The 63,050-nt window shown below is 42.2% G+C and overlaps 1 protein-coding gene across 1 annotated transcript; it reads right to left on the reverse strand.

Annotated features, from left to right (window-relative positions):
• Window positions 1-14,171: 14,171 nt before the first annotated feature.
• Window positions 14,172-54,644, reverse strand: TREH (trehalase). Its single transcript, XM_075838919.1, has 15 exons — window positions 54,550-54,644; window positions 41,787-41,887; window positions 38,990-39,137; window positions 38,803-38,890; window positions 38,185-38,285; window positions 37,426-37,518; window positions 36,760-36,876; window positions 36,550-36,672; window positions 33,709-33,758; window positions 32,533-32,721; window positions 23,965-24,182; window positions 18,018-18,129; window positions 16,392-16,504; window positions 14,766-14,819; window positions 14,172-14,502 (listed from the first exon to the last, which is right to left on the reverse strand). The coding sequence occupies exons 1-15, from the start codon at window positions 54,642-54,644 to the stop codon at window positions 14,362-14,364; spliced, it is 1,743 nt and encodes a 580-aa protein (XP_075695034.1). The 3' UTR covers window positions 14,172-14,361.
• Between the last annotated feature and the right edge of the window lie 8,406 nt (window positions 54,645-63,050).

Here is a 63,050-nt window from a genome sequence, read left to right on the forward strand (position 1 = left end):
GAGCTTTTGATTTCTGTAAATATGACCTCCTGATGCTGCAAATTCAACAAATTACCATTGTAGTTCTCTTTACAACCTTTAAAATGTTTTGATCTCTGTTGTGCATAATAATGTGAAACAGTGCATTTTGAGTTTTTTACTTCTAAAAAAAAATCTGTTATCATTAGGAGATTTGTTCAATAAAATTTGCATTGACTATTTAGGAAAATCAGCGAAAAATAACATTTGCATAATAATTTGGAATGCGACGTACATACAGTGGTAATCATACAGTAAAACACGAACATACACAAACATAACTTACCTGCTCCTGCTGCCGCCGCTCCCTCCGCTCCCTGTCCTTGCTTCTGAACACATGTCCGGAAGCCGCGACCGGAAGTAGTCATCTTACTGTCCGGCCTTGGCTTCCGGTCCACATGAAAATGGCGCCGGATGTCGCTCGGCTGAAGACCTTCCTTTTGGACTGTGTGGGAGCGGCGCATACGCCGTTCCCACACAGACGGCGTACACCATAGTGAATGGAATGGCTCCCGTTCGCGTTCTCTATGGGGATGTATGTGCCGTATTCCATCTCTGTATGTGTCGTTAATCGACACATACAGAGATGAAAAAAAAAATGGCAGCCCCCATAGAGAAGTAAAAGTTATAAAAAAGAAAAAAGTAAAACAGAAACACACAAATAAATACAATTTATTTTAATAAAAAACTAAAAGCAAATTTATATATAGAAAAAAAAAAATTTCCGCGACACCTGTCCTTTAACCCCTTAAGGACGCAGCCTAGTTTTGGCCTTAAGGCTCAGAGCCCATTTTTAAAATCTGACATATTTCACTTTATGTGGTAATAACGTCGGAATGCTTAAACCTACCCAAGCGATTCTGAGATTGTTTTCTCGTGACACATTGGGCTTCATGTTCGTGGAAAAATTTGGTCAATATATTCAGTGTTTATTGGTGAAAAATTGCAAAATGTAGAGAAAATTTTGAAAAAATAGAATTTTTCAGAATTTAAATGCATCTGCTTGTAAAACAGACGGTTATACCACCAGAAATAGTTACTAGTTCACATTTCCCATATGTCTACTTTAGATCGGCATCGTTTTTTGAACATTCTTTTATTTTTCTTGGACGTTTCAAGGCTTAGAACATAAACAGCAATTTCTCATATTTTTAAGAAAATTTCAAAAGCCTTTTTTTTAAGGTACCTCTTGAGTTCTGAGGTGGCTTTGAGGGGCCTATGTATTAGAAACCCTGATAAGACACCCCATTTTAAAAACTAGACCCCTCAAAGTATTCAAAACAGCATTTAGAAAGTTTTTTAACCCTTCAGGCATTTCACAGGAATTAAAGCAAAGTGGAGGTGAAATTTGCAAATTTCATTTTTCTTGCTGAATTTCAATTTTATTCAATTTTTTTGGTGTAACACGGAAGGTTTTACCAGAGAAACACTACTAAATATGTATTGTCCAGATTCTGCAGTTTTTAGAAATGTCCCACATGTGGCTCTACTGCGCTCGTGGAATAAAACACAAGCCCTAGAAGCAAGGAAGCACCTAGTGCATTTTGAGTCCTCTTTTTTTATTAGAATATATTTTAGGCAGCATGCCAGGTTTGAAAAGGTGTTGACGTGCCAAAACAGTAGGAATCCCCCAAAAGTGACCCCATTGTGGAAACTACACCCCTCAAGGAATTCATTTATGGTTGTTGTTACCATTTTGACATCACAGTTTTTTCACAGCACGTATTTGAATTGGGCTGTGAAATGAAAAAAATGTCATTTTTTCCAATAAAATGTCATTTGTGATCAAAATTTCTTATTTTCACAGGGAACAAAATACCCAATTCTGTTGCCCAATTTGTGGTGATAAACTGCCGTTTGGGCCCATGGGAGGGCTCAGAAGGGAAGGAGCGCTGTGTGTTCTTTGGAGTCCAGATTTTGCTGGATTGGTTTTTGGGTGCCATGTCACATTTGCAGAGCCCCAGAGGTATCAAAGCAATGGAAACCCACCAGAAGTGACCCCATTTTGGAAACTACACCCCTCAAGGAATTCATTTATGGGTAATGTGACCATTTAGACCCCATAGTTTCTTCACAGAACTTATTTGAATTGGGCTGGGAATGAAAACAATTATTTTTTTCAATAATATGTCATTTTAGCTCAAAAATTTTTATTTTCACAAGAAATAAAATACTACATTTTGTTGCCCAATTTGTCCTGAGTGCGGCAATGCCCCATTTGTGGTGATAAACTGCTGTTTGGGCCCATGGGAGGGCTCAGAGGCAAAGAAGCGCTATTTAATCTTTGGAGTCCAGATTTTGCTGGATTGGTTTTCGGGTGCCATGTCGCATTTGCAGAGCCCCAGAGGTATCAAAGCAATAGAAACCAACCACAAATGTTGTGACCATTTTGACCCCATAGTTTTTTCACATATCTTATTTGAATTGGGCTGGGAATGAAAACAATTATTTTTTTTAAATAATATGTCGTTTTGGCTGAAAATGTCTTATTTTCACAAGAAACAAAATACCCCATTCTGTTGCGCAATTTGTTCTGAGTGCCGCAATACCCCATTTGTGGTGATAAACTGCCGTTTGGGCCCATGGGAGGGCTCAGAAGGAAAGGACCACCATTTGGCCTACTGGGGATTTTCTAGTGCGAAGTCATGTATGCAGAAGCACCTGAGGTACCAGTACAGTTGAAACCCGCAAGAAGTGACCCCGTTTTAAAAACTACACCCTTAAGGCATTCATCTAGAGGTGTAGTGAGCATTTTGACCGGAGACCTACACCCCATAAACTGTAATGTGGGTTCTCCCGGGTATGGCAATACCCTACATGTGGCTGTTATCAGCTGCCTGGGCACACAGCAGGGCTCAGAGAGGAAAGACGAGGGGGGATAAGCTGTGCGGAGTGCATCAGGGTAAGTAAAATTGGGGTAAATTATAAACCAAGGGATGTATGATAAATTTTAAAACACTCTTTCATACAGAGCTCTGGTTATTCAGGACCCGTGTCACATTGATATATTGTGTCATCCCTTATCGCCCTCTTATAGCAGACATTGCACCTCTTTTTACTTTTTCCCTTCTTGCCAGTTTGGGGAACTTCTCCTGGAAAGTGTTGCCGCCCTGGTACGATGCGTGTGGCCCCGCTTCTAGAAGTACTGGGTGCCCCCCCCTTCCTGGTCCCTAAAGATTAGGTTCTTGATAATCACCTCTTGAAATTCCAGGAAAGTTCCCGTCTGGCCTGCACATTGATGTAGCACGTACGCATTGTACAATGCCATCTGTATGATGTGCACGGCCAGCTTCTTATACCACACCGCATGGCGCTGTAGGGCTTCAGGATTTGATCTGACAAGTCCATCCATCCCATGTACCTATTGTAGTCCAGGATGCAGTCTGGTTTGGGGGTGGCCTTTCCTTCATATATCCTAAACCTGTAGGTATACCCTGATGCACTCTCGCACAGCTTATACATCTTCACGCCATACCTTGCCCTCTTACCCGGCAGGTACTCGCGGAATTGAACCCTCCCTTTAAAATGTACCAGGGACTCATCAATAGAAATACACTTCTTGGGGGTGAATGCTTGGGAAAACCGGGCACTGAAACGGTCTAATAGGAGTCTCCGTTTATACAAACGGTCAAAACTGGGGTCATCTCGGGGTGGGCACGGCTCATTATCAGTATAATGTAAGAAGCGAAGTATTGCCTCATTTATTTATTTTTTTAGGTTACAGTTCAGTTCTGAAGTTGCTTTGAGGGGCCCATATATTAGAAACCCCTATCAAACACCCCATTTTAGAAACTAGACCCCTCAAAGTATTCACAACAGCATTTAGAAAGTTTATGAACCCTTTAGGTGTTTCACAGAAATTTAGAGCAAAGTAGAGGTGAAATTTACATTTTTTTTTTGTCAGAAAATCCTCTTTATACCATTTTTTTTATAACACAAAAGGATTTATCAGAGAAACGCAACTTAATACGTATTGCCGAGATTCTGCAGTTTAGAGAAATATCCCACATGTGGCCCTCGGGCGGGAATGGACTGAAGCACCGGCCTCCGAAGCAAAGGAGCACCTAGTGGATTTTGAGGCTTCTTTTTTATTAGGCACCATGTCCGGTTTGAAGAGGTCTTGTGGTGCCAAAACATTGGAAACCCTCCAAAAGTGACCCCAATTTGGAAACTAGACCCCTTGAGGAATCCATTGTAGTTTTCTTGGGGTGCATGCAGCTTTTTGATCAGTTTTTATTCTATTTTTAGGTAGTGTGGTGACTAAAAAACCAATTCTACTATTGTTTTTTTATTCTTTTTTTTTTTACTGCGTGCACCGTGCGCTATAAATGACATATTCACTTTATTCTGCAGGGTGATACGATTACGGCGATACCAGATGTTTATAGTTTTTTTTATGTCTTATGGCGTTTGCACAATAAAATACGTTTTGTAAAAAATTATTCACTTTTTGTGTTACCATGTTCTAAGAGCCAGAACTTTTTTATTTTTCAATCAATAAAGCCGTGCGAGGACTTATTTTTTGCGTAACGAACTGTAGTTTCAATCAGTACCATTTTTCGGTACATGCGACTTTTTGATCTCTTTTTATTCCAGTTTTTGGGAGGTGAAGTGACCAAACAATTGTGATTGTGGTACGGTTTATTATTATTTTCTTTTACGGCGTTCACTGTGCGGGATAAATAACGGAATAATTTTGTAGTTCAGGCCGTTACGGACGCGGTGATACCAATTATGTATAGTTTATTTGTTTGTTTAGATATTTTTATTAATAATAAATGACTGATAAGGTAAAAAGGGGGATTTTTATTTTTAATACTTTTAAAACTTTTATTTTCTTATTTTTACACATCTTTTTTGTACTTTTTTTTTTACTTTTTTTTTACTTTATTACTTTGTCCCACTAGGGGACCTGAGGGCAGGAGGCCCTGATCGCAATTCTAATACACTGCACTACATGCGTAGTGCAGTGTATTAGAATTGCGATGTGCAGTGTATTAGATGTGCGTAGTGCAGTGTATTAGAACTGTCAGCTACTCACTGACAGCAAGCATAGTGGGTCCTGACGTTGTCAGGACCCACTAGGCTTCCGTCTATGGCATAGCTGGACGCCATTGTTTGGTGTCCGGTTGCCATAGTCACCATCACCGGCCGCTATCGTGTAGCAGGCCGGCGATGGCAGCTTAACCCCTAAAAAGCCGCGATCTCTATAGAACGCGGCTTTTAAGGGGTTAATCAGCGGGGACACAGCGATCGGTCCCCGCTGTAGGAGCTGTGACAGCTGCTGTACGAGACAGCAGCTGTCACAGCTCCTGTATGTGTCGGGAGGACGGCCGAAATGGCCGTTACTCCCGAGACGTACTATTAGGTCATGGAGCGCGAACGATACAGCTGCCATGACCTAATAGTACGTCCAGGAGCGGGAAGGGGTTAAGGGAATGGGCAGATTGCAGTACCAAGAAAGGTTATCAAAACTGGAGCTATTCAGTGTAGAAAAAAGACGGCTTAGGGGCGATCTGTAACAATGACAAAGGGGCATCCTTTATGACTAGAGGGAAAAAAATGTCACCATCATCACAGACGTGGAGTCTTTACTGTAAGAGGAGTGAGAACGTATCGAAATCGGTTAGGTTCCTTAGCCAGCCTTGCTTGGTCACAGGCCCGCACAACATCTCCCATCAGAGTAGTCCCCAAATCCCTCTGCTCTAGCTGTAAAAAGCCTCAACCTCTGATTAGAACAAAGCTCCTCTATCCATACCCTAACCCCATTAAAACTTAACAAAACATTTTCCCTCACTTTCAGCTCCTTGATAACACTTGATAACCCATATCCTATAATGGGTTATAAAGGAATTGTACCATCGAAAGCAATGATTGTATCATCCTCGGCGTAATCTTATCCCCCTTCTAGTTGTTGCCACCTCTTCCTATTGGCCATCTGCAGACACCTTACACTAAATAATTCAGTACCCAGAAATGACAATCTGGTTGTTGGATCAACTTTCTTTTCCTCCACTATGAGCTCCCACACTCGCCCAACATATCCACCAACATAGTCAACATTTTGTAGCAAACAACGCAGTACACTGGCAATACCAACGAAAAAATACATGTAAGTAGTGTGCCACCGACAGATGCAATACACCCCGAAGGACGATTGTACGCCCATCTTTACCATCAATGCCCTTTTTTTCTACCTTCCTTACCAATTCCATCACCAACTCAAAGTATCGATAGTGCACTGTATTATCCCGTATTTACTGTCTTTTTTTTCTTAGGTACTACTCCAAATGGACATCACCAATCCGTCAATCGTTGGGGAATTAATTTTATTTCCTTCCCAAAGGTTCGGGTCTTTCTGTCCAAAGCTCTGCATATGTTGTTACCCACAATTTCCTTGCCAAAGCCCTATCATATTCACTACAACGCCACACCCCCACCCCATATATAGAGTGCATATCCTAAATGAATTCCATGTAACTTCACATGTTCACGCACTTCTCTGACTTCTATTCCACCCCCACACTAAAGTAAATTAAAACCTCTTCCAATCCACTGCTGGTTTTCAGAGTATTCTATAACCTTAACCTCTACTATCCTCCTTGGCGGCTGCTACTGCTTCTCTTGCCAGTTCGGATACCGCCACAGAATTTCTGTTCATTATTTTCTTTAATACCTACTGTAGAAGGCATGAGAATGTTGGCGAAAATGAACATGCATATATATCCTGCACCCCCCCCCCCCCACTTCCATAGCCCCCTTGACCAACAGATTACCTTGCAGAATTCTACTCACTAACCCTTTTTTCTTAGACTTAAAGGGAAGGTGTCATGATTTTTTATTATATTGCTTTTAATAAAGTATAAACAAAAAATTTATTTATTAGTGTTGTCACGTTCTAATTTTTACTGTGTTCAAACTTTTACTTCTCTATGGGGGCTGCCATTTTTTTTTCATCTCTGTATGTGTCGATTTTATTTTGAAAAACGATCATTTTTTAGCAAGTTATGAACATTTTTCGATTTATGCTAATTTGTTTCTTAACCCCTTCCCGCTCCTGGACGTACTATTAGGTCATGGCAGCTGTATCGTTCGCGCTCCATGACCTAATAGAACGTCTCGGGAGTAACGGCCGTTTCGGCCGTCCTCCCGACACATACAGGAGCTGTGACAGCTGCTGTCTTGTTCAGCAGCTGTCACAGCTCCTACAGCGGGGACCAATCGCTGTGTCCCCGCTGATTAACCCCTTAAAAGCCGCGTTCTATAGAGATCGCGGCTTTTTAGGGGTTAAGCTGCCATCGCCGGCCTGCTACGCGATAGCAGCCGGCGATGGTGACTATGGCAACCGGACACCAAACAATGGCGTCCGGCTATGCCATAGACGGAAGCCTAGTGGGTCCTGACAACGTCAGGACCCACTATGCTTGCTGTCAGTGAGTAGCTGACAGTTCTAATACACTGTACTACGCATGTAGTGCAGTGTATTAGAATTGCGATCAGGGCCTCCTGCCCTCATGTCCCCTAGTGGGACAAAGTAATAAAGTAAAAAAAAAAGTACAAAAAAGATGTGTAAAAATAAGAAAATAAAAGTTTTAAAAGTATTAAAAGTAAAGATCCCCCTTTTTACCTGATCAGTCATTTATTATTAATAAAAATATATAAACAAACAAATAAACTATACATAATTGGTATCGCCGCGTCTGTAACGGCCTGAACTACAAAATTATTTCGTTATTTATCGCGCACGGTGAACGCCGTAAAAGAAAATAATAATAAACCGTACCACAATCACAATTGTTTGGTCACTTCACCTCGCAAAAAATTGAATAAAAAGATCAAAAAGTCGCATGTACCAAAAAATGGTACTGATGGAAACTACAGTTCGTTACGCAAAAAATAAGTCCTCGCACGGCTTTATTGATTGAAAAATAAAAAAGTTCTGGCTCTTAGAATAAGGTAACACAAAAAGTGAATGATTGTTTACAAAACGTATTTTATTGTGCAAACGCCATAAGACATAAAAAAAAACTATAAACATCTGGTATCGCCGTAATCGTATCGCCCCGCAGAATAAAGTGAATATGTAATTTATAGCGCACGGTGAACGCTGTAAAAAAAAAGAATAAAAAAACAATAGTAGAATTGCTGTTTTTTAGTCACCACGCCACCTAAAAATAGAATAAAAACTGATCAAAAAGCCGCATGCACCCCAAGAAAACTACAATGAATTCCTCAAGGGGTCTAGTTTCCAAATTGGGGTCACTTTTGGGGGGTTCCCAATGTTTTGGCACCACAAGACTTCTTCAAACCGAACATGGTGCCTAATAAAAAAGAGGCCTCAAAATCCGCTAGGTGCTCCTTTGCTTCTGAGGCCGGTGCTTCAGTCCATTACCGCCCGAGGGCCACATGTGGGATATTTCTCAAAACTGCAGAATCTGTGCAATACGGATTAAGTTGCGTTTCTCTGATAAATCCTTTTGTGTTATAAAAAAATGGTATAAAGAGGATTTTCTGACAAAAACAAATATGTTAATTTCACCTCTACTTTGCTCTAAATTTCTGTGAAACACCTAAAGGGTTCATAAACTTTCTAAATTCTGTTGTGAATACTTTGAGGGGTCTAGTTTCTAAAATGGGGTATTTGATAGGGGTTTCTAATATATGGGCCCCTCAAAGCAACTTCAGAACTGAACTGTAACCTAAAAAAATAAATAAATGAGGCAATACTTCGCTTCTTACATTATACTGATAATGAGCCGTGCCCACCCCTAGATGACCCCAGTTTTGACCGTTTGTATAAACGGAGACCCCTATTAGACCGTTTCAGTGCCCGGTTTTCCCAAGCCTACACCCCCGAGAAGTGTATTTCTATTGATGAGTCCCTGGTACATTTTAAAGGGAGGGTTCAATTCCGCGAGTACCTGCCGGGTAAGAGGGCAAGGTATGGCGTGAAGATGTATAAGCTGTGAGAGTGCATCAGGGTATACCTACAGATTTATGATATATGACGGAAAGGCCACCCCCAAACCAGACTGCATCCTGGACTACAATAGGTACATGGGAGGGGTGGACTTGTAAGATCAAGTCCTGAAGCCCTACAGTGCCATGCGGTGTGGTATAAGAAGCTGGCCGGGCACATCATACAGATGGCTTTGTACAATGCGTACGTACTACGTCGATGTGCAGGCCAGACGGGAACTTTCCTGGAATTTCAAGAGGTGATTATCAAGAACCTAATCTTTAGGGACCAAGAAGGGGGGCCACACGCATCGTACCAGGGCGGCAACACTTTCCAGGAGAAGTTCCCCAAACTGGCAAGAAGGGAAAAAGTCAAAAGAGGTGCAAAGTCTGCTATAAGAGGGCGATAAGGAAGGACACAATATATCAATGTGACACGTGTCACGAATAACCAGAGCTCTGTATGAAAGAGTGTTTTAAAATTTATCATACAAATGGTAACAACAACCATAAATAAATTCCTTGAGGGGTGTAGTTTCCAAAATGGAGTCACTATTGGGGGATTCCTACTGTTTTGGCACCTCAACACCTCTTCAAACCTGGCATGCGGCCTAAAATATATTCTAATAAAAAAGAGGACTCAAAATGCACTAGGTGCTTCTTTGCTTCTAGGGCTTGTGTTTTATTCCACGAGCACACTAGAGCCACATGTGGGACATTTCTAAAAATTGCAGAATCTGGACAATACATATTTAGTAGTGTTTCTCTGGTAAAACGTTCTGTGTTACAGAAAAAAAAATTAATAAAATTGAAATTCAGCAAGAAAAATGAAATTTGCAAATTTCACCTCCACTTTGCTTTAATTCCTGTGAAATGCCTAAATGCTGTTTTGAATACTTTGAGGGGTCTAGTTTTTAAAATGGGGTGTTTTATCAGGGTTTCTAATACATAGGTCCCTCAAAGCCACTTCAGAACTCAAGAGGTACCTTAAAAAAAAGGCTTTTGAAATTTTCTTAAAAATATGAGAAATTGCTGTTTATGTTCTAAGCCTTGTAACGTCCAAGAAAAATAAAAGAATGTTCAAAAATGATGCCAATCTAAAGTAGACATATGGGAAATGTGAACTAGTAACTATTTCTGGTGGTATAACCGTCTGTTTTACAAGCAGATGCATTTAAATTCTGAAAAATGCAATTTTTTCTAAATTTTCTCTAAATTTTGCAATTTTTCACCAATAAACACTGAATATATCGACCAAATTTTACCACGAACATGAAGCCCAATGTGCCACGAGAAAACAATCTCAGAATCGCTTGGGTAGGTTTAAGCATTCCGACGTTATTACCACATAAAGTGAAATATGTCAGATTTGAAAAATGGGCTCTGAGCCTTAAGGCCAAAACTAGGCTGCGTCCTTAAGGGGTTAATGACCAATTGGGCGTGTTTTTACATAAAATCTAAAATCGGTCGTAACTTGCTCAAAAATGATCGTTTTTCAAAATATAAAACAGTTGTTATCTACATTACAGCGCCGATCAGATTATGAAGGAGATAGGGCCATTTATAATCTGGTGAGAGAGCCTCTTTAAGTGCCCTTCAGTGTTCGCATTATTTCTCCATTCTGCCAATCAGAAGCAACGGAGCTTGACTATATAGAGATTTTGAATTGTAATGGAAAGCAGCATTACGCATATCAGTCCAGGTAGTAGCTTTTTGATTAGCATATCCAACTGGTTGGCATGGAGACGGGCTTAGGTCTACTGGGGAGCCTCTGCTGATCGTCTGTCTCGCTGAGACTGCAGTCGTTCCTCAGTCAGCTGGGGAGTTTCAGTAGCTCATTGTTGGCTGTGGCGCATCTTGTCAGCCTGGAGACGGGCTTGGGTCTGCAGAGAGGTTTCAACATCTCGGGAAGCAGCCATGCACTTTGCCACAGTAGACTAGGTCCTAGAGAGCTGAAACCCTTTCGAAAACCTTTGGAAGCACTTGATTTACTTATGTGCCAAATTTGGTGCCGATTAGTCCAGTCGTTTGGTCGTGCATAAAGAACATGCAAAAGACAAGAGAAATTCATTTTTATATATATATATATATATCAGTGGCCACCAAAAGTTCCGGAACACCCTCATAACTTTTGAACGGCTCAAGGTAGAGGGTTTAAATTTGGTGGGATTTAATGGGGTCATAAAATCTACCAGTTAACGTTAAAAAAAAACACCCCAACCCCCTTGGGGGCGGTGGGGTGGGCAGGGGCAGCAACATCTTAAATTGCACAGGGAGTCGAGTGGGGGCTCATTTGAAAGCTCTTTTCAATACAAAAACGATGCGCCAAACGTTAGTTATCTTCATTATCGGCTACCGCCTGTGTTAGCATTACACCAAAATGTACCACGCGGGTAAAATCCTAAATCTGTGTGTGTGTGTGTGCGTGTGTGCGCGCGCTTGGGAATGTCACATCAAGGTGACTTTAAATTACGTATTCTTATAATCGGCCTCGGCGATACAAAATGGACCTTGTCTACGATTGTAACATGATTTCATGTGTACACATTTCGGTAGTCGCTTGTTGTGCTCCATTCGAGACAGATGTATGAGGATTTTCATGTACAGTGAGCAGAACATCTAAAGCTTTTTCATCATTACCAGCATGTTTGGGTCTTCCGGATCTTGGTGCGTCTTTAATTGAACCAGTTATTTTGAAACTATGAACTGTTCTTTTAACAGTTGACAATGAAATTGGATCACGGATGGGATAAGTGGCATTGAATAAAGCCGCTACTTCTCGATAGGATCTTATTTTTTCTTTGCCATACCCTCTCATCATCAATAAAGTGATCCTTTGTTTCGGTCAAATGCATTTTGTGATTTGACAATAGAAATGTCCTAAAATGAAAATTGCTCTCCGAATTCGCGCTCTCTGAAATTCACAAGTGACTACCGAAATGTGTACACATGAAATCATGTTACAATCGTAGACAAGGTCCATTTTGTATCGCCGAGGCCGATTGTAATAATACGTAATTTAAAGTCACCTTGATGTGACATTCCCAAGCTCACACACACACGCACATGCGCCCACACACATTTAGGATTTTACCTGCGCAGTGCATTTTGGGTAATGCTAACACCGGCGGTAGCCGATAATGATGATGATAACTTTAAAGTTAAATATCTCAGAGAACCAAAAAATCCTATCAAGATCGATTGCGGCATTGTTTTCGTATTGAAAAGAGCTTTCAGCCCCCACTCGACCGCCCCCCCGTGCCATTTAGGATTTTGCTGCCCCCGCCCACTCAACTGCCCCCAAGGGGGCGAGGGTGTTTTTTTTTGGCGTTAACTGGTAGATTTTATAGAACTTTTGGTGGGGTGTGTGTGTTAGATATAGGTGAGCAGAATTCTCCTCTTATATGTGTGCAGTGTATAGAAGACATGATAGCAGTTAGGCTCCACCCACTAGTTGAGAGAAAACTGAGAAATCGAGAGAGAGCCTGCAGAGGGGAAAACGGCTAAAGGATGCAGAATACAAGTCCTAATAATGGTCAGAAATAGTGTTATTCCTCGTGTACACATATATAACGGCTTATTCTGAAAAGTTATGTACACTTTAAATAATTGCCAGAAAACAATTTGTGTATAGGGGCAGCAAAACTTTCGTCCAATGTCTGCTGTTGGGGGAAACAAGGAACAGTATATTGTATTTTGTATATGAGGTGTTTGGCAGCCAATTTTCCTTCTCTTCCTATTGCAATAAACATGAATGTTCAACCACCTGCTTTCTTAGGGTTAGCAGTGTAGGCAGATGCTGCATCAGAACGCCAAAGAAAGAGAAAGGGGCCCTCTAATATCTTACTGGGGTGTCGGGAAAGTTTTTGATGAAAGAAGGTGGTTGAGACTCTGGGTAAGTGTTCCTTTTGCTCTCCCAGTCCTGAAGAACATACAATGTTTCATTAGGGTATGTGCACACGAGAACTGGCTTTTACGTGTGAAAAGACAGGCTGTTTTCAGGAGAAAACAGCTGCGTCGTTTCAGACGTAAAAGTTCCTCCTCGCATTTTGCGAGGCGTCTTTGACGCCCGTAATCTTGAGCTGTTCTTCATTGACTTCAATGAAAAACGGCTCAAATTACGTTTCAAAGAAGTGTCCTGCACTTCTTTGACGAGGCAGTCATTTTACGCTTCGTCGTTTGACAGCTGTCAAACGACGACACGTAAATGACAGGTCGTCTGCACAGTACGTCGGCAAACCGATTCAAATGAATGGGCAGATGTTTGCCGATGTATTGAAGACGTATTTTCAGGCTTAAATCGAGGCATAATACGCCTCGTTTACGCCTGAAAATAGGTCGTGTGAACCCAGCCTTATAGGGAATAGAACATAGAGATTGTTAATATGGATTAAATATTTGAATTGTATTATTCATCAAAAAAATTAAAAAGATTAAATGAATACCAGTTATAGTGGGAACTTCTAGTAGAAAAATAAAAGAACAGAAAGAATACATGATATCCCATTTAGATAAACTCTGCCAAGTTTGTAAGACCACCACAAGCCTTGTAATACTAAATGCGTTACTTGTGAATATATTTGTATAAGGAAATATGTATTTGTAAACATTTCCAGTGGCCTAAACCTAGTCTGTCATTGTACATAGAAAATCTCATTACGAGCCAATAGATAGAAATATAATATTAATTGTACAGAAAATTAGAAGATTTAGCCTGGCTTTGTCACTGAGGTTTGTAAAAATCTGTTTGCTATAGGCGGTTCACTATGGAAATATAATTTATTAGAAACTGCTCGATCTGTGTATACTCCAATTTTGTAAAAGAAAACCAGATCATACTGCATAAACAGACAATTGACGGGATCATAAAATCAGGTTAAAGGTGCTGTCCGGCCATGGGACCGTTTTTCATACTGATGACCTATCCACAGGATAGGTCATCGGTATATTATATATAGGGGTGCAACACCTGCGCCTTGCACCGATCAGCTCCCTCCGGGCACCGGATGTTATGCACGGTATGCAGTGTTCGGTGCCGGAAGCAGATGGCTCCGCGCACTGCATATCAGCCGTGCTGCAGAACTGCTCTTATTTACTTGAATAGGAGCAGAGCTGCAGTTCGGCCGCTATACCGTGACCGGAGCCATTTGCTTCCCGCTCAGACATCCGGTGCCTGGAGACAGCCGATAGGTGCGGGGTGTCTTGTGGATAGGCATTCAGTATGAGAAACGGAACCTTGGCTGCACAACCCCTTAAAGAAGAGGAATGTACAATAAGCTCCCTTATCACACAGAGTAATATGCAGAATTTAATGTCAGCCAGACAAAAAAGAGAGAAAATAAGACAGTCAAGTGAAATAGTCTATTAAAGTAGCAAACTTGGGGTTTATACCCAAAAAGTAATGATTAATAAAGGCAGTGTAAAAGGTATCCAAGAGAACGGGGTGCTGATGGCAGAGCTGGTCAGGCGAGATCCGTAGAGGTCCAACAGCTGCATGATTACTCCATTGGACCATCCAAAGCCCAGCTGTAGAGAAGGAAAAACCAGTATGGTGAGAGGATTTATACCAAAGCTGTTACCATAGGGTGAAGTAATAAAGTCCCTATAATGAGCCACTTTTGACCTAAGGATCTGTTTATGACATAATTTTTACCATGGAAATCAATGCCAGACACACAATCATGGGGATATACATTTTCACAGTATACTTAAAAAAAACCTGTATGCAGCTTTATAACAGGTTTACTGTTTTTTAGATAGAATATTTGCTAACCACTCAGTTCTATTACCTGTACTTCATATTCTCCACCTCCCCCTGGTTTGCCGTCACCTTCAACATTATACTGTGGGGAAACAAAGAACGCAACAGTTAGCAACACAATGCGGCTTCAGCACAATCCTCCTGTGGGTCCATCACCATTTACTGCAGTTTTTATCTTGTTTAAATCATTGCTCAAATTTGATATTAGGGAGATAGAGGGGGATACAACCCAAATAAAATGCCAAATTTAGGCCCAGAAACCTTGTGATAAAAACACTTTCTAGCGATTTTGCGCACTGGTTGGTTTTATGGTACTAAATCTTTTATTTTTTTAAGGTGCAAAAATTATTATTAAATATATGATTTTATTTAATTTTAATAGCGGTAAATTGAACAAAAAGTAAAGAAAATTGATGTTAATTTATAGGTCTCAATCTTCTCATTTGTAAATTCACACTAAAATAAAGCATTAAAATGGTTTCTCTATTTAGTTTTGGTCATTTTGATCTATAATATGTATATTCTGGATCTATTGAGGCGGCTAGATCCATAGTTTGGGTTTGCATGGGCGGTGTATCTTTTTTGTTTTGTTACTTTATATTATATTATACTTTATATTTATTTTTTTACCTATTCTTACAATATGTTCCCCTTAAAGATCTCTGGGGGACATTCATAATTTATATATATATTTTTTTTTATAAAGCAGGTTTTCACTGAAATTGGGACATCCATACACACACACACACACACACACACACACACACATCCTTTTTCGTTATGTGGGTCTGTCTGTGTGTGTGCATAAATCGAAGCGTGTGTGTATATATGTCTATAGCTGCATTATTCTGCGTACTATACAGTATATGACGGCATTATCAGTCTATGGCAGAATTATTTCTGTACTGTTTATGGTGGTTTTTATATCATATACTATATATAGTGGCATTATTTCTGTGTACTGTCTATTTGTTAATAGCCGTGTACTAGAGAAATACAATAATAGCTATGGTTAAAGGGGTATTCCCATCTAAGACATTTATGGCATATGGTATGCACCTATGTGGAGATCAGAAATCTCCTGACCCCTGTCCCGTCTGGTGAGGGGGACACCATCAGAACTACCTCTATTATGTCCATATGCCCTAATAAGGGATATGGACAGGGGTTGTCTTTGAGACAACCCCTTTAAGTATCCAAATATTAAGACCTGGAAATAGGATGGTAATAAATTATACGAAGAGAAAAGAAAATCGCAATGTTACGACTATACATTACTTCCAGCAATATATGGACTGTACAGTACATTCACATGGCATCCATGAATGAAAATGGATCGGCAACCGCAAAAATGGATCGGCTACGGCGCCATAATACAGAACCTCTTGTGTCGCCACACGGCAGAGCCCTGTGCATGGGACCTTATGCTGTGCAAGACAGTAGACAACCCATCAACTTTTACTAGAAGATCCAATGGGAAAGAGGGCTACCCACAGGGAGAGGGAAACTTCATTCGCAACGTGAGGTCATATGAGCCCTATACAACCAATGCCTGTGGCCTCCCTTCTGCACCCTGGATTAACCACTTTAACACTGTCCCCTCCTGAGAATGCCCCACCTATCCGGATCGGCCCCTATCAAACTGCCAACTTACTTTTTCATACATAGCGTTGTACTTCTTATAAGCATCAAAGTTTACTGTGACCCACTTTTGAGCTAAACTGAAGGCGATCTCCTTTGCTTTTTTATATTCAGTTTTCTCCAAACCTGTCAGAGATGGAACAATGTTTAAATTTCATACATAAAGGATGTGTTAATAACCCACTTCTAAGTATGTGCCAAATTTATACTTTACAGTACAGTTGCATAGTGATACAGAGTCATTAAATCATAGCCCCCCCCCCCACACAAACCACCATGCCTTACATCAGTGTTCCCCAACCAATGGCTCAGGGGCCACATGTTACTCTCAGACCTCCTATGGCTATCCTTTAATATAATTTTTTTAGTTATATGGAACCAAAAGCATTTAATTAGTAGGAAACGCTTTAGTAATAGGCCAACAACATGGACGCGCATACATTCTTTTTTGTTAAATTGTTCAATCAACTTCAAGTTGCAGGGGAAAATTAGTGAACTGCTATTTTCAAGCCAAACCACACATTTTTAATTTGAGTGAATCCTACATTTTTTTTGTTTTTATATAAAAAAAAAAAAGCTTAACCATTGTTGATTGAAAAGCTCTGCAGCTTTCTGATTTACTATTCCACATGAATTTCAAAATTTCTCTTTGCTGTCAGTGAATGGAAACATTCTGGTATGGATCTTCATCCTCTGAGTGTACAACATAATGTTTCTATGTACTAACAGCAAAGAGAAATAATTCTAATTATTTTTAAAGCTTAATTTTTAGGGTCTTGTCTAGGGTCTAATTTAATTTTGGGGCTTGGTCTCGGGTCTGAAGCCTTCCTTGCCCAAATCCTGTACTTTCTACTTATGTGGATGATAGTGTGTGAGGTACCATTTTTCCAGCATGCTCTGATCATCTGTCATGTTATGCTGGGAGTTGAAGCCTCACAAGAGTTGTGATAAAACTCCCATTGTAGTCTGATGATGATCAATCATCAAGCCATGCTGGGAGTTGTCCTTTCACATAAGCCGTGATTGTTTACCACAACTCAGACGGCAATTGTGCCCTCACCTTAAAAGGGTATTCCGGTTACAACAAGTTCAAACGAAGGGTTCGGGCAACTTCGGGGTTCCCATTCTCGTAAACAGTGGGGGGTCCGAGCTGTCGGACACCCACCGATCAGCAAGTTACCCCTTACCCTATGGATAGGTGGTAACTTGTAACCAGAAAACCCCTTTAAGGCTACATTCAGAACAGCATAGCTAACCTCGGATGTGAAAAACTGCAGTTTTTCACGTCCGAGGTGGACGCGTTGTCACGGATCCCCCATAGACTAGAGTCTATGGAGGGATGAGTGACACGAAGGAAAATAGGACATGTCCTATTTTTTCACGGACCCTTCACACACTCCGGTGAAACAACGGTCGTGTGAACGGCCCCATTGAAATATGAGTCCGTGTGACAGCCATTGTTTTAATGGCCGTCACACAGACGAGATACACGCTCGTTTGAATGAGCCCTAACTGGTAAATGCTCAAGGGGCCTATTCAAAAGTTTTGCTATGGGGCCCAGCACTTTCTAGTTACGCACCATGCTACAGCCACCACATTAATTACACATCATTTGTGTTAAATCTCAAGTGTTCCTCACCTTCAATCACCATGTGCTGTAAAGGTGGCCAGCCATTTGGAAAATCCCACTGCTGGCCAGTTTCTTTTAAAGATGTTGGGAGTCCATTCTGATAAGATAGTGCTTTACTTATCTGCAAAATTCACGGCTAGAATTTAGTTTAGATACTTAGATAATAAATTAATTATTTGATAAAAACAAAAGTTAAGTACCTCTACAGCACAATAATATGAAGGGATGAGCATGCGAGTGATTTTTCTCAAAACATTGAACTGTAATACATGACAGAATAAAGGGGTTGTCCATGTTGGAGGCTGTTTTTTATACTGATGAGCTATCCACAGGATAGATCATCAGTATATGATCAGTGGGGGTCCGGAAGCAGAAGGCTCCATACAATATATAGTGGCCATGTTACAGTACTGCAGCTCTGCTCCTATATAAGTAGTCGGAGCCTAGCACCAAGCACTGCATAGCGCCGGAGGCAGCCGTAAAAGCTGATCGGTGAGGGGTCCGGGTGTCGGACCACCACCGATCGTACACTGATGACCTATCCTGTGGATAGGTCATAAGTATAAAAAACAGCCTCGAACCTGGACAACCCCTTCAATTCTGGTAAAGTCAGTTCAATAAACATGTCCAAAAACTGTTAGGGTATGTTCACAGTGTTCACGCAGTGTTTTCAGGCGTATTTCGGGGCGTTTACGCCTCGAAAAATGCCTGAAAAAACGGAAGCTGAACGGCTACAAACATCTGCCCATTTAAATCAATGGGAAAAACCGCATTTAGTTCATACAGGGCGTATTTTTACGGCGCTGTTTTAAAAAATGGAGCATAAAAAGACACTCCATAAAAAGAAGTAGCATGTCACTTCTTGAGGCGTTTTTTGGAGCTGATTTTCCATTGAACACTATGAAAAACGCATCAAAAGAAGCTCCAAATCCAAAGAAGCTTAATTTTCAGCTTCAAAAACGCCTGAAAATCAGAGGCTGTTTTCTCTGAAAACAGCTCCGTAATTTTCAGCCGTTTTTGACTCCGCGTGTGCACATACCGTCACTTTAACACCTTCCCGCCTCAGTCTATTTTGTTTTTTTATTTTAGTACCTCCCCCATATCCCAAGAACCATAACATATTTATTTTGCATAACGGGCATGTAGTTTTTAATGGCACCATTCAATGCATCATATAATGTACTGAGAAACATAAAAAAAATTATTTTATGGGTCGAAATGAAAAATAAAATGCACTTAATCCATTGGTTTTTGGGTTTCATTTTTACAGCGTTCCCCGTGTGGTAACAATAACATGTTAACTTTGTGTGGGTCAATACGATTACAGCAGTACCAAAGTTATAAAGTTTTCTTGTGATGTTTTACCACTTTTACAAAATGAAAATATTTTGTTAAAAATAATTATTTGTGTGTACTTATGTATTGCAGTATATTGTGCTTTTAATGGTCTCCTATTAAAGGCTATGTACACCCTTAATAGGGATTTATTATATATTTTTTAATAAAAAGGTCAATCAGTGTGTTTGAAACTTTATTTAATTAAAAATTAAAAATTATTTTTAATCTTTGAGATACAGCTGTTCTGTATTCTGTATACAGAGCAGCTGTATCGGTCCCTAAGACCTGAATCCATCAGTCCTGCGGACCTGACGGGTTCAGTGTCAGCGAGTCCTGTATATTAGATCCACCTGTAATCTATTACATCTAAGTTATGAACTTATGAAAATAGAGAAGATGCTAGCAGCACTGAACAAAATAAAAGTAAGCTATCAAAAATATATGGTGCACGCCTGGAGGGTACCAGGTTCAAAGTACCTTAGTAATCAATGTAAAGTCCAACGTCAGGCAGCACTAAGTGAAACAAATGGTTTGTTTATTCCAAAATTACATGAACTTAGATGTGATGGATAACAGGTGGATCACACTCAGGACCCGCTGGCACTGAACCCGTCAGTCCCGCGAACCTGACGGTTACAGGATTCATTGTAAGATACAGCTGCTCTGTATGCAGAATAGAGAGCAGCTGTATCTAAAAAGTTTTTAAAAATACTAATTATAAAGTTGCACCAAACACACTGTTTGACCTCTTTATTTAAAAAAAAATCCCCTCCAAAGGTTTACATAGCCTTTAAAGACGCTCTGTCACCAGTTTATAAGTGCCCTATCACCTACCTAAGGTGATAGGCGCTGTAATGTGGATAACAACAGTTTTTTTTGGTTTTTTTTCTTCTTTTTTTTTTGGCGGAATTATTACTATATTTTGTTTTATGCTAATTTCTTGTGAATGCCCAACTGCGTGTTTTTTTTACTTTAGAGCAAGAGGGCGTTTTAAAGAGAAGTGTATGACACTGACCAATGAGCATCATAGACTTCTCTTCATTCATGTTCAGCTGAACTCACAGCTGTGCTGTCACTTACTCCCACAGTAACTTTACCGGAGTGTCGGGAGAATGAAAAGACACCGCCTCCTGGCTGGAGGCGGTGTCTTTTCATTCTCCCGACGCTCCGGTAAATTTAATGAGGGAATAAGGTCCCATTCACACGAACGTGAATGGAAATCACGCGCAGCACATGGACCCATTGATTTCAATGGGGCCGTTCACACGTGTGTTTTCACGTAGCGAGAGTCCGCTGCGTGAAACTCACTGCATGTCCTATATTGGTGTATTTTCATGTGCCTACGTGCCATTGAAGTCAATGGGAGCGTGAAAACAGTACAGCTGAACATGAATGAAGAGAAGTGTATGACGCTGATTGGTCAGCGTCATACACTTCTCTTTACAACGCCCACTTGCTCTAATGTAAAAAAAAAACGCCCATTTGGGCATTTAGAAGAAATTACCATAAAACGAAAAATAGTCATAACTCCGTCAAAAATAAACTGTTATCTACATTACAGTGCCTATCACCTTAGGTAGGGCACTTATAAACTGGTGACAGAGCCTCTTTAGGGCTTCGTTCACATCTTTGTCAGGGCTCTGTTCGGACGTTCCATCTGAGCTTTCTGTCGGATCGGAGCCCTGACTGACACAAACTGAAACCAAAGGTTTCCGTTTCCATCACCATTGATTTCAATGGTGACGAATACGGTGCCAATGGTTTCAGTTTGTCTCCGTTGGGCAAGGGTTCCGTCGTTTTGACAGGATGAATACCGAAGTCAACTACAGTACGTCGGAACGGAGCCCTGACACAGATATGAACATAGCCTAAGCCATTCCCCTAGAAGATCAAGATTCCAGACCTAGGGGCCCCTGGATGCCATGCAACTCATCGGCACCTGCGATTGCGTATAAGGGGGGCTGATTTTGGGGGTTGTTCCCCTCTGTCTAGTGGCTTAGATGCCACGGTGGTTATTGACCGCGGCATCAAAGCTGTTAAACGGCTGGAATTGGAGATAGCTTTAATATACAACTGACACCGCTCTATTCTCCCCCCCCCCCCCCCTCTCGTCCCATCCTGTCCCGACTGACATACGGGTTAAAAACGCTCAGTATTTTATATCCCTTGCAGATGTCTCTTAAAGGGAACCTGTCACCAGCATTTCACCTATTAAAACAGCAATACCTGGTGGAAGTGGGTGAAAAATAATTTATATTTAACCTAAATTATCTTCTAAGTAGTCTCTGTACCTTTAGTATTCAGCTTTTTAGTGTTCCTGCACTGTATGCTAATGAGGATAAGAGTCATATCCTCATTTGAAAAGAGTCATATCTTCATTTCCCAAGCCTTTCCGAGTTACTTTTGATTAACTGCTTACTTTTGATTGACAGCATTCAGGGTGGGCCAGTTTTCGGAGGTGGGTGGAAGAGGAAGAGGAAGGAATAAGACTCCCGTATTATTACCATAAATGGTGCAAAATGTTTGCAGACCGTTATTTAGGAGTTTAGGAGAGCTTTTGACAGCAGCGGCCAGCGAGGGGTGAGTAGAGTTCAATGGGTGAAATGCTGGTGACCGGTTCCCTTTAAACAGTACTCACAGTACAGAGGTGCTCCCCCTTAGCAATATCGACTTCTCAATTCCAGAAGTCACAGCAGCTCCCCATAAATGTAAACTATATAGTGTCCATATGTGCAGTATCCTTCTCTCTGCCCCTTATATTAACAGCAGTGCACCACCCTTTCACCTTGTAGTTACAGGTTTGAAGCAGTGTATATTCCCCAGTCAATCCAAGGTTTCCAATATCGCACAAGGAGAGTTTTACACATATTGGAAAATCTTTAAAAGGGGTATTCCCATCTTGGACATTTACGGCATATGCGATAGAGGCGGGTCCCAACGCTTGGACCTGCACCTATCTCTAGAACGGGGCCCCCATAAACCGCGTTCTACCTTGCTCGGCTGCCACTGCCTGCCGGACACTTCCTGATTAGGGGATTGGAAGTTATAGAAACAACCCAGCACGCTGAGCTACTCTGTTTCTGTAACTGCCATAGAAGTGAATGGGAGTTATGGAAACAGCGTAGCACGGCCAACTACGCTGTTCCCATAGCGCTCGGGTTCCAGAAACCACATAGCTCGCCGAGCTTGGCTGTTTTCTTAACTCCCGACCTCCTAATCAGGAAGTGGCCAGGAGGCAGCAGGAGCCGAGCAAGGTAGAACGGGGTTTAGGGGGTCCCGTTCTAGAGATAGGTCGGACCCCAGAGGTGGAACCCTCATCTATCGGACATTTATGGCATATCCTTTGGATTTGCCTTATATATCCAAACTGGGAAACCCCTTTAAGTGGTGACTTAAAGGGGTTGTCCACTATCCACCGGATAGGTCATCAGTATATCATCAGTGTGGGTCCGACACCCGGACACCGCACCGATCAGCCGCTCCCATGGTCTGCGGGCACTGGATGTTATTGCACATTGTACCATCCATGGCCGCGGACTGTCGGGATTACTCATCCCCCGGCGGCCGCAGCCATTGATCTGCGAGTGCTGGCTCGCATCTCCTTCCCAGAAGACGGTGGCGCTCACTTCTGCTCTGGACCGCTGTGTCCCGTAGGGTGCGCGTGTGTTTGAGCCCGGCCATAAAGGGCCTGCGCGCGCACATGGTAATCATCATCATCGATTAGCCCATGATTCCCCTGGACTATAAGAAGGGCCCTGCCCCTTTGCTCATTGTCTGAGCGTTGTTAATATTTCCATGTCAATCTTGCAAATGGTCCCTTAGTGTTATCTTGTTCCCGTTGTTTCCCGTGCCCTGTTACCTGTATCCCGTGCTGTGTCATTGTTCCTGAGCCTGTTAGTGTTGGAGTTGTGTCCTACTGCACCTGTTGTCATCTGCCACGTCCCGTGTCCTCTTCCTCGCCCAGTGTCATCTGCCACGTCCCGTGTCATTACCACATCCAGTGTCATCCGTCACGTCTGGCGCAACCTGCTGCACCCACCTCCATCTGTGCTAAAGCCTCGGCCACTGTCTGGACTATTCAGGTACCCTATAGCGGGACTTGATTGGGTGCTTTGTTGCTTGGCCAGCTGCCTCCCCGGTGCGGCCTAGTGGGTCCACATACCCACAGACCGTGACACACATTATGCGATGTACGGAGCTGGAAGCAGTTGGCTCCATACATAGCGGCTGTTCTGCAGAACTGCAGCTCTGCTCCTATTCACTTGAATAGGAGCAGAACTGCAGCTCGGCCGCTATTCCGTGGCCGGAGCCAATTGCTTCTGGCATGTACGTCTGGTGCCCGGAGACTACCAGAGCGGCTTAACGGTGTGGGGTTCAGGTATCGGACCCTCACAGATCATGTACTGATGACCTATACGGTGGATATGGTATTAGTAGTCCGGTAGTGGACAACCCCTTTAATCACATCTTTCTCAAACCAGGGAGTGGTCAGAGGAAAGAAGGACGTCTCACCAATCAAAAGACATCCACCAACATAGTTCTTGAGATTTCACACTGACTATGTAGGGTACATAATAAAGTTAGAGACATCAATATTAATGGAAGAAAATTAACAAACCTCCAAATATGACACTGCTTTCTCTACAATCGCTGGGTTTTTATAACATGAAGCCCAAAGTGGAGCTAAGTTGCTAGGGTAGAAGTTTTGATTTCTACTAGTATCATTTATATTATAGTCCAACCAAACCCCTAGACTTTCATCCCAGAGAACAGCCTGTACAGCTTCAAGTCGATGTTCCAGGGCAGTCGAAAATTTAGATGCCTCATTTGTCATATCTATGGTAAAGGACAGAAAATAAAGCAAACAATTATGCAATGTAAAGTAAGTAGAAATATATCAAAGATTTCACAGAACTCCGTAAGTTTCAAGTAAAAATAACCATTCAGAGGAATTTTTAAATTAGGATATTTGTTGGATACCCTGATATAGGGTATATAACTGCTCCCGGCGCTGTTTATTTATTCTGATGCAGTGCCGTAAAAAGGCTATTTCATTAGAATAAAGCCCGTTAGTGGCCACCGTATAAACACTAATGGGTGGTCACTAACGGGTTAAGGCTATGTTCACACTGAGTTTTTTGCAGGCGGAAATTCTGCCTCAAATTTCCGTTTTGAAGTTTGAGGCAGATTTTCCTCCCCCTGCACGCCGATTTTCACAGCGTTTTTTGCCCGTGGCCATTGAGCGCCATGGGCATAAATCGCCGCGAAATACGCTTTCTCTGACTCCCATTGATGTCAATGGGAGGTCAGAGGCGTAAACGTCCGAAGATAGGGCACGTCCCTTCTTTCTCCCGCTAGACGGTTTTACGATGTTCTGTGCCTGTCACTTCTTGGGACGTAATTGGAGCCGTTTTCCATTGACTCCATAGAAAAACAGCTCCAATTACGTCCGTAATGGACGCTGCGAAAAACGCCTGCAACATGCCGTTACGTCTGAAATTCAGGAGCTGTTTCTCCTGAAAACAGCTCCGTAATTTCAGCCGTAATGGACGCTGCCGTGTGAACATATCCTCACACTTTCAGTAAAGCCCCTGCACCTTAGATTCGCTATGGTCAAGAAATATAAAACCTGTCGAATATATCTTCTTTAATCTACTTGTTGGTTCCTTATATTTTAGCTTTCTTTAAAGCTGGCCATTCAGCATTCAACAGATAAATGTCGGCTAAAGGCACCGATTTCGTGTGTATGGGGAAGTTCTACAGTTTCATTAGGTCTGCAGTTGGGGAAAATGTGGATCAACATGTTGGATTTCATTCTCATTATTCTCTCTATTTAGTATATGAAGTGTAAAATGTTCTGTTTTGAATGGGCTATGGATCTGACTGGTTTCTTTACACCGAAATATACATTGCAACCTGGTATCTGTCATGTCCGTGGCTGCGGGCCATCAGCGCCACTCTCCCCATGACAGCCGCAGCCACGAGTCGGCGAGCGCTGGCCCCAGTCTCCTTCCCAGGAGACGCCAGCACTCGCTTCCACTCACCTCAGCCGGATCCCGTAGGGTGCCCACTCGTGCCCACTCTTAAAGGGGCAGCACGCGCACCGGGCTTTGACGAAGCATCTGGCTGTGAGTACCCTGGACTATAAGAGGGGTCCAGCCCCCTGCTTCGATGCCTGAGCGTTGTAGTTGTTTCCCTAGTTTGTCTATGCAATGGTCTCCTAGTGTGTTCCTGTTTCCTGCATTCCGTACTATCCTGGTCGAGTACTGTACCGTGCTGTATGCCACGCCTGACCTGCTTCACCTCGCCTGACGTCTACCTGCTGCCTAGTCTCAGCCGAGCCTTCCTTGCTACTGTCCGAGCTGCCACAGGTACCCTATACGAACTATAGACATTGACCTGCGCCCTGTTGGCCAGCTGCCATACCGCCAAGGAGGTACGTCCCATTGGGTCCACAAACCCTACGTGACAGTACGCTCAGGCCATGCTGGACGATTCAAGACCATGACGACATCTCAAGAAATGCAGGCGGATATGCTAGACCTCCGGTCTCGACAGAACCAACTCCTCCAGGCGTTGAACATACTTGCACGTAGGCAGGAGGCACAAGCTGCCGTTCCTCCTACTACACCTCCTGGCAGTGTTGATCCTCAGACTACACCTCTTGGCAGTGTTGCCCCGTGTGTTACTTTGCCACTTCCTGACCGCTATGATGGAGACGCAAGTACCTGTCGTGGATTTCTGAATCAGTGCCAGATCCACTTCAGTCTGTATAGTAGGACATTTTCGTCTGATGGCGCAAGGGTCGCTTTCATCATCTCTCCTCACTAGCAAGGCTCTTGCATGGGCGAAACCTATCTGGGAGAGACCAGGACCAGAGACCCGTGACTTCCAAGGCTTCCACTGTATGGTGTTTGAGGAGCCTGGACGGGTCTCAACTGCAGCGGCCGGTTTGATTAACCTACGCCAAGGAGAAATCTCTGTGAGTGAGTACGCCATCCACTTCCGCACCCTGGTGAGAGAGCTGTTAAGGAACAATGAGGCGCTGGTGGCTGCATTCTTGCATTGACTGGCTCCTAAAATGAAGGACGAACTTGCTGCTCGAGATCCGCCGCCTACCCTGGATGACCTCATCCTTCTGTCCGCCCGGATTGATATGCGGATCAGAAAACACCTCGAAGAGGTTCGTCGGGAGGGAGGCCTTCCTAGTCTGGCTCCTACTTTGCAGCAACCCCTGCTGTCCTCAGATGTCGATCCTCCTAAGGAGTCTGTGATAATGGACCAGTGTAAGCTATCCACCCAGGAGAGACAACGAAGACGCACTTCTGGACTCTGTCTTTATTGCGGCCACGGTGGCCATCTTGTGCGCCTGTGTCCCCAAATATCCCAAAGCTTAGGGTTGCTAGGAGTGACAACCTTGGGTAAAGATGGACTTCCGTCTAAATTGTCCATACCTGTGACCATAGTGTCCGGCGTGAGAACACATCAGGTCTCTGCGTATCTGGACTCTGGTGGACCTTCTTCAATTACCCACCACCCCTCTGGAGAGCCCGTTGACAGTTGCTTCAGTAAATGGACTACCTCTGCCAGACCCAGTCATAGCTGTGACCAAGCCTCTGAGGCTCCAAGTAGGGGCCCTTCACTCCGAACGTCTGTCGTTCTATGTCCTATCCAAAGCTGTTAACCCTGTGTTGCTGGGCCTGCCTTGGCTCCGACTGCATGCCCCAGTCCTGGACTGGAATTCTGGAGAGGTTCTCCAGTGGGGCCCTGAGTGTCAAAGCCGTTGCCTGGTGCAGATTATTTTGGTTAAGCCTTCTCTGCCTCGGTCATTGGCAGGATTGTCGGGTCATTATGCTCTATTTTCAGACGTCTTCAGCAAGAAGGAGGCAGAGACATTGCCTCCACACCGGGCGTATGACTGCCCTATCGAGCTGATTCCTGGTGCATCCCTTCCCTGTGGTAGGGTATATCCTCTCTCCTTGCCAGAGACTCTGTTCATGTCCGCCTATGTGAAAGAGAACGTGGAGAGGGGCTTCATACGAAAGTCTTCCTCCCCGGCACGAGCCAGGTTCTTTTTTGTCAAAAAGAAAGATGGCTCTCTTCATCCTTGTATCGACTACCGAGGTCTCAACCAGATCACGGTGAAGAATAAATATCCGTTGCCACTGATCTCTGAACTGTTTGATCGTATACGTGGTGCCAAGATTTTTTTCTAAACTAAACCTGCGTGGGGCTTAGAACCTAATCCAGATTCGCTAGGGTGATGAATTCAAGACTGCATTTAACACCCGTGATGAACACTATGAGTATTTAGTAATGCCCTTCGGCCTGTGTAATGATTCCAGGAGTTTGTTAATGACATTTTCCGTGACCTCCTCTATGTTTGTGTTGTGGTCTATCTTGATGATATCTTGATATTTTTTTTTTTGATCCTAGGACGCATCAGAGACATGTCCGTCAAGTTCTGCTACGGTTAAGGGAGAATCGTCTGTACGCAAAGTTGGAGAAGTGCGTGTTTGACAGAGATGCTCTACCCTTCCTGGGCTACATCGTCTCGAATCAATGTCTCGAGATTGATTCTGACAAGGTAAAGTCTGTCCTGGAATGACCACGCCCTCAAGGCTTGAGGGCAATACAGAGCTTTTTGGGATTGCTAATTTTTACAGAATGTTTATTCCAAACTTTTCCTCACTGACTTCTCTTATCTCTAACCTCACTAAGAAGGGCATGAACGCCAAGGTGTGGATTCCCAAGGCAGAATCTGCATTCAATAGCCTGAAGAGTGCCTTCACATCAGCCTCTATCCTCCATCATCCGGATGTCTCTTTGCAGTTCTCATTGGAGGTGGACGCATCCTCTGTCGGTGCTGGTGCACTCCTGTTCCAGAGAGGTCCCAAGGGCAAGTCAAAGGTATGTGTATATTTCTCTAAGCTCTTCTCCTCCGCAGAACGCAACTACTCGATTGGGGATCGGGAGTTACTGGTCATCAAATTGGCTCTGGAAGAGTGGAGAAATCTACTAGAGGGCGCAGCTCAACCGATCCTAATTTTTACAGACCACAAGAATCTGGCCTACCTCCAGACGGCGCAACGGCTGAACCCTTGTCAGGCCAGGTGGTCACTGTTCTTTAGCAGGTTCCAGTTTGAGCTCCATTATCGCCCGGCCGACAAGAATGTGAGGGCCGATGCCTTGTCCAGGTCTTTCGAGACGGAGGACACCATGGAGATTCCACAGAACATTATTGATCCGTCTTGCATTGTTTCTGTCAATCCCCTGCAAGTTGGGGACATTCCTCCAGGGAGTATTTTTTATGCGCCTAGCTGATCGTGGAAGAATCCTCCACTGGGGACACTCCTCTAGACTGGCAGGTCACGCGGGGGTCCGTAAGACCCGGGATCTGATTGCTCGTCATTTCTGGTGGCCCACGCTGCCCAAAGACATTATGGACTTTGTTTCTTCCTGTTTAGTATGTGAAGCCAACAAGGTCACTCACTCCAGACCTGCTGGTCTGCTCCAGCCATTGCCTGTGCCCAATGCTCCCTGGCAGCATATAGCTATGGACTTTATTACGGACCTGCCTCTCTGCCGGATACAGTACTGTCTGGGTGGTGGTGGATCAATTTTGGAAGATCGCCCACTTCGTTCCTCTGACCAGTCTTCCTTCTGCTCCTCAGCTGGCCAAGCTGTTCATCCAACACATCTTCCACCTGCACGGCTTGCCGCAGCATATTGTGTCTGATCGGGGGGTTCTGTTCACCTCGAAGTTCTGGAGAGCCCTGTGCGGACTACTAGGTGTGAAGTTGGACTTTTCCTTTTCCTACCATCCTCAGTCCAATGGTCAGGTCGAGAGGATCAATCAGATCTTGGAGAACTACCTACGCCGCTTCATCTCCAAGCAGCATGATGACTGGGTGCAGCTGCTTCCGTGGGCGGAGTTCTCATATAATAATCACACCAGCGAGTCCACAAGGAATACACCGTTCTTCATTGTCTACGGCCAACACCCACAAATTCCTCTCCCGGTGCCCAATACTTCCGAGGTACCAGCGGCTGACTCCGCTTTTAGAGACTTCCTGCAGATCTGGCAGCAGACTCGATCCTCCATCCTAATGGCAGTCGACTGCATGAAACGGAAGGCTGACACAAGGAGAAGAGAACCTCCTCAATTTCTCCCTGGCACGATGGTCTGGCTGTCTTCTAGGAATATCCGTCTAAGGGTGCCGTCATGCAAATTTGCTCCCAGGTTCCTCGGACCCTTCGAGATCCTACAGCAGATCAACCCTGTCGCCTACAAGCTTCGTTTGTCTTCTACCCTCAAGATCCCCAACTCCTTCCATGTCTCCCTCCTGAAGCCGATGTTTCTGAACCGCTATACCAGAACTCCTAGCCCTGCGGTTGCCTCCAGCGGTCCTTCAGACACCTTTGAGGTTAAGGAGATCTTGGACACCAAAAAAGTGACAGGAAAGACTTGATGGATTGGAGGGGGTTTGGTCCAGAAGAGAGGTCCTGGGAGCTAGAGGAGATCCTCAATCTTCCTACTCTTTTGAAGAAGTTTCTCTCACGCTCTGGTCCCAGGAAGAAGGGGCGTAAGAGGGGGGATACTGTGATGTCCGTGGCTGCAGGCCATCAGCGCCACTCTCCCCATGACAGCCGGAGCCATGATTCGGCGAGCGCTGGCCCCAGTCTCCTTCCCAGGAGACGCCAGCACTCGCTTCCACTCACCACAGGCGGATCCCATAGGTTGCGCACGCATACTCGTGCCCGCGCACCGGACTTTGATGAAGCATCTGGCCGTGAGTACCCAGGACTATAAGAGGGGTCCAGCCCCCTGCTTCGATGCCTTAGCGTTGTTGTTTCCATAGTTTGACTATGCAATGGTCTCCTAGTGTGTTCCTGTTTCCTGCATTCCGTACTATCCTGGTCGAGTACTGTGCTGAGCCAAAGTTGTGCCATGCTGTATACCACGCCTGACCTGCTTCACCTCGCCTGACGTCGACCTGCTGCCTAGTCACAGTCTAGCCTGCCTTTCTACTGTCTGAGCTGCCACAGGTACCTTATACGAACTATAGACATTGACCTGTTCCCTGTTGGCCAGCTGCCATACCGCCAAGATGGTACGGCCCAGTGGGTCCACAAACCCTACGTGACAGTATCCAAGGAGCATTGCAGAAACAAAGCAAAAAAAAAAAGCTACAATACCAACTTCTTTCCAAACATTATTAAAAATAAATAAATAAATATTATGTGATAATAGCAAAGAATGTTAAGCGCAACTAACTTTTCAGGTGACTTTTCAGAATAAGCTGTCATATGTGTGTACATGAGGAATAACACTATTTTTGGCCATTATATGACTTGTATACAGCATTATTTAGCCGTTTTCACCCCTGCAGGCCTCTTTCTAGTTCTCAGTTTTCGCTAAACTAGTGGGTGGAGCCTAACAGCTATCATGTCTTCTATGCACTACACACGTAGAAGAAGAGAATCCTGCTCTCCTGTCTCTATCACATTTTATATATATGAAGAGACTACACACCACTGTGAAAATTCGAGGTTTTTGTCATGTCAAAAAATCAGTACAAGATGAATAATTTCAGAACTTTTTCCACCTTTAACGTAAGCCATAATCTGTACAATTCCATTGAAAAACAAACTGAAATCATTTAGAGGGAAAAATAAAAATAAGAAAACTATAATATTGTGGTTGCATTAGTGTGAACACCCCCTTATAATTGGGGATGTGATTGTGTTCAGAATTAGCCAATCATATTTAAACTCATGTTAAATAGTAGTCAGTACACAGCTGCCATTATTTAAAGTTATTCTGAGTAACCCCATATAAAGTTCAGCTGTTCTATTAGGATTTTCCTGACATCTTCTTTGTTGCATGTGACAGCAAATGCCATGGTCCCTAAAAAGCTTACAACACATAAAAGGGATCTGATTGTTGAAAGGCATCAGTCCGGAGAAGAGTAGATATACCATGGAACACATTGAAGACAATCATCAAGAAGTGGATTACATTTGGCACAACAGTGACGTTACCAAAGACTGGACGTCCCTCAAAACTTGATGAAAAGACAAGACAAAAATTGGTCCAGGAGGCTAACAAGAGGCCTACAACAACATTAAAGGAGCTGCAGAACTTTCTGGCAGCTTCTGGTTGTGTATTGCATGTGACAACAATCTCTCCTGTATTCTTCATATGTCTGGGCTGTGGGTTAGGTTGGCAAGACAGAAGCCTTTTATAACAAAGAAAAACATCCAAACCCAAGTTTAAGGGTGTGCATATTTATGCAACCACATTATTTTTGTTCTTTATTTTTATTTTTCCACCCTAAAAGATTTTCAGTTTGTTTTTCAATACAATTGTACAGATTATAGGTGACATTAAAGGTGGAAAAAGTTCTGAAATTATGCATCTTGGACTGATTTTGTAACATGACAAAAACCTGGCATTTTAACACGGGTGTGTAGACTTTTTATATACACTGTACATAAGCTGCAGCAGCATGGAGATGATTATACAGTAGTAAGGAGCAGTGTAGCCTAGAATCCAGTTCTGGGGGTTACATATAACACTTACTAGTAGCTGCTGCAGTGTCTTTGTGTCTCTCTGTCTCTCTCACCCTCTGCTCCTGCTACCCCTCTCCTCTACATAGACTTTTACAGCAGCTGTAACCTGATACCTCAGTGAGCTGATACCTCCGTCTTGTCTTAAGGAGACGGAAAAAGCAGTACATTTAGAGAGTGAACAGTGAGGAATTGTGGGGGAGCCTGATAAGTGGAAAAAGGGATTTTTCTCTAATAAGATAGATTACAAAGTTTCTTATATTCACTTGTCCTATTAATATATGCAAAGTTTGTAGAAAAGTAAGTGTCCATTAAAGGAAGAGAAATTACAATGACAGTGCATTTTACTTTGATGTCAATATAGCCATGCAAGCTTGTCAAAGTTGAAGCTTCACTTATAGAGCGAGTATACTCCCTATTTTGCAACTTCTCTTACTAGGCATAACAATTCTGCTAGGCATGTGCAAGCTATGACACTTCTGCACTTGCCTTAATGGGGACATTAATATACATATTGATTCTAAAACAACATTTTGCTCTACCCCTTGTCATTTTTGCATACCCTATTGTCATTAATTCAGGTAATGGTTTATAAGGTTAGGAGGTATCTCACTCAAATCAGTGTAGAATTTAGCCATTGTTCTCTCAACCCGACACAATATGGCATTGAGGTCCACAGGAATCACTAAGCTTGTTTTTGTGTCCAGCAGAGTATTTGTAGAGCCATAGAACCAACGTGACGAGAAATCCCAACCAGACTCAGCAGCTGCTTTGAGCTCTGAATAAAAAGACTGTTTTGCACCTGAATAAATAGAAAAGGGTTAGTAACAGGACAAAAGAATAAACTTAAAGGGGTTATCAAATCGCTAAAAATTGATGACCTATGCTCAGGATTATACAGTGTGTCCCCCTAATTTTTTTTTGTTTTACTTGGCACCAGTACTTCACACATTTGGCCCAGGTGACTTTAATTTGGGAATTACCTCATAAGTGTTTCTGCTCTTGCTTGTGTTCTTAGTTGGCCACTAGGAGCGCATGGTAAGGTGAGCTTAATCCATCTGTTCACATGTTGTGCTGTGTGGTGGTGTCTGTTGCTGTGGTGCTGCACTTGTGGGGCGACGTGGCTCAGAGCCAAGGAGGCTTGGCGTGGCCTGGCAGCATGGGTGCTTTTGGGCCTCTGGGTTGCTCCTTCTGCGGGAGCGGTGTTGCAGTGGCAGTGGCCGCCATGCGGTGCTGCAACCGATAGAGTAGGGACCCACTTTAAAGAGGTCTCCATGAAGTGGCAAGTAGGCTTATACAATTTGATCAAAATATTATCAAAGAACCTCATGTTCGTGTTTATAAAATATTGGCCTAGCAGCTACAGTTCAAAGTATAACAAGTGGATGTGCTGTCCATGTCTAGTTCTACCGTACTGATACTATCCTCAGGATAGGCCATCAATAACTGATCGGTCACGGTCCGACTCCCGGGACCCCCACCGATCAGCTTTTTTGAAGTGGGTGCAGTGCTCGTACGAAGTGAATTGAAGTGAATGGGAGAAGGCTGCAATACCTGTGAATCGCCGTAACATCTGTGTCGACGATTCACAGTGAGCAAGAAGAAATAAAGGGGAAGCAGCGTACGTACGAGCGCTGCACCCCCTTCAAAACAGCTGATCAGCGGGGGTCCCAGGAGTCGGACCCCGACCCATCAGCTATTGACAGTCTACCCTAAGGATAGGCCATCAATTTTTAGCGGCTGGATAACCCCTTTAATATTACAGAAGAAAATCTGAAAAGGGTCATACCTGCTGTGAGGTTTACAGCCAGCTCATAGTCCTTAGAATAAGACTCTGGCCTGAAAGAAATTAAATTAAACTATGTGGGTTACCATAATTTGATATTGGTCTGGAAAAATGCATAGATCCGATGATTCAAGAATGTTCCCACATTTTTGTGTTTTGTTTTTTAAATATCCTTAGGTTAATAAAAATAGATATTATTATGTTCTATAAAATGTTCCAAATGACCCAAACAGTCGTGTATAATATGCCATAGACTGCAGTCACACATGGCAGAATTTTCGTAGCGAAAAAATCCAGTGCGGAAAGTTTAAAGCATACCTCCAATTTTACTGACATTATTTAGAAAAACTATTATAGCGTTTTTCTAAATCACTTGTATTAGCGATTTTGCTTCTGACTACAGCACGGACTGTGTATAGTCCATGCTGCCGTCAGAACTCTGCAGTAGGAGAGAGAGTGTCCTGCTTTTCTAAATGGCTCCAATATCCAGAGCTGCCGCCAGCGCTGTAGGATCGCATTAAATGCTACAGCGCTATTGGCCGTTCTGGATTCAGCAGCCATTAAAACGAGTACGACGCTCTGTTATGAGAGTTAGACTAGATTCACACGGGTGTTGCTCATTCCTGACGTGAAAAACTGCAGTTTTTCACGTCCAAGGTGCATCCGTGCTTTGCGCTGCGGGACGCGATATCATGTATCCCCCATAGACTAGAGTCTATAGAGGGATGCATGAAGCATGAAAAAATAGGGCATTTCCTATTTTCTCACGGACACCTCACACAGTCCGTTGAAACAGCCGTGTGAACGGCCACATTGAATTATATAGGGCCGCGCGACGGGCCATTGTTTCAACGGCGATCACACGGACGTTTAACACGTTCGTGTGAATAAGGCCTAATTAGCCGCCGGCAGCACCGACTATACACAGTATGTGCTGTAGTTAGAAACCAAAAAGGTAATACAAATAATTTAGAAAAATTATTACTGTGCACATTCCATTTAAAAAAAAAATAATGTCCATATAATTGAAAGTACGCTTTAAATACTTTCCGCAGCGTTTTATGTATGTGTTGTGAATATTGGATGCAGAATTTCATTATAGACTTCAATGATACGTAAAATTTCACACTGAAATCCGCAACATCAATACGCAGCAAATGCACCACAAAATTTTCTGTGGAATTTACAGCTGAATTAGGGCGTGTCCACACTCTGCAGAATTTTCATGTTTATTCTGACCGGAATTTCGGTTAGAAAAAACGCAGCAGAATACAGTAGCAGCATAGTGGATGAGATTTAACAAATCTCATCCACACCCTGCGTAAAAATTCAGAGCATAAATTGACCTGCGGTGGGTATATTTCGGACCGCAGCGTGTCAATACCTGCTGCAGAAAGTGGACAGAATTGCTGCGTATTTCAGAGAAGACGTCTCCATCTTCTAACATTGTGAAAAACGCAGCAAAATATGCACCGTTTTCTGCCGTAAAAAAACGCAGGAAATTGTGCATTTTTACCCTAGCGGAATGTCTGCTAGATTCAACGTAATTGCTGCAGAAATTTTCTGAAGCAATTTCGTTGTGTGTGGACAAGCCCTTACTGTTGCTGATTTTGTGGCTCATTTTAACACCACTTGTGAATCCCCCTTAGAGCTTGTGACAAATTTCAGTTACTGCTGTAGCCATTAATCATTTTTCCACCATAGTTCTTTGTTGGAGCTATCGGGTTACAAAAATTTTGTTTAATCAGTAAGGACATCATATTGGTGTTGATCATGTCTAAATGACATGTCAGAAAATTTTTTTAACCTGTTTTCAGCTAAATTTATAAGTAGATACAAAAAAAAGAGAAGTATTCTGTCATTTATATCTTTTCAGTTTCAATTTTTTCTGCAGTGACTCCGCAGGTAAAATGGAGCATTACACAGTAGCCTCTGAAATCAATGGGCTGTTCATGTAATGCCTGGTCCTCCACAGTGAGAGACTATCTATCTAGTTACTCTAGGATCTGGTTTATAGATGAGGGTCGTGAATGACAGATGTGAACGAAGCCTAATAGTGTGACATCCGTGTTGTGCCTTCTGTTCTAGCGGATCCGTCAGAGGACCACAAGAATGGAAGTAAAAGTTTCAGTAAAAAGAAAAACATTGATTTTAATGGGTTTTGTTTTTGCATCCGTTGTGGTCAGTCAGGCTCCGTTCCGTCAGTTTTCCATTTTTCTAATTGAAGCAACAGCTTAGCATGCTTGGCTATTGTTTCCATCAAAAATTATGGAAACCTGACGGTAAGGACCTTTCCGTTTTTTTTGTAACATTGAAATCAATGGATGATGGATACAAACTGATATGCCATCCATTTGTATCAGTTCTGCATTACGTTTAACGAACAGATCCATTTTTTTTTTCTGCACGTGCGCAGACTAAAATTAAAAGCAAGAAATATGCAAAAATAAAAATGGATCGGTTAAAAATGGAGTATAACTGATGACAAACTGATACAAACTGAAAGAAAATAGTTAATTTTTTGATGGACCCGGTAAACTGAAAAAAAAAACATATTTTGCCTTCCGTTGCATTCAGTTTGGCATCCGTCAGTCTGTCCGTTTTTTTATTTTATTTCAACGAATCCGCTAAAACGGATGCCACAACGCAGATGTGAACGAAGCCTTACCTTGGAATTTCGTAAAGGTGTATGTCAGATATGTTTTTCTAAACCAGGCCACCACTTTAATATAATGAATCGGGATTCTAACGGATGTATATGATTTTTACTTTTACAAAAGCATTCAATTATATATTTAGTTATATGATACTGTATGTACAGAAGGTATTCATAAATCTTCCTACCTTGGTCCCCCTACTGGTACATAATAGCGATTAAGTGTATAGTTCTTTCCATATTGTTGCACTGAAACACTCCGTTTAGTCATCCAAAAGTCATATTCTTTTGCCATAAGGTTGATGCTTTCCCTTAGGGAGGAGAAATATTTAATTCGCTATGTTATTACTGTTGGAATAGTCTTACATACTAGCCAAATGATCGGTCAAAGTCAATACCTGAGAAAAGTCACGTTATGGTGATGAGCCATGTAGCTCTCCATCATCAAGGTAAGGAATGGTGGTTGGCTCCTGTTCAGATAATACACCCTGCCTCCATTGGGTATAAATCCATAACTAGGGGTACAGTAAGAGAATATTTCTTAATTCGTTTCTAATTTTTTTACTTTATTATAAACTACCTGTGGGCCATTTTCAAAGACTGTTTCAACAACCTGCCTAATTTTTTTTTTTTTGTTAGGCCCAATTTTTAGGGCTAATGAACTATGGCCAAAGCTCTGTTTTTTTTTTTATACAGTGCTCCAGATCTCCAGCATTGACATAGAGTTAAATTAATTAAATGAAGGTTGCCTGCAGCCACCACTAGGGGGAGCTTAGAAGCTTACTGCAGACTGATTATACATTGGACTCCATTATAAAACAGCATGCTGTAAGCTCCTAAGCCCCTCTCTGTGCTGGCTGCTGACTGCCAGAATGGTATTATTTAATCATATGCCTATGCAGGGTATTTGGAGCTCTGTATCAAGAAATAGAGCTGTAACCCTCATAAAGATCCATTATAAAATGAATTAGTACAAAGTGGTGGACTCTTTCAGTATGAAAATTAAAGCCTTGATGTAGTCTTCTAATTTGGATATATATATATATTTGATTCGTGTCCCTCACCTGTCCACCATGTAGAGGAAGTTTTCTATCATCCCTCTGGCTGTGTCATACATTTCTGACAAAAGAAGTCCATTGATCACCCAGTATGAATCCCTAAGAACAATTATTATTTAAAAAAAAGCATGAGATTAAAAACAAAAAGAATTTCAAGACATGGCCATTTTATTCTATAATATTGCATATTTGACCATATTATAATAGTTTAAAGGGGATCCAATATTTACAGAACCGATACGTATGTGCCAAGCTACACTTGTATGCCTGTGGAAAGGTTGTGGAAGATAGACGCAACACCCAGCCCCCGCTAAGGGTTTCAAATAATTTCCTTGCAAACTGGGCCTACTATTGTCATCCTACAAAATCAATAATGCCAAATGGGAAATGGCACAGTCCGAGAACCCTTTTTCATTTGCTATTTCAGCCGACTACGCTGAAAGAAAGGCTCCTCCAATCAGAACTCACTTGAACCATGGCATAGATTTGTTTCATGCTCTGCCCTCTAGAGGACCTCCGACATACAAAAAAATATGTAATCCCTCTTGATTTCCTGTGGTACCTTCCTTTTTTTTCCACAGTGAAATCGAGCACTTACTCTGTGGTTCCTCAACCAATAATAGGCAATTGTGGAAGCTGCCAGCAGGAAAATAACTGACAATCTGCTTATCCTCATGGACCTTAAATCTAAAAATGGCATCTTTGAATCAGAAAACCCTAAATCTATCATTTAAAACTCCGAATTGCCGCAGATTTTCAACCCACCAGTAGTAAAATTCTCTGAAACGACCTCCTGGTACTACAACAGGATTTGGAACATAGATTTGTGAGTGACGATCTGGTAGATCCTTTACTTTTCCACTTATCTGTAAAATATATGTGGTAGACAATTTTATACTGTATAACAAACTTAAAGAAGACAAGTCACCTCTCCTGATTGGTCTGTTTTAGTAAATAATTGTATTCCCTATAAAATAACAATTCTGGGGCACGTTTTCTTTGAACTCCAAGTTGTGCCGCTCCTTTGTTATTCCTCCTAGAAATTTATGAATAAGATGACAATTGAGTGTTACCAGTTGGGGGTGTGTCCCTATACAGACTGACAATATCCAATCAGTGCAGACAGTGAGACTGTGTAGGGACATGCCCTTTTTGGCAAGGGGAATTGTAACACCCACTTGTCAATTCATTCATACATTCCTAGGAGGAATAACGGAGGAGCAGAACAATGCAGACTTGTAAGAAAAGATGATCCAGAATTGTTATTTTATGGGGAAAACAAGTAATTACCAAAATACACACAGGAGAGGTGACCGGACCTTTTTAAGGCCATTGCGATTTGGTGTTGTCCAATAAATAGTAATTCTGAATTTCTTTGGTTACCTTCCTCCCCAAAGACTTCCAGAGATCATTAAGGTCAGCAGCCCATGAACGCAGCTCTGGATCAGTAATATGAGACAAGAAATTAGGACTGTTAGGGGGAAAAAAATATGAAAATAATATTCAGAATTTGTTCAAATTGTCCAAGTCTCATTAAAGGTAATTACACAAATTTGTTTTTAGTATATACTTTTTATGCCAGTCCAGGGGGTCCCACTCTTCAAATTCTTTTCCAGGTTGTGTAAAAGATGTGTTGAGAAACTGAATAAGCTTCTTCTGATCAACTATTCCACTTGTAGAGCTATTCAACAGGTCCAGAAACGTTGTCCTTATTTTATCTGGAATGATATGTATGATAATTATCTGCATCACTGCCTGCGGTATGTTCTTTATACATCTTGTTTATTTGGACCACAGTTATGGCTCATGCACATGGTAATATTTCGGTTATGTACAAGCTGAGAGTTGTACAGAGTCATAATACAGCACCCATAGAGTCTATGTGGCCATACTGTACCTCTGTATGCCTCAGATTATGTTTTAAAAAAATTCAGTCTGATTCATGTGTTATCCAACAGAAAAAAATTGTGGCATGGTCCACTGGATTCTGTAATACGGAGGTATTCTCCTCTAAAAGCATTGCTTAACCAGTTCATGATTGGGCTATTTTAAACCTTTAGGACCAGTCATTGTTTAGTCATTTTTAGCACGTGTTCGTTAAAATGCTATAATTTTTTTATTTGTTGGGCACAACAAAGATCAACGTGATTTTTGCTACTTTTTTCATGGTTTTTTTATAATTTTTATACACATGCTTTTTTCCTTTTTTTAGAATTTTTAGGCCTATACTTTGAATTTATTTTTACAAATATATTGTTTTTATAGTGCTACTGCTGCATTAATTCTATACATAATGTCCTATTCGTTGAACGCTGTGTAAGTTAACCAGTTCAGGACCGGGCTATTTTGAGGCTTCAGGACCAGACACCGTTTAGCAATTTTTAGCACGCGTTCGTTAGACGTCTATAACTTTTGGGCTAGTGACGTGATTTTTGCGATGTTTTTTTTCCGTAGACAATGCAGGTTTCTTTTTTTTATCATTTTTATACACACCCTTTTTGCTATTTTAGAATTTTTAGGCTTACAGTTTGAAAATAATAGTAAAAAAAATAAGCTTTTTTACTTTTTAGCAATTTTTTTCTGGTAATAACATAATTTTAGCCTAAAATAGACCTTTTATTTGTGATCGTCCTTGTGTACTGTCAATTTGAATATATTACATGTCTATATTAGGGTAATTGGGTCAGCGCTAGTGTTACGACAATGATTGGTGGGGGGGTATTTTATGTGTAATTATTATTCATTTTTTGCAATTTATTTTACTTTTATTTTTTTATTCTTCTGGTTTGTCCCTCAGAGGTCAGAAAGGACCTTTGGAGGACTTTTTTTTTTTTTTTGCTTTCTTCTTTTACACCTTGTTTTTCGACTGTCTGTGGCTGGACAGCCGTAAATACACAGCCAGCGATCGGGAACCGGTTACACCAGATAAGAAAGACGCGGTGAAAAATGCTTCTTTCCTTCGTCCCTGGCAGTATATGACTGCTAGACACCCGACATTCATCTGCTCGGTCAGCCAGCTAAAGTTTGTGCCGTAGATATTCTATGGCGCGGGGATTTAGGACCTGGACTCGCTGACGTTTATATAATGTGAGCAGCCCTGAACTAGTTAATATGGTGCCGTAAGGAGGCCTATCCCTCAATGATATAGAACTGTAGGGACTCTGTGTGCCACCATGCAGGCTGCATGCGCACATTTCTATTGTGTGCATGGGCCTTTATACTGCAACGATGTGAACAAAAACATTTTAGACATGGAATTAACGTTTTTTATTAGTTTTTTTTTTTACTCAAGCAACCGTACAAGGTGCAAAGTTTGCTGAAGTGATACTGTCACTTGACTCTTGTCCCATAAAACCTGGCATGTTATTTCTCTATTGGCCATCAAACCAATAGCTTTCACATTGTAATACATTTCTTATAATATAAATGTAACACTAATCAGAGGAGAAGATAAACCTAACTATAATAAGATAAAGCAATTCATGACCATTAGAATAACATACTGGAGCAATAATCTAGAGATGGTGACATTAAATAGTTTTGGGATGATGGGAACCTATTCCTTTGCTCTAAAAATGTGTAGGACATAGTAAAGGCTGATAGTAAAGGGTGATGATGATCACACAAACTTTACCGAAGTGTCGGGAGTGTGAATAGACATCACGTCCTGGCTGGAGGCAATGTCTATTCACTCTCAAGACACTTCAGTAGAGTTAATGTGGGTGTTTGTGACAACACAGCGTGATCTCGTGAGATCACGCTGTGCTAAGTACAAATGGACATGAATGCAGAGAAGTGCATGACGCTGATTGGTCACTGATTGGTCAGCGTCATACACTCTTCTGTACAATGCCCACTTGGTCAAAAGTAAAAAAATGCCCAATTGGGCATTAAGAAACTAATTAGCATAAATCTAACTTGCTAAAAAATTATTGTTTTTCAAAACAAAAACCGCTGTTGTTATCTACATTACAGCGCCGATCAGATTATGTAGGAGATAGGGAACTTATAATCTGGGGACAGAGCCTCTTTAAGTGATTTGCACCAAAAGTATTACATTTTGCATGCCTGTTAATAAATTTGGCGTATTTGACCTATCAAAAAGGCAAAAAATATAAATCTGCGCCATCTATAAGGTATTTCTTCTTAATTTACTTAATAAATTCGGCCTAAATATTTCTCCTTGAAGACTATGTTCACTTTTCAAATTCGACAAGTGATAAAAGTCGCAACTTTTTTAAAAGTTGCATTTAATGCCAAAAACTGGTGTCGTTTTATAAGTATGGGCCAATGTGTAAGTAAAAATGGTATGTATGTTATATAAAACATGAAATAATTATAATCCTATAATCCCAAAGTGAACTGACCCGGATTATCCAGGAGACCCATGTCTACAAAATGTTTATCATCGCTGAAAATCTTGGCCAGCTGGACATGATGAAGGATTTCTCCGGTACAATAGATCGTACTGCGTAAAGAAGGGATCAAAGAGAAATGTTGAAGAATGCAAAAGAACAGAAAAAAAAAGGATGATGATGATGATTGAAGAAAATACGGGAAAGGGCAGTCTGTAATGAATTATATGTAATCCATCAATAATTATATGGGACAGACATTTAGTGAATTGAATAATGAGCCATAGGGGTGTTATGCAGAATAAGAAGGAAATTAATGGAGAGAAAACACAATTAAAATATTATTACAATTCATTTGGCATAAAAAAAAATTATATACTTCAGTATAGCATTAAGCAGCAGCAGATAGTTTAACCCATAGTAATGGTGTAAGGGTTCTGCAATGCTCTTTACATGGTAAAATAGCCCCTTCTTGTAAGATAAATACTGCGGAACTCCCAATATAGAAATTCATAGGCCAGGATCACACGCGCAGGTTTGATGAAGTTTTTGTTTCCGTCAAATACAGGAGTGGACACAAAAGAAAGGAGATGTACGTCTTTACTTTATATCTTTTCTTACTTTCCGATCCACTTATGGCTTTGGCCCAAAAAACAGACAAAAACGTAATCAAAACAGTGTGCGTGATCCTGGCCTTACAGAAATGCATTGATGGAAAGCAGCATTAAGGCCTGATCCACGCGGAACGGAAATACTGTGGATTTTCCATGCGAAAATCCACAGCTAATCACGGTCCCATCAATGTAGATGAGATGTGAACAAATCTTATCCAAATGCTACGGAACATTTTCGCAGCATGCATATTTTGTTACGGATGTTTACAGCTGATTTTACCAATTTTAATGTAGAAGGGATGAAATCTGCTGCGGACACACAGCAAAATTTGCTGCGGAGCAATCTGGAATAAATCCGCTACATGTGTGGGTACTCAAAGGTTGGGTTCCCAGAGTACAGATGTGCTGCACATTTTGCATGCGGTTTTTAAGCCAAAACCAGGAACGGAACATAAACAGAAGAAATACATAAAGAAAGGCCTTAGGCCCCATGCACACGACTGTGTTCGGTCCGTGATATACGGTCCGCGATATACGGTCCGCATGTCAGCCGCGTGTCCCTGACCAAAGACACTGCAGGGAGCCGGGCTCCTAGCATCATAGTGATCTATGACGCCAGGTGTCACTGCCGCGCTGCGGAACTACTGTCTCGTACTGAAAACATGATTGCAGTACGGGATAGTTTTCCCGCAACGAGGCAGGGACTCCTAGCGTCATAGATAACTATGATGCTAGGAGCCCGGTTCCCTGCACTGTGTTCGGTCCGGGACACGCGGCCGACATGCGGACAGTATATCATGGACCGAACACAGTCGTGTGCGTGCGGCCTTATAGATTTTCTTTCCTGGATCCAATTCTGGTGTTGGCTTACAAAATAAAGGCAAAATCTGCAGGAAATCTGTACTGTGGGAACCCAGCCTTAGGCCCCATGCACACGACCGTATTTTCATCTATCAGTAAATATTGTCCGTAAATACGGATCCATAGGCATCCGTATTTACGGAAGGGTGTCCGTAAATATGGTCCGTATTGCATCCGTATTTGATCCATATATATGGATCTGTAAAAAAATAGGGAGACTGCAAATGATGTCATCAACATGTTGCCTTGCAATGCTTCCGTAAATATGGATGGTTTACGGCTGCACATCCGTAGCCGTCCATATTTACTGAAACTCCCATAGACTATGGGAGAGTCCTTGCTGTAATTACTGACAAGAATAGGACAGGTTCTAACATTTTTTCAGCACGGACACCCATCAGTAAAAATACTGAAAGGTGTCCATGGCCAATAGAAATGAATGGGTCCGTAATTACTGTCCATAATTAATGATGAAAAATACGGTCGTGTGCATGGAGCCTCAGGCCCAATGCACACGAACGTATTTTTTTCCTCCCGTAAATACGGGTCCATTGTCACACCGTATTCCACCAGTATTTATGGACCCGTGCCCGTAAATACGGGTCCGGTGTCAACAGTATTCCATCCGTATTTACAGACACGTTTTCTCTGCACTAATCGGCAGCCCCTTCTCTCTATCAGGATAGAGAGAAAGGGCAGCCCTTTTCGGGCAGAGTTTCCTCAGCGTTTGAATGTAAAAAAAAGTTCATACGTACCCCGGCCGTTGTCTTGGTGACGCGTCCCTCTTTTGACATCCAGTCCGACCTCCCTGGATGACGCGGCAGTCCATGTGCCTGTGATTGGCTGCAGCGGTCACATGGGATGAAACGTCATCCCGGGAGGCCGGGCTGGAGGAAGAAGAAGAGTTCTGGGTAAGTTAACTTTTAATACTATTCACTCCAGCGGTAGTCACTGTCCCGGGTGCTGAAAGAGTTACTGCCGCTCAGTTAACTCTTTCAGCACCCTGGACAGTGACTATCCCCTGACGTCGCCTAGCAACGCTCCCGTAATTACGGGTGCACACACGTGGCCACCCGTAATTACGGGAGCCCCATAGACTTCTATGGGCCTGCTCGTGCCTTTAATACGGCCTGAAATAGGACATGTTCTATATTTTTCAATGGCATACGGGAAGGTACCCGTGGCCAATAGAAGTCTATGGGCCCGTAATTACTGGCGTTTTTACGTTCGTGTGCATGAGGCCTCAGGCTGGTTTCACACAAAGTGTTTTGATACAGTTTTGTTGGTGGAATACACTACAGTTTATTTGCTATTTTCTTTTTGGTTTTGACATTACGGTAGCATTTTTGGGGTCAGTGGTGTTTTTTTTATCAAACAGCAGCATTATTTAGGTATTTTGTTTTTTGCTAACCATTTTTGTTTATAGTTTTTATCTATAGAACTTCAAAACTGGCAGTAAAAACGCATGTACAAAATTACACTAAATATAAAACACCATAAGAAAACTTTTTAAATACATAGTGTTTTTTACAGAAGAAATAGTGTGTCTGAAGGAGGCCTTATTCATTTAGCGAATACTAGTTATTCATTTTGAATTAAAAATTACAGTGGACTTGTCCCGTCGCACCCAGGCTCATAATTTAGGGTGTGTATTTATAAATGCTAGATAAATTAGATTGTAGATCATGTTCATAATGATTGTTTATAAGGATTAAGTTTAGATTACTTAGTCAGACCAAACAAAGATCAAGGGCATGTAGATTTACCTCCTTATAGCGAGTTTGGAAATTTAGACTGCAATGACATGCAGAAGAAACACAAAAAAGACAAAAATAACCATGGATTTGGCCCATGTATAGTGAATTTATATGTTAGAGAGTATTGACGTGTGTCAGGATGTGCCGTAGGCACTCCCTGTGCCATCTTAAGGTGCCTTATAATACCTTCAAAATGCGGCATTCAAAAAGCTTTTATTTTATTATTTCTTTATTTCCAGTTGCTTATATAGCGCCAACATATTCATGCCATAATTTTTCTTCTGATAGATTCTGTAAAAATTTGTGAGAAAAAAAAAATCCTCAGTGTCCATACACAAGTGTTTTATGGAGTTTTTATTATGCGTTTTTAGTGTTGTTGTTTTATGTAGTGTAATTTTGTACAGTTATTTTTTCCTGCCATTTTTGAAGTTCTATAGTGAAGCCTATGGAAAAAAAATTCCAGAAAAACACCATAATTAGAGCATGCTGCATTATGATAAAAACTGACTCCAAAAAACGCTACAGAACACTAAAAAAGCCTACATGCATTGTGTTTCGTTTTGTCATATTTCACTCTAAACTTTAAACTAACAACAGTTTACATGCATATCGATGTCAGATCGGTGGTGGTCCGACTCCCGGCACCGCGACCAATCAGCTGACTGAAGGGGCTTACCAGGCACAGCGCTGTACACTTTCTTAGTGGCTGTGCCTGGGATTGCAGTTCCGGTCCCAGCTGCAATCCCATTCACGGACGTTATGGAAGTGTAGAGCGTTGTGCCTGGTAAACACTTAAGAGGATGTGGCCTCTTCAGTCAGCATTTCAGTTGGGGGGGGGGGTGGGAGTCAGACCCCCACCGATCTGATATTGATGACCTATACTAAGGCGACCATCAATATAAAATGCCCGGACAACCCCTTTAATGGGGACACAAAATATATTAGGAAATCACGTATCTAAAAGTTTGCTTAGCCTTAATTATTATAACCTATAAACCCATTCAAATTAAGAAATACATACCTAATATTATTGTTATACCCTGAAAACACATTATAGTTCCTTTGAAATAGTCTTACATATATTTTGATAACGGATCTCTAATACAGAAATGAAACTGTTAGGGCTCATTCAGACGAACGTGAATAACGTCCGTATGCTGCGCAGGGAAATCGCGCGCAGCACACAGACCCATTGATTTCAATGGGGCCGTTCACACAGGCAGGAGTTTTCACGCAGCGTGTCTGTTGCGTAAAACTCACTGCATGTCCTATATTGGTGCATTTTTTACGCACCTATTGCCGATTGAAGTCAATGGGTGCGTGAAAATCACGCACAGCACACGGATGATCACGCACTCGCAAAGCACAAATGATGTGCTTTGCGAGGGCATGAATAACGCAGGCCCCTCACAAAGCACACTGATGCATAACGGACCATATTCATGTGCGTTTTTCACATGCGTGAATCTGATAAGCTCGTGTGAATGTAGCCTTAGGCATGAAATCATTGTACAAGGAAAGCTTCATATAGTATTTGCCTGGCCAAATTTTTAATCTTTTTATCAATGACCTTTTGGACAAGATTGATAGCAAGTGTCCATTTTTGCTGATAATACAAAACTAGAATACTTAAAACTCATTGTAAAATATTACAGAAATACCTTGATAAGGATGGGCAAGAACACGGCAAATTAAATTTAAAGGAGTATTCTCATCTGCCCTGTCTTTTTATTTTTTCCAATAATCACTGTAGTTAGACCAAATTAATCATATTCCATGAATTTACTGTATGTTGTTACCTCCCTTTTCTCCTCATATACTGCCTCTTGTTATGCTCCTTTTTCCCTGGCTGATCAGCTTTAATGGGCAGGACTAAGTCCATCTATTCTGTGACCAGCAAGTGGCGCTGTGATGAACATCACAGTGCCGCTTTTGTCATGTCCCCATTCCCTGACGGTTACTCACCGCTGCCCGGTGTCCTCCTGTCCCATTCCACTCCTCTCTTGATGCCTCTGTGTCTTGCGGCAATTCCAGCCGCCAATGCGGCCTACTGGGTCTTAGCGGGCACTGACCATGGTATCCTTAAAGGGCCAGCTCGTGTCAATTTTGAAATTGTCACCTGAGTCTGCTAAAAAGCTCCTCCTGCTCTGGTGATCATTGCCAGAGCAATTTGGTTGCTAATGTTCCTCTATGTTCCTACTTCCTTGCAGCTTTGCCGCCTGCCCTGGCTTGTTGCTACATCTATCGTGTTGATTCTCTGCCGCCTGCCCAGAACTATTGCTACGTTTAAACGTGTTGAACCTCTGCCGCCTGCCCAGACATATAGCTACATTTGCCACCGTGTCTCTTCCAACGTCAACCGTGACAAAGGCAGACTTCTCTGTGGGTAGTGACCTGGAGTTCCACCGCAGCCCACGTGCCTGTGCAGAGGTTAAATGGTGAAGACCGGAGGTTCCCTTAGACTCGCCCCAAGTCAAATCCCTTGGAGACAGGGAGGGTTTAGTCCACCCACTGCCGGCACTACTACAGCCCAATCCTCAGGCTGTCATTACACCTTGCTTCTGCATGCGAGCTCCTGATGCTGCTTTAAATAGTATTGCTAGCAGCATCATGGGTTTCAGACAGTGGAAACTTTTCCACAAATGGTGTTGATAAGCGCTGTCCTCCTGAACAGTGGCGGATCATCATTAGGGCGAACCGCACAGGCCCCCTCATCGCTAGCACCGGAGGGGGCCTCGGTGCTTACGACAGCCGCATTCACTTGTATCTTCATCCTCAGGATGTAGATACAAATGAATACTGTAAAGGATCTGCCAGGCACTACGTCTGTGGATACTCCCAGGATTAATCAATCGACACCTGAGGCCGGACCTCTTAGACTGACTCCGGCTCCCACCAATCAGGGTGGCAGGCTCAGGAGTGGGAGAGCCTATCGCGGCCTGGTCAGTCAGAGTTAGCTCCACCCCCTGTCCATTTATACCTGCCGTTTTCTCTTCCTCATTGCTTGTGATTCTTCCTGGTTTCCTGGCCCTGCTACAGCCTTGCTCCAGCCTGCTACTGCCTTGCTTCAGCCTTGCTACAGCTTCCGCTTATCCTGCTTCGCTCTGACCCCGGCTTGCTTCCTGCTCCTTGCTCTGCGTTCGTATACTTCGTGACTTCCTGATTCTGACTGGCCCGTTCACCACTCTGGTTTCCTCATGGTGTTCCGTGGGCTACTGCCCCTTCCCTTGCTTGTTCCCTGTTTGTATTCCCTTGCACTTAGTCAGCGTAGGGACCGCCGCCCAGTTGTACCCCGTCGCCTAGGGTGGGTCGTTGCAAGTAGGCAGGGACAGGGCGGTGGGTAGATTAGGGCTCACTTATCCCCCTCCCCTTCTTCCTGCCATAACAAATACTATACCTAATGTGGCCTGCAGTCTATAAGGTGCTCGGAAGGACCCTGCACAGGCGAGCATGATGAGGTCACTGCATCATACTGGTCTGTGCATGCGTCCCGACCGGAGCCTGTGCAGCGCTCCTTCCGTCGCGGGAATGGGGCAAGGTAAGTGCAATATTTTTTTTTTTCGGGGGGCTATGTAGCACTATATACAAGGCGGGGAAAACTGTGTGACACTATATACAAGGGGGAGCGCTGTGTAGTACTACACAGGGCTCCCCCTTTGTATATAGTGCTATCTACAATGGGGGGAGGGAGGGCTGTGTGACACTATATACAAGGGGGGTGCTGTGTAGCACTATATACAATGGGGGAGCACCGTGTAGCACTATCCAAATGGGGGGAGCACTGTATAGCACTATATACAAGAGGGGGCTGTGTAGCACTTTATACAAGGGGGCTGTGTGGCACTATATACAAGGGGGGGCTGTGTGGCACTGTATACAAGGTGGGGCTGTGTGGCACTATATACAAAAGAGGGGGCTGTGTGGCACTATATATAAGGGAGGGGGCTGTGTGGCACTATGTACAAGGGAGAGGTGCTGTGTGGCACTATTTACAAGGGGTGGCTGTGTGGCACTATACACAAGGGGGGGCTGTGTGGCACTATCTACTAGTGGGTTGTATGGCACTATTTTGAAGGGGGGGCTGTGTGGCGCCATTTACAGGTGTCTGTGTGTGGCGCCATCTACAGGGGTCTGTGTGTTGCGCTGTCTACTAAGGGGGGGCTGTGTGGCACTATATACAAGGGGGGCTGTGTGGCACTATATACAAGAGTGGGGCTGTGTGGCACTATCTACTAAGGGGGGGGTGTGGCACTATCTACTAGGACGGGCTGTGTGGCACTATATACAAGGGGGAGGACTGTTGCGCTATCTACAGGGGGCTGTGTGTGGAGCTTTCTACGGAAGGCACAATGGGGCATTATTACTGTGGGGGCACAAAAGTGGCACTTTTATTTTGTCGAGCACTAAGGGATCATTATTACCATCTGGGGCACTGTGGATTACGAGTTTGTTTAGAGGGTGGGGTATAGATGGGACGCATGGTGAAAAAGCGAGAAACCAACATGTCTCTGTGTCAAATTCTTCAGAGACGAGTCGTGGCTGGAATAATTCGTCACATGGGTCTGGACCGGATGGAGAACAAAAGGGAAAGTGAACAACTCTAATCAGAGAAGACATCACCTGTGAGTCACTAGATATAAATGTACTGTAATCACTTATATCGTCTGCAGAGCTCCTGTGTATAACTGACATCTTCCACTCTATGGTCACTATATGGTGGTAATATTGGTCTTTGTATAGTGGTTTTTATTCAGTAACAGTATGGGGATATTATTCAGTCACTATGTGGTTATGGTGTGTCAGTATTATTTAGTAACAGTATGGGGTATTATTCAGTCACTATGTGATTATGCTGTGGTGGTATTATCAGTATCAGTATGGAGGTATTATTCAGTCACTATGTGGTTATGGTGTGGCGGTATTATTCAGTAACAGTAAAGGGTTATTATTCAGTCTATGTGGTTATAGTGTGGTGGTATTATTCAGTAACTGTATGGTGGTATTATTTAGTCACTGGTTATGGTGTGGCGGTATTATGTGGACCTTATATTATGTTATTATTCGTAATATTAGTCTTATAATTGTGAGTTGTGTTCAGTAACAGTATGCAGGTAATATTTCATCTGGTATAGTCGTATGATTTAATAACTGTATATGTGTATAAATAATTTTTGTGTGTGAGAGGGGGACATAGGCTTTGGAGCTTGTAACAACTGGATGCGCTAGAAATCAGTGATGCAGTTCTCTGCACACCGCCTTCTGAATTGACTGCATTGTTGATACAGTAAGGGTGTGTTCACATCAGCGTCAGGGTTCACTTGATGGCTCCTGTCAGACCTTTCCGTTAGAGGATACCATCAACGGAAAGGCAAACAGAAACCATAGCTACCGTTTGCATTATCATTGATTTCAATGGTAATGTGTTAGTTGCAAATGGTTTCCTTTTGTCTCCGTTTCATAAGGTTTTATTTTTTTGGGCGGAATTAATAGTGCAGTCAACTCATAGACTTTCTAGTGAGACCATACGCAAAGACAGTTGTTAAAGTTTTTTATTTCATGTGTTAAAGGCTATGTACACCTTTTAAAAACTACTTTTTGAGGTACAGCCGCTTTGTATCCTGTATACAGAGCAGCTGTACCTAGCACTAAAACCTGTCTCTGCGAGACTGACGGGTTCAGTGACAGCGGGTCCTGCTTGTCTAGAAGGATTGAGCTATTATTGATCACATTTGAAAAATATTAATAGGATTGTTTGTTTTAAAGTTTTAATAAAAGTTCAAAGAAGAGAAGCATTGTTTAGGTGTCTCGCAAGGGAAAAGGGGGTTGGGGGATTTGCATTGTGTGTAAGGGAGAAGGAGGAGGCCCATGTTGTGTCAACAGCCCAGGGCCCATGGTACACTTAATCCGTAACTTCTCCTGATTTTCCTACAGTGTGTGTATTTTAATGTTTCAATAACTATTTTCTCTGCTCCCAGTTTAGGCTGTGTTCACATCAGCGTTGCCCTTCCGTTGAGGGGTTCCATCTGAGGTTTCTCTCGGTTTAACCCCTCAACGGAAAGACGAACTGAAACCTTATCTTCCATTTCCCTCACCATTTTCTGGAAATGGTGACGGAAATGTTGTTTGTCACTGTTGTGACAGGGTTCCGTTGTTTTGACGGAATCAATAGCGCAGTCGACTGCGCTATTGATTCCGCCAAGGACAATGCAACCCTGTCACAACGGTGACTAATGGGAACCATTTGCAAAGTTTCCGTCGCCATTGAGATAAATGGTGAGGGCAACGGAAGCTAAGGTTTCAGTTCACCTTTCCGTTGATTGGTTAACCTGACGGAACCCCTCAACTTAACGGCAACGCTGATGTAAGCAAGCCCTTGGTTATACTGTTTTCCTAGAAACAAGCAGACATGATTGAACAATGAATGCAGTGCACATTGTAGTCACAACGTGCTTTCTCCAAAGTCCACATTGTTATCTCTATATTTGCATATACAATGGGGAAGAGAAAGCCATTGTGACAGCCCTGATATGGGCTCTGCTGTACTTGTCTTGGCAGCACTGAGTACAGCTGGTTTACCCGGGAGCCATTGCATTCACTGCAATTGAATAGGATATTAAAGGTGATGTGGGAGCTATGAGCTTGAGACCTGTATGTCAGTCATTAGGAGATGAGGGGAAGAGGCATCTCCGGACTGGAGCCAAGATCCTCTGTGATACCTTGGCACCTATATTCTTCACTCCCTGCTATGGCTCTGAGTAAAGGGCTAAAGTTTTAGATGTAGCTAGAACCGGCATTATACAATGTCCTGTTTGCGTCCCTTCTGTTTGCAGGATTGTCTGCCACTCCGTAAGTGCTGGGATGGGTAGGATCAGTAGTAGGATTATTCTATTGAAGTCAAAAGGAAAACTCTCGTGCCACTGCTCATGCCCGAGTGCCTTCATATCCATTGCTATTGAGCCGCAAAGAGGTGGCCAGGTCGGGAGCTACTGAACATGCTCTAGCAATGCACGCTACCGAGAACCTGGCCATACTTATAGTAAAATGCTGAGAAGGAACTGCGCAAGCGTGGCCACCGCTGCAGGCTGTAAAATAAGACGGTGAAAAAACACAGATTGGCTCACGGGGTGGATAGGATAGTATTTGCAAAAACACATATATTCACATCTTGAGTATAGCATTCAGTTTTTGGCTCCACGTTGTAAAAAGGATATATGGTTCAAATGTGGGTGACTAGATTGTTAAATGGGATGCGAGGTCTCTCTTACAATGAACGGCTAGAAAAATCAAGCTTGTTCAGCTTGATGCTCTAGAGGTGATCTTAATACACATGTATAAATATATGTGTGGTCAATACAAAGAACTAGCACATGATTTATTCATTCAGAGAACTGTACAAAGAACTGTTAGGAATATACCGTGCCTGATCCTAGTAAACTCCATACTATTTCTCTGTTTTATGTTTCACAAGTAAATTCATGTCATTGATCTTTCCTTCTCGGATATTCTGTCTTAAGTCACCACTGATAATGGCTATTACATCTCCTATAGTGGTTGTCATCCAGCTGTCCCAAACACCAGGCCAATCTATGTAGGAATACATTATCCGCTCCTTTATTGCCAGATAACTAGACAGTTAGGGCTCCATCACACGAGCGTAGCCCTCCTCGGACGTGAAAAACTGCCGTTTTCCACGTCCGAGGTGTACCAGTGCCGGACGTGTTGTCACGGATCCCCCACACACTACAGTCTATGGAGGCATGTGTGACACGCAGTAAAACAGGACATGTCCTATTTTTCAACGGAGCGTTTATACGCACCGTTGAAACAACGGTCGTGTGTACAGTCCCATTGAAATGCATGAGTCCGTGTGACGGCCGTTGTTTTAACGGCTGTCACACGGACGTGATTCACGTTCATGTGAATGAGGCCTTATGCTGTTCAGGAGTCTAGGGAGGTTGTAGGAGGATAAAATTGTATCTATATATATGGATGTGTGTATATATATATATATATATATATATATATATGGGGGACCTATAATAAGGCGCTGCTGAGTTGATGGTGAAATAAAATGAGGTGGTGATAAGATAAATAGATTTATTGATAATCTGGCCACGCGTAAAGTAATTTCAGCACTTACCTTTACATAGTACTTATTGTTCGTCATTAGATTAGCATCATTCAAGGTGTCATTTATCCTCTTCTAGAACTGATCTGTCCGTAAAAGTTAAATGCCAAACTTATTATTTTGTCCCACCTCGGCCACTGTAGTTTAGTAGCAATTTACATATCACTATAGCAACAGTGACGCTGCCGGCCGTTGCACACACGGTGAGGTTTGCTGCAGACCGGACTGTGAGTAATCAGGCTTACTCAGATTTTCGTTCCTTTGTTTTTTTCTCCCATTCTTCATTTACTACAATCGCCCATCGGAGTTTACCGATCGTCATTCCGAAGGACGGCAGGGACATTGCGCAAGTTATACTTCCTCATATTTTCTCATATTTCTTCTTGTTTTTAACCAATATATATTTGTAATCTATTTTAATCCATTTAGAAAATAATAGTTTTTATCTATTTACATGGTGTTCTACTTGTGTATTTTCTGTATGTCGCTCTGTCATCCATTGTAGTAGTTTCACTACGGTTTGTTTATTTACCTTCATGACGTCATGCATGAGCTTTGACCCCATGTTTTTTTTGCCCCTTTTTTGATCAAATGTGTTTTAACCTCTATAAATAGTGGTGCCTTTGTGTTTCTGTATTATTGGCCTGATGAAGACGTTAGTCAAACGTCGAAACGCGTTGCCAGGTTATCAATAAGTCTATTTATCTCATCACCACCTCATTTTATTTCACCATCAACTCAGCAGCGCCTTATTATAGGTCCCCCATTTAGATAGATAGATAGATAGATAGATAGATAGATAGATAGATAGATAGATAGATAGATAGATAGATAGATAGATAGATAGATACAATTTTATCCTCCTACAACATCCTGTATTGGCGGTAACCGTGATGGTTTTACCGGTTTGGACCTGGCTGCAGCTGATTATTCCTATTGCCAGTATTGTGCCTGTAGCTCGCACAGACGTACAAGGTGAGCAACTGCATTGCCCCCTTGCTTTTTGCATTATCCTCCAGCATTTATTTGGCACTATGCGTGGCACCGTGCTTCTCTCTTTTCTTTCTCTTCAGGAGTCTAGGGAAGCGCAGTTACAACACCTTTCCAATCTCTAATGACATCAAAATTGTTTGGCACCCAACCTTTTCAAACAAATGTCAGAATAAAATATTCATAGAATATTTTCTGCATTATTTGATTTCCCTCATATTTGTACAATGTAAGGGAACATAGCATTTAGTCAACTAATTGGTAAACTATACATTCAGATATATATTCGTTCTCTAGGGAAGCAATATGGACTAGCAATTCTAATATGCTATCATTAAAGTGAAAATTAGTATACAAACACAGAATGTACAAATAAGTTGCAGATTTCCAAAAACATGGAAATAGGTAATTATGCTAAAACTTGCCTGTTACATGGCGGAGGAAGGTCTACAGTATGAGTAATTTTCTGTAAGACACAGAATACCACAGAGAAAGACAGTAACCGTCTTGTCCAGTCCATGGTATGTCTCGGAGAGTACAACAAACTAAGTTCCTTCTCAAAAGTCCAAGCACTAAAATTATTGCTATGAGTTATTAATAGTCTTTTTTTGGCATTCGGCCCTATGCCTTCTTTTGCCGACGCCCACGTCCTTTGTCACTTTAACTCATTATTTCTTAGGCAACATAAGAACTAATCTGATCTAAGTACAAAGTCTCTATCTTTCAGCAAAACATTCTCTGTAAACAAGAGTTCAAGACATTCAAGATATAAGACGAGTTTCAGAACTCGAAAAATACAGAAAAGTGTGCTGCGCTGAGCTAAGAACAATATATCTAATATTGAATTTCAGTCTTCTTCGATAAGAACCCTAATTCAAGTAGGAAAGAAAAAAAAAGTTAATTATTCCATCATTTGTGACCCCTTTTCTTTGTTCTGTAGTATTTATTATAAAATTGTAAGAAACAGACAATGTATAGGAGCTGCACTGTAGCGAGAACAAAATAAATGGCGGCTGCTATCCTCAGGGATTTTGACCGAATCCCTAAAATCTTCAATACAAAATCCAGGGGAAAAGAGGCAGCACTCCAGAAGTGTAAAAAAATATACTTATTTAATCACCCAAGTACAAGCAACGCCTTACCTTCCCATTGAAGGCATTATCAAGCAATGAATGTGTGTGTGCAAGAATACAAAATATCACATTAGGATAATCATACATGATTAACACCTTAGTGAACAGCCTATTTTAGGCCCTAATGACAAGCTATTTTTATTTTTTTTCGTTTTTCTATAATCGCATTCAGGGGTGTAGCTAAAGGCTCATGGGCCCGGGTGCAAGAATTCAGCTTGGGCCCCCCTACCCCTCCTCGACACCACCATCATCAGACCCCTGTGCGCGCCTATGACCAGATGCCTTGCCCAACAGCCCCCATAGTATAATGCCCCCACACAGTATAATGCTCCCATAGCTGCCCCCACACAGTATAATGCCCCACATAGCTGCCCCATACAGTAAAATGCCCCCATACAGTATAATGCCCCCATATGAGCTTCCCATACAATATAATGCCCCCCATATGAGCTCCCCATACATTATCATGCCCTTCCATATCCGCTCCCCATACAGTATAATGCCCCCCCATACAGTATAATGCCCCCCATATCCGCTCCCCATACAGTATAGTGACCCCCATACAGTATAATGCCCCCCATATCAGCTACCCATACAGTATAGTGCCCCCATACAGTATAATGCCCCAATATCAGCTCCCCATACAGTATAATGCCCCTCCATATCAGCCCCCCATACAGTATAATGCCCCTCCATATCAGCTCCCATACAGTATAATGCCCCCATATGAGCTTGCTATACAGTATAATGTCCCCCCCATACAGTATAATTCCCCCATATCAGCCCCCATGCAGTATAATGCCCCCATCTTATCAGCCCCCATGCCATATCAGCCCCCATGCAGTATAATGCCCCCCATATTAGCCCCCCATAGAGTATAAAGCCCCCATATGTGAATAATAGAAAAATAGCATAATTACTTACATATCCCCGTTCCTTCGCCTCCTCCGGTGTGTGCTATGAGTGACTCGGAGCAGACAGGCGCGATGATGTCGCTACATCCCGCCTGCCTGCGTCGAGCCGCTCAGGGCACAGTGAATGCTGGAGAAAAACCTCAGCTCCTTGCTCCAGCATTGAATGGAGCCGGGACCTCGTGAGTGACTCGTGACTCCCCGGAGGTCTTCACACGACCACCCAGGGGTACGCGACCCACAGTTTCTAATGTATTCTGTTGTTTTGTGCAGTTTGCGGTGGAGAGAGGAGGGGGGAACTGTAATTTAACGGACCCCCCCTCCACCGCAAACAGCACAATACATTACAAGACAACATAACACAATACAACACATTAACCCCTATCCGCACCAGGACGTAACTGTCCATCGTTGCGGGAGGTTACTTCCCGCACGAGGACGTATAGTTACTGTTTTTCCCGTTGCACACTGTCGGCGACAGTGTGCACCGGGAACCGGGAGGTCAGCTATCGCTGACAGCTGACACTCCCCTCTTGCCGGCCAAGCGGTCCTTTGCCGCTGATTTCGGCGAATTAACCCCTTAAATTCAGCGATCGGTTGCAATCGCCAAATTTTAGGGGTTTCTAGCATATCGGCAACCCCGGTCCGAAATCGCAGGGTCTGCCGATAGTTAGTATGGCAAACGGAAGCCAAACAATGGCTTCCAGGTCTGCCATAGACGGAAGCCCATCAGGACCAAACTTCGGCTGGTCCTGATAGGCTTCCTGTCAGAGTGACAGGAAGTCACTGTGTCGTTCCCGATGCACACTGTCGGCGTCAAGGTGTGCATCGGGAACTTGGAGATCAGCTGTCCCCGACAGCTGACACTCCAGTGTTTTGCCAATCAGCGGCTCATCGCCGCTGATTTCGGCAATTAACCCGTTACATGCGGGGATCGATTGCGATCTCCGCATGTACAGGGTTTGTACCACATCAGCAGCCCCCATGCAATCGTGGGGGCTGCTGATGCTTGTAATGGCATCCGGAGGCCAGGCAACGGCCTCCGGGTCTGCCCTGTATGTCAGCCTATGAGGATCAGCCTTTGCTGATCCTCGTAGACCAACTGTCAGAGTGACTGTGACGTCTCACTGACAGTTGGAATACATTACACTACCTAGGTAGTGTAATGTATTCTAGCAGCGATCAGAGCTGCAGGTCAAAAATATAAAGTGTAAAAAGTAAAAAAAAGTTAATAAAAATGTTTTATAAAAGTGTAAAAATAAAAGGTTTTGTTTTCCTATAATAAGTCATTTATTATAGGGAAAAAATGAAAACGTTAAAAAAAAGTACACATATTTGGTATCACCGTGTTCGTAACGACCCAAACTATGAAACTATAATGTTAATTTTTCCGCACAGTGAACGCCGCAAACAAAATAAACGGAAAACTGTCAGCATCGCTATTTGTTGGTCACCAGCCCTCCCAAGATATAGAATAAAAAGTGATCAAAAAGTCGCATTTACCCCAAAATGGTACCAATAAAAACTACAACCCGTCCCGCAAAAAACAAGACCTCCCACAGCTTTTTTGACGAAAAAATAAAAAAGTTACGGCTCAGAATAACGTGTCTCAGAAAATAATTTCTTTTATCGAAACGTAATTTTATTGTGCAAACGCTGCAAAACTTAAAAAAAACGATACACATATGGTATCGGCGTAATTGTACCGACCGGCAGAATAAATTAAAACGTTATTTATTTCGCACGGTGAACGCTGTAATAAATAAAGAATTTAAAGCGCCAAAATCGCTGTTTTTTGGTCACCTTAGCTCTAAAAAAGATCCTGAGGGGCCAAAATGCTCACTATACCCCTAGAAAAATTCCTTGAGGGGTGTAGATTCCAAAATAGGGTCACTTTTGGGGGGTTTCCACTGTTTTGGTCCCTCCGGGGCGTTGCAAACCCGACATGGCACTGAAAACCAATCCAGCAAAATCTGCGCTCCAAAATCCAAAAGGCGCTCCCTCCCTCCTGAGCCCTGCTGTGGGTCCAAACATCAGTTTATGACCACATATGGGGTATTGCCGTAATCGGGAGAAATTGCTTTACAAATGTTGGGCGGCTTTTTCTCCTTTATTCCTTGTAAAAATGAAAAAATTCTATGTTTCCACAGAAAAATAGGTGATTTTCATCTTCACAGACTAATTCCACTAAATTCTGCAAAATAACTGTGAGGTCAAAATGCTAACTATACCCCTAGAAAAATGCCTTGAGGGGTGTAGTTTCCAAAATGGGGTCACTTTTTGGGGGTTTTGACTGTTTAGGTACCACAAGACCTCCTCAAACCTGACATGGTGCCTGAAATATATTCCTAAAAAAAGGAGGCCCCAAAATCCACTAGGTGCTCCCTTGCTTCTGCGGCCTGTGTTTCAGTCCATTAGGACACTAGGGCCACATGTTGGATATTTTTAAAATCTGCAGAATCTGAGAAATAAATATTGAGTTGCGTTTCTCTGGTAAAACCTTCTGTGTTACAGATTTTTTTTTATTACAAATGAATTTTGGCAAAAAAAATGAAATTTGTAAATTTCACCTCTACTTTGCCTTAATTCCTGTGAAACGCCTAAAGGGTTAAAATACTTTCTGAATGTGGTTTTGAATACCTTGAGGGGTGCAGTTTTCAAAATAAGGTGATTTATGGGGACTTTCTAATATATAAGGCCCTCAAAGCCACTTCAGAACTGAACTGGTCCCTGAAAAAATGGCCTATTGACATTTTCTTGAAAATATGAGAAATTGCTGCTAAAGTTCTAAGCCTCGTAACGTCCTAGAAAAATAAAAGTACGTGAAAAAAATGATGCAAACATAAAGTAGACATATGGGGGATGTTAACTAGTAACTATTTTGTGTGGTATTACTATCTGTTTTACAAGCAAATACATTTAAATTTAGAAAAATGCACATTTTTGCTAAAATGTGAAGTTTTTCACAAATAAAAATTGAATTTATCGACCAAATTTTTTCACTAACATAAAGTACAATATGTCACGAGAAAACAATCTCAGAATTGCTTGGATAGGTAAAAGCATTCCAGAGTTATCACCACATAAAGTGACACATATCAGATTTGAAAAAATCATCTGTGTCCACAAGGCCAAAACAGGCTGTGTCCTAAAGGGGTTAAAAGGCAACACAATACATTACATTACAAGGCAACACATTACAAGACAACACAATACAACACAACACAATACATTACAATACAGACTCTGCAGCTCACCTGGAGTCCTCCGCACGACTCTTCCACTGCACTTGCTGGAAGACGTGTCACGTGACAACACGGTCACATGGTATACTTAGTGTACCATGTGACTGTAACCAGGAAGTGTCGGCTTCACGGCAAAGAAAATGTATGCTGTATGGCAACGGGGGCCCGTGGGCCCCCCAGGCTTAGGGGCCCGGTCGCAACTGCGACCGCTGCGACCCCTATAGCTACGCCACTGGTCGCATTCAAAGAGCTATAATTTTTTTCTTTTTTTGTCGACATAGCTGTATGAGGACTTGTTTTTTGCGGGATTAGTTATAGGTTTTTTATGTTTTCAGACTTTTGCACAATAAAAACACTTTTGAACTAAAATTATTTGTTTTTGCATTGTCGCTTTCCAAGAGCCGTATTTTTTTTATTTCTCCATCAAATTTGTGATCTTTTTTTGGGGTTTGTTTTTTTGCGGGATGAGACTTCGTTTTGATTGGTACTGTTTTGTGGTACATGGGACTTATTGATTAACTTTTATTCAGACTTTTTGGGGGGGCAATGGAAAAAAATAGCAATATTGCCATTATTTTTTGCATTTTTTTTACGGTGTTCCCTTTGCGGTTTAAATTACATATTAACTTTATTGTTTGAGTCATTACGGTCGTGGCGATACCAAATATGTGTACTTTTAATTATTTTTTACACTTTTACTAAATAAAACCTATTTTTATGGGAAAATAATTGATTTATTTTTTTACTGTAATTTTTATTAATAATTTTTATTTTACATTACTTATTTTATTAGTCCCACTAGGGGACTTTACTATGCGATCTTCAGATCGTTGCTATAATGCTTTGGTATACTTAGTATAGCAGAGCATTATTGCCTGTCAGTGTAAATCTGACAGGCAATATATTAGGACGTGCCTCTGGCACGTCCTAATAGGCATATGCCCAGGGCAGACCTGGGGGCTTTTATCAGGCCCTCGGCTGCCATGGCATCACATCGGAGGCCCGCGATTGCATTTGCAGGCCGCAGATGGGTGAGAGAGGGAGCTCCCTCCCTCTGTAAACAAGTTAAATGCTGCGGTCGCTATTGACCACTGCATTTAATGGGTTAAACAACTGGGATCTAAGTAAACTTCAATCGCGGTCGTTGGAGCAGGAGCCCAGCTGTCATCAGACAGCAGAGCCCCGGCTCCAGCCTGCACGGGAGACCTGTGCAGGGCTTAGACTGGGCCGCCGTGAAAAGGCGACGGCCTAGCCTAAGGCCCATTAGTGACCGCCGTGAAAAGGCGTATTGGTGGTCACTAAGAGGTTAATATAAAAAAGTGCAAAAGCAAAGTGAAAATGACATAATTACAAGCACTGTAATAAATATCAGCTATAAACTGATGAATGTAATGGTTCAATTTAATTCAAAATACATATGAAAAATAACAAATCTTTAACAAAATACAGTAAAGTGCTTCAAGTGTCAAATATTAATTCATAAATTACAGCTGTCACTACCGCCACACCTGAACTATACCTCATGGTTATTAAGCTGACATGACTTGGCCGAGATTCTGGCGTTATGGGAAACCCACTGCGCATGCTCCCGCACGTATCCACAGATGCAGATGACCACCAGTCACATGACAGAGAATATAGAGATCACATGATTGCTCCCGTCACGCACATCATCAACGCACACGCATTACGGCCAGAACACAGCGACCCTTGATCTTACTTTAGGGAAGACTACTGTGTATTCCCCGGTGTCACCTAGCTTACGTAGAATATATAAAGCAATATGTGCTAAAATATAAAGTATCCTACTAGCATATAATAGAATTGGTTTATAGTAACTAAGCGCTGCACTCAAGGTTCTAGATAGACCCTCCAGAGAGAATAAAGCCCCTGTATCCAGGAGCACTGTTCCCTCCAGTATCACCAAAACAAACCCAGGTATACATATATAAATTCACCCCCCCCCCCCCCCCGGTTAGGATGGGATCAAATTGGGCTCACATGACCAATATGTGTGCAAATCAAACACAATAGTATTAATAACATATGGCACCAGATACACAATGTAGTTGAATTGAAAAATTTTTAATAAAAAAGTGATCAATAAAAACAGCGCATAGGTGGGTTTCCCAGGAATTCAAAGACGACATGACAAAAAATATAAATTAGACAATGTGGGGTATCTGACATATTCAACTCTGACATTCCACCTGTCTTAAGTTGTGTATCTGTGAAAAAATAGAAACATTTGTAAATAACCCAATATGGCAAGATACAAAATATAATTCACATTCTACCTATAAGGCTGATTTAAGGCGATAAGAATTCAAAGGAGCCACTCATGGGCAAGTACCTAACGAGATATAATGCTAGTCCTCAAATCATGGAATTATTTCCTAAACATGTTTAGAGTATATTACATTTTTGGGGAAATGTTTCTATTTTGGAGATTCTCTTTCTTTTTTTTTCTTTAGAAGCTAGCTTTATTTTTTTTATTTTTTCTCTTTGTTATATAAAATATCCAAAACCATGACATGACACACCATGTCTAAACCTCCCCAGAGTCTAACTCCTCCCCCCTACCCTAGAGCAAGAAAATAATTTAAAAAAAAGGAAATAAATAAATAATAATAATAAAAAAAATAATCTAAAAAACACATCACCTCCCATTCAGTGAGTCTTTCCTATGCAACTTAGTTCCTCATCCAAAATTTTAGACAACCATGGTTCCCACATCTTTAGATTTCTGTTGCCCTCTACTACCAGTCAAAGAGGTTCCCTCATACCTTGACACTTTCCAGATACTTCTCTTCCAGGCTATCAGCTCCGGACTGACCCTTGCCCTCCAATTCCTCGCTATTATTAAACGTGCCCAGAAAAATAATTTGGCTACTAAGTCCCTTATTTTAGATGGAGCTTGAATGAGATCACAAGTACCCAACAACCACATTACTGGGAAATTTGGGATTACTAACTCAAGAACTGATCCTGTATGGCTAATCACCTTGGTCTAGAAATTTTTCAGCTGAGGGCGCCAATAATATAAGTGCATAAATCCAGCCTCTTTTCTTTTACATCTCAGGCACTTAGCGTCTCCATTTATGTTAAAATATCCCATTTGCTTAGGGGTATAATACAATCTGTTGACTATAAAGAACTGTGTGATCTTGTGATTACTATTTTGGGACAGTCTTATGGATCTCTTAGCTACTTCTTCCCACTATTTCTTTTGAATTGGTCCCAACTCTTTTTCCACTTTTTGTTGGAAACCTGTGTGATTACTTTATCCCTATATGCACTAAATATTTAATATAACCTTGAAACAAACCCTTTACCAGCCCTATTTTCATATACATATTCCAAAACTAAACTTTCCTGCACTTTGATTCCTTGTAGCATTCACCGCGTGTTTTAATTGCATATACCTATAATAAGCCCCCTTTCTACACTATTTTCTAGTATAGCAATTAAATCTCTCAAAACCCCTTTTAAGAAGAATTTTTCTGTGTAAAATAATCCACATTTATACCAAAAGTACTCTTACCTTAATTTATTTATATAAATTTGTTTAATATATTCCTATTATTAAACAGTGGAGTGGATTTTAGTGACCCCTTTATCTTACAAATTTTTCAAG

The sequence above is a fragment of the Rhinoderma darwinii genome, chromosome 10 (genome assembly GCF_050947455.1).
Source record: "Rhinoderma darwinii isolate aRhiDar2 chromosome 10, aRhiDar2.hap1, whole genome shotgun sequence".
Taxonomy (NCBI): Eukaryota; Metazoa; Chordata; class Amphibia; order Anura; family Rhinodermatidae; genus Rhinoderma; species Rhinoderma darwinii.

Bases quoted from the DNA above. Each gene is read 5' to 3' on its own strand.
- TREH (XM_075838919.1), bottom strand. From the start codon at position 54,644: ATGGACTGGACAAGACGGTTACTGTCTTTCTCTGTGGTATTCTGTGTC. The intron at 36,877-37,425 runs GTGAGGGACACG...CTGTACCCCTAG, and splicing joins TTCCTCTACATGGTGGACAG to TTATGGATTTATACCCAATG. The intron at 33,759-36,549 runs GTAGGAAGATTT...AATTTCTTTCAG, and splicing joins GTACCAGTAGGGGGACCAAG to GCCAGAGTCTTATTCTAAGG.